The following is a 72,089-nucleotide window of genomic DNA, read 5'->3' as shown; positions in this document are numbered from 1 at the left end:
TCTCATGTAGTTATCATTTTTTGTGTGTTGTGTGGTGAGAACATTTAAGATCTCTCATAGAAAATTTCAATTATATGATACAGTATTATATTGACTACAATCACAAAGTTGTATATTAGATGCTCAGAAATTCTGAGCTTTAAAGTTCTTTGACTGACATTTCCCTATTTGCCCCACTCCCTACCCCTGGCAACTGCCATTCTAATCTCTGCATCGATGAGTTTGACTTTTTTAGATTCCAAATATGACTGAGATCATGCAGTATTTGTCTTTCTGTGCCTGCTTCTTTCACTTAATGTCCTTCAAATTCATCTGTGCTGTCACTAATGGCAGAATTTTCTCCTTGAGGATTTTTTTTGTCTATAAAATTGTGTCACTGCCAAGAGAGACAATTTTACCTTTTTCTCTTCAATTTGGATGCTTTTTGCTTTTCTTAAGATGCTTGCTCCTTGGAAGAAAAGTTATGACCAACCTAGACAGCATATTAAAAGGCAAAGACATTGCTTGGCCAACAAAGGTCTGTCTAGTCAAAGCTATGGTTTTTTCCAAGAGTCATTTTAGATGTGAGAGTTGGACTATAAAGAAAGCTGAGTGCCGAAGAATTGATGCTTTTGAAATGTGGTGTTGGAGAAGACTTGTCAGAGTCCCTTGGGTTGCAAGGAGATCAAACCTGTCCATCCTAAAAGAAATCAGTCCTGAATATTCATTGGAAGGACTGATTTTGAAACTGAAACTCCAATCTTTTGGCCACCTGATGAGAAGAGCTAACTCATTGGAGAAGACCCTGATGCTGGGAAAGATTGAGGGTAGGAGGAGAAGGGGATGACAGAGGGTGAGATGGTTGGATGACATCAGTGACTCAATGGACATGACTTTGAGTAACCTCTGGGAGTTGGTGATGGACAGAGAGGCCTGGTGTGCTGCAGTCCACGGGGTCACAAAGAGTCAGACATAACTGAGCGACTGAATTGAACTGAACATCTATGTTAGTTAGGAATATTAGCCTAAATATTTTTTGTATTATTGTTGTCTGGCTTTGGTATCAGAATAATGTTGGCCTTGTAAAATGACTTTAAGTGTGTTCTTTCCTCTTCTTTGTTTGGAAGAGTTTGAAATGGCCTGGCATTAATTCATTAAATATTTGGTAGAATTTACCAGTGAAGACATTAGGTCCTGGCATTTTCTGTGTCTGGAGGTTTTTTGATTACTGATTCAATTTCCTTCCTCCTTACTGGAATATTTATACTTATCAACTGGTCAAGACAGGGACCAGCTGGTGACTTAACGACATGAACACATACTGCCCATGTATTATGTGTAAGGCAGTATGCATTATACTATTATTAGTAGTACGTTATCTCTTTTATGTGAAATAGGTTTCTTTCATGTGGTAAGTGGGCAAACTAAGCTCAGAATGATTAAATACTTTGCCTGAAATGGTGTGTCCAGTAAGAACCAGAGGTGGATTTGATTGATTTCAATTTGACTCTGGCTCCGTTACTGAAGCTCTGACCAAACTAGAGGATCCAGCACTCAAGAGCTGGGAGCGTAACTGGCTCATCTGCTCATTCTTGCTTCTACAGTGTCTAATGTTGGTCTATAATCAGAAAAGACCCTGATGCTGGGAAAGATTGAAGGCAGGAGGCGAGGGGGACAACAGAGGATGAGACGGTTGGATGGCATCACTGACTCAATCGACATGAGTTTGAGCAAGATCCCGGAGTTGGCGATGGACAGGGAGGCCTGGTGTGCTGTAGTCCATGGGGTCGCAGAGAGTCGGATAAGACTGAGCAATTGAACTGAATCAGAATGTAACAAATAATAACTGCTTTGCCCACATCAGGGCAGCAAATAGTTATGAGGGTATGACACAGGGGAAGCAGTCTGCAGGAAGTTTGAAGAAAGGGCATCCTTTCCCGGAATGTAGTCACTGGGGGGTAGTGCAGAGTGGTGCCCCCCTGGCAGCTGACCTATTAAATCTCTGTTCAGTAGTTTTTTAGAGCTTTCTGAGGCTGCATGTGATTCTTGGGAGACCCATCTGTGAGCAGCTCCTCATAAACACATAGCTGAACTTTATATCATTTTTAAGGTTGATGGTGGAATAAATCATAGGTCTGGGAAGCGTGTGAGCTTGAAAGTTGGAGTTCTTAAAAATTGTACTTCCTCTGGGGAGGATACATGCTGTGGTTCTTTTGTTGTGATAATGACAGACTGTCACTGTCTGTCTGCCGGCCGGCTCACTGAATAAATGCTGGTAATTGCTAATTACTTCAAGAAACTGACTCATAGCCTGCGACTGACTTGCATATCAATATTGCAGGCCCCTTGAGCTGGTTTTCCTCTGAGAGCTGAAGTCTTGTTACCAGAGTCTGCACACTGATTTCTTCAACTTCCTGTGGGTTAGGATTGGTTCAAGTGTGACTTTTTTTTTTCAAGTGTGACTTTTACATGGATAACATTACCAGGAAATTTAACATGTCGGCAGTGGGGTTAAGGTTCATTGTTTCTGGCCATTTCAGTCTGCAGATCATGTTTTTTCTTCCCATAAATAGTGGAGAACATGAAAAGCTTTTGATTAAATCTCCGGTGAGCTGGACATTAGGGGCTGATGTAAGTGGCTACCCACATTCGCTGGGTCTTTCAGTGTCTTTGACTCTGACTTCTCGGAAACTGTATTAGCCTACCTCAGTTTGATGGCTGTGTTAGCCCCACCTGCCTGGAGGAAGGCATGGCCACCCCCTCCCCAGTATTCTTGCCTGGAGAATCCCATGGACAGAGGAGCCTGGTGGGCTAGAGTCCATGGGATCGCAGAGTTGGACGTGAATGAAGCAACTGAGCAGGCATGCATACAGCCATGGTGACATTTTTCCTTTCCTTCAGGACAATTCTAAACTTAAAAAGGGTGTTCCCAGGGCACACTCTGCCCTCCACATTAGGGACTTTTCCTAACAGTGACCAGATCAGAGTGAGGGGACGTGATCAGAATGAAGATGATGTGAAATGAAAATATCTCTTGCCATGTGTGTTAGTCCCTCAGTCGTGTCCAGCTCTTTGCCACACCATGGACTGTAACCCACCAGGCTCCTCTGTCCGTGGAATTCTCCAGGCAAGAATACTGGAGGGGCTTGCCATTTTCTTCTCCAGGAGATCTTTCCCACCCAGGGATTGAACCCAGGTCTCCTGCACTGCGGGCAGATTTTTTACCATCTGAGCCACCAGGGAAGCCATCTCCTGCTGTATCAATAAACAAAAAATATCACAGCCATCAGTGATTTCTGGCCTCCAAATGTGAATAAGGGCTCCCCAAACTGATCCAGTGTATGCTACCACCCCCCACGGTGATTGCTGAAGAGCTGGGGGAATACAAAAAGCATGGTGAATAAGGAAACAGGACTGGCCCCAAATAGCTGAGGTGTATTTGAGAGGGATGAATTCAGTGCGCCCAGAGGCTTGCGTCTTCCCATACATAGAATGCTAAATTCCTTAACTTAATACCTGATCTGTGATGTTGGGACTGTCGGCTCTCTTTGTTGCAAATTTGTATAGAGCCTGACTTCTCTCTACTTGCCCTGCCACCCTGGAGCAGTTTTCTTAGAGCTTCTGAGATGCAGTCTCCAGGACTCAGAGTCCTAAACATCCCCACCAACTAAAATACCTCTCTACTTTCAGGTTGTAACTACATTTTTTAGTAGACAATGGATAGGAAAACACTTGAGGGCCACTGGTCTTGATTGCTATCCTTTCCCATTGCATCTGTCCAGCTCTGTGCAAATTTTCTGGTTTGCAGCTTGCTCCTGGTTGGAAGAAAAGTAAAAGGCAAGAGAAAGTAAGTTAAAGTAAAAGTGGAAAACTCAATGAGTTTGAGATGCATCATAAAGGGGACTCTTTTTTTTCATATCCTTTAAGGGAGAAAAATAACCTGGCTCCCAACCTCTCCAGTGTCTGTTACGCATCTGATCTTTCTCCCATCTTTTCTGCAGGACTCTGATACCTGCTAAACAAGGCAGGACTCTTCAATTCCAGGAGGCCCACCTTGGCTGTCTCCCTGCCCTCCAAGCACACTGGCAGAGCTCCTCATCCCTTCTGTGTATTCAACCGGGAAGGCACATGTGTAGGACTTACCTGTTCAGTTCAGTTCAGTTGCTCAGTCGTGTCTGACTCTTTGCGACCCCATGGACTGCAGCACGCCAGGCTTCCCTGTCCATCACCAACACCCGGAACTTGCTTAAACTCATGTCCACTGAGTCGGTGATGCCATCCAACCATCTCATCCTCTGTCGTCCTCTTCTCCCACCTTCAATCTTTCCCAGCATCAGGGTCTTTTTTTTATTTTTTTATTTTTTTATTAGTTGGAGGCTAATTACTTCACAACATTTCTAGGGTCTTTTCCAATAAGCCAGTTCTTCACATCAGGTGGCCAAAGAATTGGAGTTGCAGCTTCAGTATCAGTCCTTCCAGTGAATATTTAGGACTGATCTCCTTTAGGATGGACTGATTGGATCTCCTTGCAGTCCGAGGGACTTTCAAGAGTCTTCTCCAAAACCATAGTTCAAAAGCATCAATTCTTCAGTGCTCAGCTTCCTTTAGAGTTGGACTATAAAGAATTACCTGGGGAACTTCTAAAACATCCTGATGGTCAGGCCCCACTTCCAGACACTTAACTGATGTAATTCATCTGGAGCAGGGCCCAGGCATTGGTATTTTTTATTTGAAAACAGTCAGATGATTTAAATGAATAATTGAGATGAGAATTACTTCTATATGAAGACACTTTAAAATATTAACACTACCTAAAGCCACATAATGGTCCCTTTTTATTATTTTTACTGAAAGCTTTCTGTATTTTGTCTAATTTAATCCTAATGTCAGTTCTTAATGATTTTGCAGTGGCAGAAACAGGCTCAGAGAGGTTAAGAATATGCTAGTGAGTAGAAGGGATGAGGGATTAAACCTGGTCAGTGTGGGTCAAAAGCTCAGAATTTTAATTGCCTGTGACACCATTCCACATGCTGCTTGGCCACCGTCTCTAGGGATGCTGGGTCAGTGGGGCAAGAGGGTTCAGGGAAGGGGCTGAGGGGCTGAAGGTTTAGGTGGAACATGGGGTCCCCTAGTCATTCTTAAGAGGGAGCATAAAGTGAGCATAGCGATTTAGCAGAGCTTAGTCTGCAGGATCACTTGGCTACATCTCGTATCTCTTTCTACATTATTCAGCTGAAAGTTGATGCCATTGTTTTACAAGAAGAGTCAAAAATAGCTGGATATCATAGATTCCCATAAAGGTTTCTCTCACTTCTGCTTCTGTCCTTCTCCATTGCGCAGAGTACTTTTCGCGTGAAATATGAGCCTCAGAATGGAACTTTGGTGCAGGTGAGAATGGGAGGAGGCGGAGGAGTGGTGATAGAGAGGAGAAGCAGGATCTCAGGAAAAAAGCACCGGCTGTGATACAGGTGAGATTGTGCATGTGGTCCCTTTGATATGGCTTCTCACTCTTTGAGGATAGCCAGGTCCCAACAACTTCATCCGGCCATTTCCCTGTGACCAACCAGACCTCTCTGGGTATAATGACTCAGGCTTTCTCGATGGGCAGAGCCGAATTGTGTCTTTACAAGCCCTAAGCATACAAAAGAGAATGGTTTTCCACCTCCCATATGTAAATTCAAATAGTGAAAATACTCAACACTGCAGGAAGTCCAGTGAGTTTGAATCTTTCTATTACGATTGTATTAGTGCTTCCTTAGGGAATATTAAATATCAGATTCTTTCTATTTCTCTCTCTTGGTGTTTTTACTAAGCTTTGATTTTCTTCTAAGAAAGGGCATGTCTAGTTTCAGTGGGGAGGCTTGGGCGCTGCTCCAATATCAGGCTGCACTAGGAAAAGTTTGAAAGGAGCTCCAACTCCTGGTTTCATTGTCGGGGAGCATCCACGTCTCTCTGCCAAGGCTGAAAGGTGCCAGGGGCCTGTGTATGAGGCCTGGGTGGCTCAGAAATGTTGGGCAGTGTGACTGGTCCAAGCCTTTCATATACTGGACATGGACCCTGTCACTAAGGTAGAGACAGAATTTAAAAGTAAACTAAAGTTCACCTTGGATTTGGACAAAGATACACTCTATCAATATCTCTTAGGATGGATTGTTGTTGTTTAGTCACTAAGTTACATATGACTCTTTATAACTCCATGAATGGATACACAGAGTTAATAAGGGAAAATATCTGTTCTCATAGACTTCTAGTCAGTCTGGTCTATTTTGGTTTTGCAAAAGACATCTACAATCAATTCCCCGATACACACAGTGAACAAAGGTTTATCTGAAAAATAGATTATCTGAAAAATAGAGCTGAAAAATAGATTTGATCTAAAGAAGTGATCTCGGGTTCAGTGGGTCACCAGACTGTCCCCAGAAGTCCCATAACCCCGGAGTGGGTGAGTGGGAAGTAAAGAGGTCTTCTCAATGTGAAATGCAATTTATTTATTTAAGAAATATTATTTTTTTGGCTGCTCCGGGTCTTCATTGCAGCATGTAGGTTGTTTTAGTTGGGTCATGTGGGATTTAGTTCCCTGACCAGAGATTGAACCTGGGCCTCCGGCATGAGGAATGTGGAGTTTTAGCCATTGGACCACCAGGAAGTCCCTGAAATCTAAAGATAGGTAGTTTCTGCCATCGATTTTTGATTAGTGAGTTAACTGCTATGCCCATTTCCTCTTCTCAGAGAGTGTTTTCCTTTGACTCTTGACCTGATAATGCGTATGGATTTTTAAACAAGCTGCTCAGCCAATTAGTTTCTGGGGGAGAGCTGTCTGTACTTTTGCAAGACTGCCTGACTGGTCCTGCTCTCTGGGTGAGAAGTTGGAGCGGAAGGAGCCCGAATCATGGTTGAATATCTTTTAACAAGTTGCTGTTTTGTGCACATTTTCTTGTACAGAATGTGGCTTTTCAATGTATTCTTTCTCGAGCACTTTCAGCACTGAGTATTTTTCCCACCTCAGTCTGGATTTTAAGGAAGGAGAAGGGATATGTAGTCAAGGATGGGTAATTCGGGCACAACTGAAGCCTCAAAGCCATTGTTTCTGCTCTTATTGTCTCAACATCCCAGAGAATTCTGCATCTCCCCTACAGATATAAAGTGATGGTTTAGAGAGGACAGCCTATCTCTCCTGCCTCTTGGATCAAGACTTGGACTGAATTTTGGTGCATCAGAAAGGAGCATGTTGCTGGCTGTGTTTAATACATAGGGAGGACTTTCATCCATTACTCCTATACACGAAACAACCTCTCTAATGTAGGTGCCTGAATGAATAACTCATTTCTCAGCACCTGAGTATGAACATAACCCTACTTTTAACATCGGTGTCTGAGAATTAAATGGATGGAGTTGGGTATGGGTGCTGCTTCCTGGTCATGTAAAAATTACAAATCTAATCATCCGACTTTCTTGTCTAAAGATTTCTGATGACTGCCACTGGCTACTGAATAAAGCATATTCTTCTTAAATAACATCCAGTACCTACCCAGGAGAAACGCATATATGTGTGCACCAGAAGATATGTATATACTAACTTTGTTTATGAATGTCTCAGACTGAAAACACCCTGACTGTCCATCAATAGCTGAGGGATGAATATGTTGTGGTATAGTCCCACAAAGTATGAAGACCCTTGGATATCATGCAAAGAGGTTGGACTTTGTTAATTTATTTTTTTAAATAAATTTTTTATTTTGTTTTGGAGTATAGCCGATTAACAGTATTGTGATAGTTTCAAGTGAACAACAAAGGGACTCAGCCATACATGTACAAGTGTACATGTATTCATACTCCCCGAATTCCACCCCCTCTTTCAGGTTGCCACATAACATTGAACAGAGTTCCATGTGCTATACAGTGGGTCAAAGGGCCTGGACTTTAATCATTAGGTAATGGAACACCATTCAGAGATGCTGAACAGAGAACAGAGCTGTGAATGAAGACGTTACTATGATGCAGAGAAGATATTTGCACATATTGGGATTTGGACAAAGGTTTTTCTTTTCAAAATGTCTAAGTTTAAAACTATTTTTAATATGTAATCTAGAGTGATCCAATGTTACTTTGAGATAATATTTTCCTCACCATGAAGTGTTTTCATGTCAAGATTGCTTCCACATTAAAAAATTATACTTAATAAATTAAAGTACCCTCTAAATTTCACCCTGTTGAACTGCCTAGTTCTTGTAAAGAATTTTGTTGCTTAAGATATTGACTTCATTAAAATATAGACTAGCAATGAATATAGTTATGCTCATTTTCAACTATGGACTTTACAACAGAGGATTTTTTTCCCTCTTTGCACTGACTGGTTCTAGCTGAAGGAGTCATGAAGTTAGAATTAGGGATATTTTGGTTCTAAAAACAGAAATAATTCATAGAGAGGAAAAGGCCCACTTCTTTCATTGATTTTGAAGTGCTGTTCAGTGTCAAAGTCATCTGTCAGTATGATTTTTAAGCTCCTTATGTACGTTGAAATATTTACCTAGAGAATATTCTTTTTAAACTGGTCAGTGATGCTGTATGAATGAGAAAGACAAGAGGAAAGTCTAGATTTCTCTTATTATCAGGTTTTCTTTATTGGTCACATATATAATCATATTTTACATGCAAGAAAATCACAATATAGACCAAAACATATATGTATTCTGGCATAAGAGTAATACAATGCAAACATCTGTTTTTATACACAGTGATATTAAACAGTCAGATAAGAATAAAGTAAAATGAATTTAGTGATACGCTCATTGGTTGATGTACGGATCAACATTTTGATCTGCGTGTGAGACCATTGTGACTTGACAGTTCATTCTTTTGAAGCTACAAGCGGATCATCCTGTCCCATTTGGAAATATTCAGTAAATGATAGTTTAGTCTTTTCTTCAAGTGAAAATATTTGTTTTTCAACAGTGAAAAAGACATTCTCATGGGATAAACAAAAAGCTGAAGAAAAACTACTAGATGATCAAAAGGAAAAGAATGCCATATATATTTTAAATGTTCCTCTTTGTGTGTTACCATAACCAACAATACATTCATTTGTCTCTATTTCCCTGGCAGGGGCACATAGGTAAAATACAGTACCCGGAAATACTTTTGTCTTATTGTGGTGAAGACAGATGTGTGTATGTATAGGGGGGAGGAGATCTGAAAAATGAGTACAGGAAGCATGTTGTATTCATTGTTAAATCCATGGATTTCTTGCTGTGTTTCGAAAGACATGGTTGGACTTCCATTTACTTGGATATGAAATCTGTAAAACATGAACTATTCTGGACTTTCTGTTTATGTTACTGGTTGGCATCTCTGCTTGCTCTTTGAATAGTTAATGCTGCAGGGAGGCTTAATCCATAGGCAGAGCAGCAGATCAGTTTCTTTTCTTTCACTTTCAATACTTTCAAGGAAAATTATCAATTCTGCCCTTCTCTCAGACCCTGAATGGGAGCCACTTGAGTGAGATTGATGGATGGAATTTGACTTGAAGCTATAGAAATAGTAAGTAACAATTCTGCTGCCATTTCTATTGCTGGCGAGAAAAGCAGCAATGATAGAGAATCTCATTTAATGAAATAGATACCCTTATAATATCTTTTTTCCACAGAAACATGATGGTCACCTTTACAAACTGTTTTTTGGCTACCTGAACTTCCAACATATTTGAAAGCGTGCAGTACATCTTCTCTTGTCTAATGGAAATTATCTTTAAAAAGCAAAAATGTGTCAATACTGCTACAAAAGATTTCTCAACAAATGTCAGAGCACCTACTGTTTAGATTTACACTTTTTAAAAAGATCTTTTTCTATTTTATTTTTCTTTTAGAGCTCCACTTGCAAAATGGTTTCTTTTTTCCATAACAGAACAAAATTAAAACTTGTCATTTTGAGTTTTCAGAATTATGTCAGTAGATGAAAAGTTCAGAAAATGTTTTAACGAGGGAAGGATGAGTTAGTAGAAACTGGCATTTCTTCTTTAACTCACATTAAGTTAATGGGAACTTATATGGTGATATAAATATATAGGTATGTTTATATCAATATATGGGTTTCCCAGTTGACTCAGTGGTAAAGAACCCACTTGCAATGCAGAAGACACAAGAGATGCAGTTTTGATCCCTGAATCAGGAAGATCCCCTGGAGGAGGAAATGGCAACCCACTCCAGTATTCTTGCTGGGGAAATCTCATGGACAGAGGAGCCTGGTGGGCTACAATCCATGGGGTTGCAAAGAGTTGGATACAACAGCACACATGCATATCAATATATATATTCCCTTTATATACTCAAATTTATAATGAGATATATAATGGAAATACATATTCATATACCTATATTCCTAATTTGCTTCCCAGTAAATTAATGGGAATTTATATTCTGATATTCATAGACCAGAAATTTTATGGTGGAAGTATTAAATTATAAACAGTAACACTGAATTTTATGGATTCAGGATTTATGACCATTCAAATTTTTCACAGAAATTGATGGTCTGAATGGAGATCATAGCAACATTTAAAGTTCAAATTAAGATTTAAATAGAGAATGTGTAGTTGAAAATATTTTCTAAATTCATTTTGAGTTTACAAGTAATTTTTTTGATTCTGGAGTGTCAAATAAGGAGCTACGTTTTTGATAAATTTGATTTTATTGATTGCTTTCTATTTTGATTAAAATTACCATATAATTTCCAAGACTTCTGTTTGCTATGGTGTGTATGTGTGTGTGTGTGTGTGTGTGTGTGTGTGTGTTGGTGTATGTGTGTGCCAGTGAAAGTTATTTTAAAGGATACTATATAATGTAGCAGACCTGATTGACAATAGAAACTTCATCCAAACTAGCCACTTTTAAAAATCACAGAGTTCTCTGATCCTCAAGAGGCTGCAGAGCTATTCCTAATAGTCTGGAAGTCATAATGCTTATCAGGCCATGACCTAAATAAATATGTTTGCGAACAAGCATAGAACTATCTTCCCAAAAAATGTAGATGCTCTTAAGAAAAAGAAAATACAATCTAAGAGTATGATTGATGTTTTAGTTTTTCCAGTATGAATTTTCTCAGAGGGCACTCCAAATGATATTTGTATGTGGGAGTCTCCAGCATTATATCATGTTGAGATGAAACTTCTTGGATTTCAAATGTTATGGAGTACAGACACAGGCCAGACAATGCTCTTTTAACATGATAGGGTCAAATTGACTTAGGTTATAGATCCGAGCAAACATTAATTTCCTATTATTTACAAAGATATCTGCATGCTATGCAAAAACGGAGCTAGAGGAAGTCCTTCTGGTTTTTCAGTTTATGTCAGAGACAGCACGGCTGTTACTAGGCATTCTTTCCCCTCTCCAGTCCCTCAGCCCTGCAGGAAGGATAAGGCAACTTTTTTCCTTCTCATGGTGTCTTTAATTGCTCAGTTTTTCAGTTGTTTCTAAATGAGAAACCAGCCAGTTAGAAAGCAATTAGCAAGATTGCTTCAAGATCTTTAGGATCAACAAGAAAAGTAACCAAATTGGTCTCCCAGTTTCCTACTGATTGGTATGTAATTGATTATGATCAGATTTAGTGTGCTCCTGGACAAAGAAGGATTTCATAATAAAAGTGAAAAAGGAGTCATGTAATCAGTATGAACACCCCCCACCCCGGGTAGTAAATGGATTGAGTTTATTAAAATAAACAAAATCATTGGTCAGTTTTTCACATCAACCCGTTATTTCACTGTTGTTATTTTGCCCCGGTCCACGCAGAAGTTATATGATTGGTTCACAGACAAGCAAGTGGATCCACATGCCAGGTTCTACTATTTGCAATATTGAGTTTATAAATCTTGAAAATACAGTCATTTGAACCTAATTTATATAGATGCAGTCCCTCGCATGGAAAGTACCCGGCTGGTAGGAGGTCTATTGGTTTTCTCCATTCCCTTGAGAAATAAGGGCCACGAATTTCCATAAAGCAAATGAGTTTTGAATTAATGCAGCAGTGATCAGTAGCAGCTTCCCACTGAGTCAGAGGGCCAGGTGAGCCTGGGAGCAGATGGGAACAAATTGTCTCAGCCAGAGACAGTAGCAGGAAGACTTTGTTATTTTTTCTGAATGGACCCCTGTGGAGGCTGGAGCAGAAATCAGGCTTCCCACTTGCAGAGATGCAGCTGAAGAATCATCTGATGGGTTTCCTGTGCTAGACAGGATATACGAGATTGAATTCTGGTCAGTTCTAAAATCAAAATGATGTAGGAGAGGGGGCCGTTGTTTGGCGAAAGAATGAATGTAGGTGGCCCCACCAGGATGGGGAACTATCCGCAAAAGTGTGCCTCGGTTTTACACTTTATTCCAGTGATGCTAAACTCCTCCACTGGTCATTACAAAGGGAAATCCATTCAATAGGGAGAATAGAGGTACATGAATTTGTGTGGTGACAAACATTCCAAAGAGACCTGAAAAATCTTCAACAGCAGCAACAAAAACCCACACATCATCTAGCCAACCAGCCAGCAAACAAAAACATCTCCAAGGGTCAACAAATGAGGAATAGGCATTCTGAAACACCTAACTGACCCTTTTGTTTCAAATTCACATTATAAATGGGAACTCTTATCTTTTAGAAGTCTTTAGTTATCAGAAAGCTTAGACAATAATATGCATGTGGTCAAGGCATCAGAGCAGAAGACACATGTTCGATCTCCTGCACATGACTGTAGGGTGAAGAGCAAAGTATATTTGATTCATGACATAGCTTTGAATGATAGCAAAATTATGTGATCATGAAGATGTACAGACAAGAGCCAAATTTAGTTACTGAGAAAACTATCCCCTTTTATGTACTTATGTATATATCCTCTTTTATGTACTTATATAAGTACTTATGTACTTATATACTTATAACCAAAGTGTCAAGAACCATTGTTGCAAAACAAAAACTGAAGAGGACACACCATCTGAAAAACATAAACATATTTATACTTGCATTAAAAAATTGGAGGCTGCTTTGATGCATATTGGGCAATTTTTACATTAACGTAGGGCTGTTTGTGCTATTGCCACAAGTACAGAGTTTTTCCTGAAACACTACTCGCACTCAAATGTGGTTGTAATAGGTCTTGCTTCTGGTCTGATGGATCCCATAGACCCTTTGAATAGACTGCTACCAGCTCTATAAAATATCTGAGTACTTTTTAGAGATAATCTCTTTGCATAAGGGTACTACTGTGGGAATTCCCTGGTGGTCCAGTGGTTAGAACTCAGTGCTTTAACTCCCAAGTTCTTGGGTTTGATCTCTGGTTGGGAAACTAAGATTCTGCAGGCTGCGCAGCATGGCCAAAAGAAAGAATGTGTCATTTTTCTAGGTTCCACATATATGCGTTAATATATGACCTTTGTTTTTCTCTGACTTACTTCACTCTGTATAATAAGCTCTAGGTTCATCTACCTCATTAGAACGGACTCACATTCATTGCATTCCTTTTTATGGCTGAGTAACATCCCATTGTATATACGTATCACATCTTGTTTATCTGAAAAAGAGGGGGTGTGTGTATACATATAGCTGATTCATTTTGCTGTACTCTAGAAACTAAAGCATTTTAAAGCAACTATACTCCAATAAAAATTAATTAAAAAAAAAGGATAACAATGCCAACTACTTTCTCTGAGTGGCAGTGAAGTGTTATGCTAATTCATTTTAGTGATTACGGTAAAAATGAATATACTCTCTCCTTCCTGCTTTACCCCATATTGATTCTTCTTGATTCTTAACTCACTTATTCCAAATAAGTAATAAAGCCTTCCCATTGTCTCACACAGAGTAGCACATTTTAGGAATGTCTTAATCTACAGCTATAGAGTTTTACTTTGTCTTTAAGTATCTGAGAAGCTCTTGGATGTGAATGGAAAGAGACTTGCTAAGTTTCTGGAATTTGGGAGAGAAGAAAGGAGATAATGCCTTGTACTACATAAGATTGTAGAATTATATTTTCTAGGCTTGGGGTCTGGAACATGGTGGATCTTAGAGCTCTAAGCATTAGCATCCAGATGACTTTTCTATGAAATGCAAGCCTGAATTTCTCTCAAAGTTCAGAGGAAACAGTAACTCTTCCAATTTCTCTCTAACTTTGTAGAGTTTAACTGAAATTTCAAGTGCTGACTTCAGTGGAATTCTCTTCTGCTACAAGCTAATAGATAATGCAAAGTGAGTTGAAAAGTACCTTATCAAATTTCTATTAAATGTGTGATGGGGAAAATCCACTAAAATTTTTCTTTTCTCTGAATATGTGCCCAGGGTCTAGAATCATCTTCATGTACGTCAAGAGATGCTGTCGAAAATTGATAGATTTAATTCAATGATTTCTGAACTCAAAATTCCTTTAAAATGCATATGTAGCTATTCAATGTTACTTGAAAAGTATCCTGTTGTTACAGGATTCATTTTCAATCACCTGCAAGCCACTTTTTGTAATCTTAAAATTTTAGTGTTGATGGTCCTTACGTTTATAACCCAAGGACCCATGACACAATAATATTGGTTGAACTAAGCTGAACTTGACTCCTTTCAGCATCACCATGGTGTTAAATAATAAGAGCTTGGATATTTGCCACACCCTGTAGCACACTAAACTTTGGGCATTTGGTTTTGCTTAATTTTGAACAGTGAGTAATGTATATACTCCCTAAAATTTTTAGTATTTTGGTCTCAGTGGAAAATAATGACTGCAGGTTGAAATTATTTTTAATTAAATTCTACTGGCTCCTGGCTGAATGTCCCAAAGTTAAGCTTTTTAATTAACTTGTCACTTTAGGCCCAAGGTCCTAATGACAATGGTCTTAAATATAATCTGGATGCTGAGTTCCATGATTATGAATCCTAAAGCATCTCACACCAGGGGAAAAAAACAGTCGTTATGCATTGATGAAGGTTCGTGTTTGTTTTCACCCTCTTCCTAACCCAAGCAATATGGTTCATGAGAAAAGAATTATGTTGAGAACCTAGACGATAACTTTGTTGCTTCTATAAGGGAAATAAGGGTTCTCCAAGACATCCCTTTCCTGTTGGTGAATATTCTATGAAGAGGATAGTGTTTTTACTTATGTCCAACCTCTGGAATTGCACGGAACAGGGGCATGTGTGACATGTAAAGAGGTCAAGATGCTGAGGCTGCCCCGTCCTTTTCTCATTTTGCTCTGGTTAGAATGCTCTAAAGTTTGGAAAACCCCAAGGGATAGCATCAGCTTCTGCAGTATTCATGTCTGAAGCTGGAAGGGTCACTTGTGAACCATCTCATCTTGGTGATTACCAGTAGACAGAGCATACGTCAGTATAAATGGATTATCTCCATTACATGAGAGATGCAGCACATATCTTATCATTTCCATGCATCTTGAACGAAACAGTCCAACGTTTATCAAGAAGATTTTCTTTTAACTTTTGAACATATAAATATACTTGACTTAAGGACTTTGGATGCTTTGGGGGATCTTTGTGATAACTATGATCAGAGAGATTCTTTTCAGAGGTACTTTCTTTGTATCTTAGTTATATTTCCCTAATAGATTTTGAATCTGTGCTTCTGAAGTTCAACCTTTGCCTGGATCCTGAGACACAAAGTGTTGGCTGTGATAATGCTGGAAATTGAACTCTGTTAGCATCATTTTTTTTGGTGTGGGGGGGGGTTAATATTAAATAAACTAAGTGTGCTTTTTTCAATAATGAAATTTGCAAGTGAATGGATATCAGTTTTAGCAAGACCTGTCTTATTATTTAAGAAAATGAATATCCTGTCACCAACTCAAAGATTTTTTTTTAGATGAGTTTATTTTAAAACTGCCAACTGTCTATTTCAATGTTGAGAAGTATTTCAAGTGGAAAAGTTGAGTCCCATCCTTCTGATGGCACAGTTGAGATGCCATTCCATCACAGTAAATTCTGCTTGAGATACTTCCTGCCTTCTCAAAAGAGGTCCCTCTCAGGGTTCTGTGCCAAGGGTGATTAGAGGTGATTTCCAACAAATTCACCAAGTTACTCTAGCTCTTTTTTTTTTCACATTGATAGTGTTCATGTATAATATTCACTACAGATAGGAAACATTTGCTATGCAGTAGGTCAAGTTTTTTATAAACATTATCTGACTTGATCCTGAACACAACTCAATAAGGGTACTATTATAGGCCCTACTTTTTAAGAGAAGGCTAAAGTCAAAAAGCTGAAGTCTCTTACTCAAAGCCACAAAGCCAAAAAATGTCACAGTGTGTTTTCAGACATGGCTCTAGATGAACTAGAATCCCAGACTTTTAGCCTCTCTGCTAGACCCAGTAAAAGTTTGACATCATCAGGTTGTTAGGGTGGATCTATAATATTACAACAAAAGTTTAAAACAGAAGTGTGATCAGATCCCCTTCCGAGGACCCCATCCATCCAGCAGGGAGATTGGCAGTGAAGTCCTGATAACTCACTTTTGCTCCAGCCGAGTCTCATCTGCCTCTTTCTTCCTCTCTAGTGACAGACAGGGAGAGAAGGCCGGAGCAACATAACAGTGAAGGCAGAGACCAAAGAGGAAAGACCGCTAACTATTGGTGAGAAATTCCACAGCAAGAAGTCAGACAAAGAAGCCAAACTTCTGCTTCACATTTAGAGTCTGCATTACTGGAATGCCAACCTAGGAAGACATTTCGTCCATAAGGACAGAGTGAAATATGAAGGAACAAAGCAGAACATTACATTTTCTCTATCTTCAAATTTTATAAGAAGCTTTAGCTCATCCAGCTGGGTCTGGGCTGTTATTTCTCTCTTTGCAAAGGTAGTTCTAGCGAATTTATGATAAAAAAGAGCAGATACATGCACGTGTGCAACTGATTCACTTTGCCGTACACCTGAAACTAACATTGTAAACCAACTGTAACGCCAATAAAAATGTTTTTTAAAAGGAACAGAAGAAATGTTTCCTTTAAAATAAAAAAATGGTTTCAAATAAAACATATAAAAAGCCACTAATGTACTGTTTACTTTAGAATGTCTTAACTAAGAGCTGGTCATTAGACAGAAACAATGAATACTGAGAAACAGTCATGAGCAGAAAGTAGTGCTATGACATCCCTTGAGAAAACCCCTGTTATTATGGCCCATTAACAACAAGAACTTTCCACCCCAATACACCAACATTTCATTCTCCCTTATTGGGGGTGTTTCATTTGAATTATCACTTTTACTTGTGGAAGCTCTAGTAGTGTGTATATGTGTATAATGTACATACAACAAATGCATTTATTCACCACTCTAAAATTTTTAAGGCCCCAATTTTAGTTATTTTGATCTGAAAATCTAAAAAATAAAAAAAATAATGCATATCCATACTGGGACATTATATTTGAGAAATGGAGATGATTAGAGGCAAATAGAAGACTTCATAGAAGGAAACACTAAAACACTCATCTTGTATCTTTTTTTTTTTCTCATCCAACAGATTCATGGGCCATATCCACATATGGCCACATAACTAGAGCCAATAGGATCTGAAACAGTAAATTCATTTAGTCCGATCTGTGACAGCTGTCTTTCTTAAACATTGCCCTTGGATAGCTGGTGTGTATTTGTGCCTTGTTAGAGTGAAGAATGAAGACAAATTGTAAGGTTGAGACTATTGGCAGACCATGGATTCAGGAATATTCTTACAAGGGAAGCTGGCACCCCGTTTTCTGCTGTGTCTTCACAGAGAATTATGATGTATTTGATTCATTTAATCAATGCAGACAACAGTTCAAAGTGGAGAGCTTTTTGGCATAGACCATCTAACTCGATTGTCTGTATAGATCAAATAAAATGGGTGGGCTGCCAAACCTCTAACTGTATTTCATGCCAAAGAAAACCTGTCAAAGAGAAGAATTGTCTTAGAGAAACTACTTAGAAGACTGACATTTTACAAAGGAAATCTTGACATTTAGCAAAGATCAAAAAGACCAGCATATTGGTGATGACATTATAGAAACATAATCTTCAGGAAAATATTCCTGGGTCATCGTTAATATATCATGTCCAAGGAACTACACGGAAGTGAAAAGTAGATCACCCATTTTTCTCCACGGTCCTTTGAGTCTTTCAAGTTTGAGATTAAGCTTACTGGATCCGTATTTTCTTAAAGAGTTTAAACTGTTCTGAAAACCAACAAAAAACTGCTGTCATTTTATCGTGTTGATTCAAAAGGTGTAAGTATTCTGAGAAGAGTTAAAAAAAAAGAGAGAGGAAGTATGATGTAAAGAGAGCATTTAGTAAGAAGAAATTATGAGAAATAAAGAGTCCATTTTAGGGCTTGACTTCCTGTGGGGATAAAGTGATGAAATGAAGGTGGAAACTATATTTTAACTCTGAAGATAATTTTGAGGTTAACACCAGAGGATAAAAATGGGACAATTAATTTTCTTACAGACATGGAAAGTCTTGGATGTTCACATAAGGTGCTTTGATCAGAGGTAGCATTTAAATTACATTACTATGATGAATTTAACAAGTGATGGTTTTCCTTTGATGAGGCTGTAAATATTTGCTTGAAAATATTGAAAAGAACGTCTTCCATGATGACGTTAATGCACATACCACAGCAGGGTTCGGTCCTGTGGGGCATCTTCCTCGCGATTATGTACACAGAAACTCAGGGTGGTTCAGTTCTTTCCTCCCTAATGCCTGATTTAGCTTGGATGTCCCTCTCATGGGCAGAGTGGAGGGGCCAGGGAGGAAAGAGTTTTGATGACTTAGGGCAGGAACAGGCACTTTCCCAGGAAACCAGAGCTTTCCACGTGTTCTCGCAGTGACCTGCTTCCACATAGATGGTGGCGTCTAAGCTCAAGTGAGGGTCTGAATGGTATGAGACCCAGTTAGGGTAACGGAGCGGTTTCTGCTTCCAGATTTTCTAGCTGAAAGAAGAGAAAGTGCAAAGACAGTGAATATTTCAGGTTGAGTTGCAGTATACAGTTATTGGACATCTTCTGTGTCAGAAAATACATTGAGAATCTTCATGTATACTTCCATCTGCAACTCTCAGAGTTTTTCCTAAATATCAGGGCATTATTTAATCTCTTGGGTCTTTAATACACTGATGAATAAGAATTATACACTAGTCATAAAGGAGATATGATATGATGGCTTCATGAAAAAAAATAGTTTAACCCAAATTCTGTTTCCCTCTGTCCTTGAGCCTCTTCCCTCCTTATCTTCAAATTATTCATGATTTGATCAAAATTTCAAAAGAAAAGCCACACCTCTCTTTCTAGTACCTTTTATGTTCTTTCTTTCTAGATGAAGAACTTTTATTTTTCACCGAACTCACTAAATCAGTGGATTTTTTTCCCCCTGAAGCCACTGATTTGCAGTTCAGAGATATTCTTCCCCCTACTACCCCCACCATAAACCTAGCATATCCACTGAACGCTAAACCAGACATTTGTTCACACACAAAAATGTGGCTTGATATTTTCTAGTAAGGGAGGAGGATCACAGACATGAAGCGAGTTTTACGATGAACAAATAAGTGTTGCTGTCATACTGGTTACTTTCATCGAGAAAAAAAGGAGTTGTTTGTATAGTAAGTGGAAAGAGATGAGATTTTTTTTTTTCCTTTAACTTTATTTTGGTAACTTCCACACTTCAGGAAAAGTACAAGAATTAGACTGGTATTAATACAAAGAACACTTGTGCGCCTTTTACCCAGATTCACCTACTGTTACCATTGTACCCCATTTGCTTTACCACTTGCTTCCTCTTCTTTTTTTTTGCTCCTTCAACAGACACACAGACATACAGACACACACATACACAGATGGACACACTTTGTCTCATTGAACCATTTGATGCTATAATTTGATCCCTAAATATTTCATGATGCATCTCCTAGGAGTAAGGAAAAGAGAGCTCACCCTGGGATCGCTGTGGGAGAGGCAGAGTCTGCATGACCCCTGGATGCTCCTGTTCATGCTTGCTGATGGTAGGACTAACTGATCTCTGACCTGGAACCATTTCTGCAGTGGTAGCATAGGTGATTAAGTAGGTCGAGGTGACCACAGCGTTGATCACTGTGTGACTGCTTGCTCCTAAGAGGCTGCTTTGTTGCTTGTTACCAAAGGGACTGAGATGTTAGATCTGGTTCCCCAACTGTGACCCAGTCCACTGTGTGTGCAGCCACCATCTGGCCCCATCACGTCACCCTTCGCAACAGCTAAAGTTTCTACTGTTCATTGTGCTGTGACCACCCAAGTATTTTTATCTACTTTTGGCACCTATGGACCTGTGGCGAGACAAGCTGCTTACTTGCTCTGTCATCTTCTCCTTTGGGGTCTTGTTACTTCTTGTCCTCTTCTAAGAGGCTGAGGTTCTTCCCCAACTGGTACAACAAGCAGTTTGTCAAGATGGATGATGAGTTTTTGAAGGAGAAAAGACAAGGGCTCATGGAAGAGATCTGAGGATGTGAAGAAACTCCTCGGGAGCTGGTGACAAATGTTCTGGCCCACGTGGTGCAGAGAGAGGGTGTCAACGCTCCACCCCGTCCTCTGTTATTGTTCCTGTTTAGTCACTGCGTCATGTCTGACTCTTTTGTGACCCCGCGGACTGTAGCCCCCAGGCTCTTCTGTCCATGGGATTTCCCAGGCAAGAATACTGGAGTGGGTTGCTATTCCTTTCTCCAGAGGGGTTTCCTGATGCAGGAATTGAACTTGAGTGTCCTGTATGGGCAGGAGGGTTCTGTACCACTGAAGCACCAGAGCCACCCTGCCCCGTCTGTTCATAAACAGGAGTTGAGTGGATGGATGGAGGCTGAGCGGTGAGGGGTGAACTCTAACCAGATGCCCAGGTGGTGCCATGGCTGCCGTTTGGCCTCCTGCAGACTAGGGGACTAGGAGAGCACTCTGAGCCCCTCTAGGGAGGAAAGTACAGCTACATGCAGGCTTAAGTCACAAGTAGAAACATCTAGAGGACAGTAAGTCCCTATATTGAGCATCAACCTATAGACCCTTAATGAGAGGGAAAGGAAGCAAGACCAGGAGCATTTTGATCAACAGACAGAGCAACTTGTAGACCCGTGGATGACAAAGGAGTGAGGAAAGTCATGCTCTTAGACAGTGACTGAAGCACCTAGGCTGTCAAAATCTTGAATGGACTATGACTCAAAAGTAGATTCTGGAGGCAGTAAAGAAAATATTCCTTGCACTATGACTCTCTATTATCATAAATGTAGCCCAGCACTTAATTGCACTGCCCAGCTATTGGAGATGATATGTGCCTTATCCATGCAAGCATTTTGTTGTCTGCAAGTTAATCAGATAACCTGTCAAATCTGGCAGAAGACCTAAGCAGCAGGTGACACTCTGGGGCTTTTCTGAACAGATTTCTGTAAGACGAGGCAGCCTCCGTGAGGACGGTCCCTTGGAACCTTCCTGGGACCATCATTATCCACTTCAGCTGGGGAAGGAATAGCTCAGGCTTTGGAGCTACTGGGAGGGGAAAATGATTAATTCTCTCTCTTTGTCTCTAAATTCCAGCCTGCAGCCTGGCAAAGTAATCACATGGTCCGCTGGACAGGGAGCAGCTCTGATAGCTAAATTGACCTCCTGCAGGGTTTATCACCCCAGTCTATGTGCTGTGAGATCAGAGGAACTCGTGTGGGTTTGGCTGGTCTTGAGTTACTTTATGATGCCTAATGTTATTAAAGGCAGCTCTTAAATGTGATAATCTTGTACATGTACAAACACACACAGATAGATGCAGCCATAGAGTCATAACCAGCTGACCTGCTTAGTTGCTAAGATATCTCTCTTGAAAACTTGCAACTCCCTGACATTTTCGAAGACCAGGCTTCTTTCCTGACTGTAATCATAGTGCTGTTATAAATTCAGTAAATTTAACCTTTGACATAGATACAATATTTTAATATTCCATCAGCTTTCCATTTTTTTAAAGAACTCCTTAAACTGTTATGTTTTCCAGAAAGTCAACCAGCAAATCCCCTTGAGCTATTTTTTAGCCTACTTTGAAAAATAAAGTTTCCAAAAGCTTTTAGGTTCAAACTGAAGCTTATTTGAGGCACTTTTAATCTCTAGTGATACAAAGATTGGTACATGCTTCCTATCCCTGGAAGGAATTTAAGAGACTGCCTTTTCCCATTTTATTAATCTCTGGGAGGAAATAGAGGTCTTGAGAGGTGAAGTGACAGGCCCAAGAATATTGGTGGGGGAAATCCTGTTTAATATTTTTATTTTTACTCTTTGTAGCCCTCTCTTCCACTTTTATTTTCTCTTTCCCAGCCTTGATGTCACCCAAAGTTGCAGTTGAAGCCAGTTCCAGACTTGGGGTATTTCTTAAGCTGATCAATGTTTCAGTCAGTCATAGATTTCAAAATCCCATTCATTACAGAATCCATAAAAACAGAGCCACCCACCCACAAGAAAACTTTGCGAGTGAATGACTCATCGGCAAAGGTTTCCATTTATGTAAGCAGTAGAGAACTCACCCCCTCTTCCATGTTTCATTGCTAGAATCAGACACTTTGGAATGTAGAGTGTAACAAGGGGTCATGCTTTAGTAAGGGGGAATTCAAGGAGAGGTGGAATAATCTGATATATCAAAGGATGCTGTTTAACTGCTAAGTCAAATCCGACTCTTTGTGACCCCTTGGACTGTAACCCGACAGGTTCCTCTGTCCATGGGCTTTCCCAGGCAAGAGTAGTGGAATGCACTACCATTTCCTTCTCCAGGGGATCTTCCTGACCCAGGATCAAACCCATATCTCTTGCATTGGCAGGCTGATTCTTTACCACTGAGCCACTAATCTGGACTCAAATATGCCATTTGCTTCTTTCTGCTTTTAATATGAATTTTTGTTCAATATAATAAATTCTTTTGCAAAAGGAAGCTTTGGTGATTACCTCTTTTGTTGATCACTAGGAGTAGCTAGTCTCAAGAGCCTGAATGGGGGTAATTAATCAAGACCAGAAATGAGCTAGCTGATTCACTGGCTAGCAAAAAAAAGGTAGGAAAGTCCTGTTTGGGAGGAGGTCCCCTAGGCAGCCAGTAGCACGAAGATGCCAGACCCACACAGCTGGCTCGAGAACCCAGGTTTTTTGGTTTCTGATTTTGTATTGTTTCACAAGAAAGATTGTAATTATTTAAACTTTGGTATGGTTTTCACAGTTAAATATAGATCAGTCTTAAAAGAAACCTGTTTTCTAGTGGGACCTTGCTGCATAGTGCAGAGAGCTCTGCTGATTCTCTGTGAAGACCTAGATGGGTGGGGTGGGATGGGGGTGGGAGGGAGGTCCAAGGAGGGGATATATGCATAGCCTTAGCTGATTCTGTTTATTGGTCAGCAGGAGCTAATAGAACATTGTAAAGCAATTATACTCCAATAAAAAAGAAACACATTTTCCTCAAAGATGTTTCATTCAAAACAAAAGAATGTGTCAGTTATAAGGCTTCTTACTAGCAAGGTGTAGTTTAAAGCACTGAAAACATATCCCAAAGCAATGTAGATTTCTTCCCACTTTAGGATGGTAACCAGAAAGCAGCAAACTTCAAAATGAAACAAAACAAAAGTGAAGACCCAAACAAAAGACAATCTCTTCTATTTTCAGAGGTATAAAGTTTCATTATCTTGTTTGTATTTAGACCGAATGTTTTGAATGAGAGAGAGAATAAGAGATCGATAATCAATTTTAGAATCCTGGTTAATGCCTAGAATTATGAGACCTTGTCATTCATTCTAGTAAAACAAATTTGAAACAGATTTGTGCCTAACTGGAACTAATGATCTATGGTGGGCTTTTTGAAGTGCTTAGGGAAACCATTCTGTGATTTGTTAAAGAGAAAAACAAGAATTATATATTAATACATATATGTGGAATCTAGAATCATGGTGCAGATGAACCTATTTGCTGGGCAGCAATAGGGATGCAGACATAGAAAACAGACATATGAACACAGGGAGGAAAGGGGAGGTTGGGACGAATTGGGAGTTTAGGACTGAGATATATACACGACTGTGATTAAAATAGATAGCTACACGCTAGCAAAGTTATGCTTAAAATTCACCAAGTCAGGCTTCAACAGTACATGAACCATGAATTTCCAGATGTTCAAACTGGTTTTAGAAAAGGCAGAGGAACCAGAAATCAAATTGTCAACATCTGCTGGATCATTGAAAAAAGCAAGAGAGTTCCAGAAAAACACCTACTTCTGCTTTACTGACTATGCCAAAGCCTTTGACTGTGTGGATCACAACAGACTCTGGAAAATTCTGAAAGAGATAAGAATACCAGACCACCTGACCTGGCTCTTGAGAAATCTGTAATCAGGTCAGGAAGCAACAGTTAGAATTGGACATGGAACAACAGACTAGTTCCAAATAGGAAAAGGAGTACGTCAAGGCTGTATATTGTCACCCTGCTTATTCAACTTATATGCAGAGTACATCATGAGAAACGCTGGGATGGATGAAGCATAAGCTGGAATCAAGATAGCTGGGAGAAATATCAATAACCTCAGATATGCAGATGACACCACCGTTATGGCAGAAAGCGAAGACCTAAAAAGCCTCTTGATGAAAGTGAAAGAGGAGAGTGAAAAAGTTGGCTTAAAAGGTCAACACTCAGAAAACTAAGATCATGGCATCTGGTCCCATCACTTCATAGCAAATAGATGGGAAACAATGGAAACAGTGACAGACTTTACTTTTTTGGGCTCCAAAATCACTGCAGGTGGTGACTACAGTCATGAAATTAAGAGATGTTTGCTCCTTGAAAGAAGAGTTATGACCAACCTAGACAGCATTTTAAAAAACAGAGACATTACTTTGCCAACAAAGGTCCGTCTAGTCAAAGCTATGGTTTTTCCAGTAGTCATGTACGAATGTGAGAGTTGGACTATAAGGAAAGCTGAGTGCTGAAGAATTGATGCTTTTGAACTGTGGTGTTGGAGAAGATTCTTGAGAATCCCTTGGACTGCAAGGAGATCCAACCAGTCCATTCTAAAGGAAATCGGTCCTGAATATTCATTGGAAGGACTGATGTTGAAGCTGAAACTCCAATCCTTTGGACACCTGATTCGATGAACTGACTCATTGGAAGAGACCGTGATGCTGGGAAAGATTGAAGGCAGGAGGAGAAGGGGATGACAGAGGATGAGATGATTTGATGGCATCACTGACTCGATGGACATGAGTTTGAGTGAACTCCGGGGGTTGGTGATGGACAGGGAGGCCTGATGTGCTGCAGTCTATGGGGTTGCAGAGTTGGACACGACTGAATGACTGAACTGAATTGAACTGAACTGAACTGAGTGGGAATCTGCGGTGTAGCACAGGGCGTTCAGCTCGGTAATCTGTGACAACATAGATGGGTGGGATGAGGAGTGGGTGGGAGGGAGGTCCAAGGGGGAAGGGGTCTGGGTATATAGATAACTGATTCATTTTGTTGTACAGCAGAACTTAACACAGCATTGTAATGCAAATATATCTGTGTTAGTCTCTCTGTCGTGTCCAACTCTTTGCGACTCCACAGACTGCAGCCCACCAGGCTTCTCTGTCCATGGGATTCTCCAGGCAAGAATACTGGAGTGGGTTGCCATTCCCTTCTCCAGAGGACCTTCCTGACCCAGGGGTTGAACCCTGGTCTCCTGCATTGCAGGCTGATTCTTTACTCTTTGAGCTACAGGGAAGTCCCAGAATTTAAGTACCCCATGGCCTATACAGTCCATCGGATTCTCCAGGCCAGAATACTGGAGTGGGTAGCCTATTCCTTCTCCAGCAGATCTTCCAGACCCAGGAATTGAACTGGGGTCTCCAGCTGAGCTACCAGGAAAGCTCAATTAAGAAAAAAAACCAAAAAACTGAGACTGTATTCAGATAAGTTTGAAAAGTTTAGCTTAAAAACAAGATGTGAGTACATATACAGAACTAAATGCAACACACACACCTATACATAAACACACAATAGGGCTTTTCAGAGCCTTTAAAATGCTAATCCACAGTATCAGTCCCCATGACATGTATAAGATATGCAACATTTCTGAATATTCGCCTAAAACCTATTTTTTCATAGACCACATATTAGCATTTCACTGTAATAGTGTTCTGTAAGAACTCAGTGGAACTTGTAAAAACTGAAAAGCTTATGAAAGAGTCATTGTTCTGATTCCCTAAATATCAAATCTTAACACTTGAATTTTTGTAGCATCCCGTTTTATGTATGCAAAATGTGATGTCTGGATTTTTAAGACTGCCAGTGGCAAGGGAATCCTTGTGTCTCTAGGCTTAGAAAATTAGAGATTCCCATTCAGTTCAGTTCAGCCATTCAGTTGTGTCCGACTCTTTGCAACCCCATGCACTGCAGCACGCCAGGCCTCCCTGTCCATCACCAACTCCCGAAGTTTACTCAAACTCATGTCCATTGAGTCAGTGATGCCATCCCACCATCTCATCCCCTGTCGTTCCCTTCTCCTCCTGCCTTCAATCTTCCCCGGCATCAGGGTCTTTTCAAATGAGATCCCCGTTACTGAATTTCTAATTCTCTATGCTAGTCATTAAACATCATTTGACTGCTTACATTTACACACAGATACAAAAATACACTATGAGTACATCTAAACAAACCTATATAAAGGTCCTATGGCATTCAAACTGTCAGTATATAAATGCTATAATCTAGTTCTCAAAGCCACCACTGAGTGAAGGGGAAAACAGACTGGGAGGCGAGTAGGGTATATTAATTAAGAGGTTTATAATATCAAATTCAACTGGATTCATTCCTCAGTCACTACTTTTTACCTATGATCTTGGGCGTGTTAATTCCTTAAACATTGATTTCCTCAACTGTAGAAATAACCCACACCTTATAAGATTAAATAAGATACACTGATACAAAGTGGTTATTTCTAACAGTCTTATTTTAGATAAGCCTGAATTTATCCAAATGCAAATATTGTAATTCTGTTTCCTTCTTTTCTTTTTTTAGCCATTTTAAACTGAAGTATAGTTAATTTACAATTTTGTGTTAGTTTCAAGTATACAGCAAAGTGTTTCAGTTATATATGCACACACACATATTTCTTTTCCAGATTCTTTTCCATTATAGCTTATTACAGGATATTGATTATGGTTCCCCGTGCTGTACAATAGATCTTGCTATTTATCTACTTTATGTATAGTGGTCGGTATGTGTTACTCCCAAACTTCTAATTTGTCTCCTGCCTCCTGCTATCCCCTTTGATAACCATACATTTGTTTTCTCTGTCTGTGAGTCTGTTCCAGATTTGTAAATACATTCCCTTGTGGCTCAGCTGGTAAAGAGTCTGCCTGCAATGCAGGAAACCTGGGTTCGATCCCTGGGTTGGGAAGATCCCCTGGAGAAGGGAAAAGCTACCCACCCAGTATTCTGGCCTGGAGAATTCCATGGACTGTATAGTCCACGGGGTCGCAAAGAGCTGGACACGACTGAGTGACTTTCACTTTCATTTGTATCATTTTTATGTAAGTGGTACATATGCTATTTGCCTTTCTCTTACTGACTTATTTCACTTAGTGTGGTCATTCATGTTGTTGCAAATGGTATTAATTTAATTCTTTTTTTGGTGGCTGGTGATATTCCACTGTATATATATACCACATCCTTATCCATTCATTTCTTAATGTACATTTAGATTACTTCCATGCTTTATGTTACTATAAATAGTGCTGCAATAAACACTGGAGTGCATGTATATCTTGAATTAGAGTTTTGTCTGGATATGTGCCCAGGAGTGGGATTGCAGGATCATATGACAACTCTACTCTTAGTTTTTTAAAGGAACCTCATACTGTTCTCCATAGTGGCTGCACCAGTTCACATTCTCACCAACAGTGTAGGAGGAGGGTTCCTTTTTTTCCATGCCTTCCCCAGCATTTATTGCTTGCAGACTTTGATGATCATTCTGATTTATGTGAAATAATACGTCATTGTAATTTTACTCTGCAGTTTTCTAATAATTAGTGATGTTGAGCATCTTTCCATGTGCCTGTTGGCCATCTGTATATCTTCTTTGGAGAAATCTCTTTTCAGGTCAGTTATTACTAGTAGCCAAATATTTTGTGGGAATAAATACATTTCCAAGTAAGCAATATTTTCTTTTCCCAGACTGTAGTCAATTTACAGAAACATAAGTGTTTTTTTCTGCTACTTATGAAAGGGGGAATTCATTTTAAACATAGACATACTTTAGTTCTACACACGCATAGAGGCACACCTATATCATGCACACGTATGCTCTCTCTCTCTCACACACACACACTCATAACTGGAACAGTTTTCCTTTTAAGTCAAAGAATGGCAAGTATAGCCACTTTGACCCCATTCAAAAAATATGCATTGTAGTCAAGCATGGTAATTTTGCAAGCTATTCTCATTTTGGGGCTTTTGTCATGGAATTGAAATACTTTTCCATCTTAAATTGGCTCTCCACAGATGTCTTGTAAAAAAAATTGAGAGCTGACTTTTGAGAATGATGTAGTTGATCTGACAAATTAGGCTTCTGCTTTTAGTTTAGCTAGGGATAATACAGTTTTACAGTTAATACAAATGCAAAGTAGGTAGTTTCTTGACCTGCTACTTTGATTAAGATGTCAAGAAACTGCTTTAAAAATAGTAACCCAAGGGTTTAGGAATGGGCTTGCCATATCGATGAGGAGTTAACAGGAGGTGACATAACGTTAGCTTTATCATTGGTGTGTTACTTTCTCCTCTAAGACTCACTGATTGATATATTAGAAAGTTAAGGCTTTGTCAAAGGATACCTATATTATTTTGTTAAGCACAAAGTTCATTTGGTGAAAAACATTGCGTCAATCATCTTGACTGAACGGTTTACTCAAGTTAGACACACCAGTAACTGTGATAGTGTTTGGATGAAGTCATATTTTAATTCAGAGTTTTCAGTATAGTGTTTTATTCAACATTCAGATTTTTGGACCCTACCCTGACTCAGTGAACCAGGCTTTCTTCGAGTTCTCCGAAAGTTATTCTGGAGCTCATAGTAAAGTTTGAAATCTTCTGCCTGAGGCCATTCCCTAATATTTGAGTGCACAATGGTGTTTTGTGGGATAACAGAGGAAAGCTTTGGATTCGTATTAGAATTCTATCTAAAAAGAAATGATACAAACAGACTTATTTACAGAACAGGAAAACACTCTCAGAGAATGAACTTATAGCTGCTGAGGGGAAGGATGAAAGGAAGGGATAGTTAGGGAGCTTGGGATAGACATGTACACACTGCTATATTTAAAATGGATAACCAACAAGGACCTTCTGTAAAACACAGGGAACTCTGGTCAGGGTTGTGCAGCAGGCTGGATGGGAGGGGAGTTTGGGGGATAATGGATAAATGTATATGTATGGCTGAGTCCCTTTGCTGTCCGCCTGAAACTCTCACAAGATTGATAATACTCCAATACAAAATAAAAGTTTAGAAAATATTAGAATTCTACATGTCTGAGTTGTACCTCTTACTGATGGTTTGGTATTGTATAATTATTAACCTCCTTGAACATTTATTTTTTTCATGTTTACCCATTAGGGTTATTATTAGAAGGTGATATGATAAAAGCACTTTTTAATCTGCATGCTTTCATATGAGTAAGATACCATTATTATTAATATTATAGTTATAGTTAATACAAACTCTGAATATTAATAATAATCCAGTAGATATAATAGAATTCTCTTTTACAATATAGTGTTATGCATTAAAAATCAATCTCTTGTCAAAACAAAAATGCATTTGAGAATGTGATTAGAGTGGAAACCACACAAGAAGGCAGGTCAGTAGTGGCTGACATCTCAGGTCTTAGCTGGACCTGGACAGATTTGAGCAAATGATGGAAGTATTTTGAAGTCAAGTAGAATCCAATGAGAATAATAACAGGGTGATACATATACAAAGAAGTTAAACTGCACTGACAGCAAATGGAAAATGAATACCTTTACCTAAGTCTACCTAACAAAGATTTAGTAAACATAAAGACTGTAACAAGTTGAACATAAATCACACATTATGCTGGAGTAGTAGGTTGGACCTTGGAATGCACAAAAAAATATGAGCCTTCCCCCCGCCCTTCCCACAATGAGCCAGGGCATGACCTCTTTAGGGCACTGAGTCTGGTTCTTGATTTCCTCATCACTAGCATTTATTTAAAATTAGAAGATAAGCATAAATGTAAGAAAATTCTCGAAAGGTGTAATTAGATTAGAAGACTAAAGGCTGGAGAGAAAAAAATGAAGAATCCCTCCTGTGAATATTTTTCTCTTATTGAAGGGTAAGTATGAAATAAGTCAGGATGTCACACGATCCTTTAGCTTGTCAATCAGTTCCAAGAAAAGGATGATTCTGGACCCTTCCATATCTCCTGAAATAGCAAGAGCCTTCCAAGATCTTTCATGTATTCAGATACTGGAGGTACAAGGAAGAGTGAGGCAGATGTGGTTTGTCTTCTCAGGAAGTTGTGACTTGCCTGTCCCAGGCAGCATGTGCTACTGTAGATGGTGATCAAATGTGGCCACAATGACTTCTGTCCCTACATCCGCATCCCTTTGCAATGTGACTGCAGCTCTGAACATCAACAGGTGGAGTCTGTTTTCCCACCCTTTGAATCTAGAACCTGTGATCACCATGGGAACATGCCTGGGCTAACATGAATGACAGAAGATGCGGATCCATGAGGAGCTAGCCATTCTCTCTATGGCCACTAGATCAGCTGGCTGACAGCCCAGCTGACTGGGGAGAACTGTCTATCTTAGCCCAGCCCATATCACTGATCAATAGAATTGTAAACTAAATAAATGGCTTCTTTCAGCCAATAAATTTTGGGATGATTTGCTATGCAGCCAGAACTGACCAAGTTGCCCTTACCTATCTATATGACTCAAAGTTTACTCTGGGCACAAAACTTTCTTATAAGGTTTATTGAATTACCTTAATAACTTCCACCTCTCCACTTGACTTTGTGTTGCATGGACATGGTCTCAGTATACAGTTGTCAGAATACAGACACCCTGGGAAGGTTTGATATTGGATCTCTGATCTGCAGAATATGAAGTTGACTAATGTGCTTGAAATGTGACATAGATAGAAGAACACATTTCTTGGAGAAAATATAGACAGAGTCAGGACATAAATATCTACAATGGTATAGATTTAAAACAAGCAGTTAAAATGTTAATATGAATCCAGTTAGCTTTGTCTCATAACATGATGGCTCATGAGTTAAAAGAAAAAAGAAAGAACAAAACCTGCCTGTCAGATACTGCATTTGTTAACTAATTAGCTATGTCCTATGTATTCTATGTGCTCAGTTGCTCAGTTGTGGCCAATTCTTCATGGCCTCATGGACTGTAGCCTGACAGGCTCCTCTGTCCATGGGATTTTCCAGGCAAGAATACTGGAGCGGATTGCCATTTCCTCCTCTAGGGGATCTTCTCGGCCAAGGGATCGAACCCATGTCTCCTGTGTCTCCTTCATTGGCAGGCAGATTCTGTACCACTAACCCCACATAGACACAGCCATAAAGTCTCTAATTTTTTCCTCAAATAATTTTACCATTTTGATATATTATTAAAGGGATCATCAAAGGCTCATATATTGTTCTAGATGTATGTGGGCAGCTGCCTTGATTCTAATGATGACACATCAGTGGAGATTAGTGAAAGGGATCTTTGATTTATCTTAATTTTCAGATATGTCAATGTGTCTTTTCCCCTTTCCCCAGCAGCGGCTCTTCTCTGTCCAACTCTCCCAGCTGGGCATTTTGGGAAAGCAGCCAGCTCCAGGGCTAATGTGTTTCTGCTGTTATCTGACACTGATGCTGCTTCATAGAGGCAGCAATGAAGATAAGCCCTAATTGGATGTATTTTTAAGGCAACCCTTTTAGTTACTCAGAACAGAGCTCCCCTAATTAGCTTCCTTTTTCCTCTCTCTGGCTGTGCAAGGACCACACTGATGTGGAAACGCAGGATTTGGAGGGGGCTCAAGGACAGTGGCCGGATAGCTGGAGGACATTCATGGTGAATTCAGGAAAAACGCTCCACCAGACAGGCTGGGAGCTGTATTGCCAGGAGAGCAAGGCAAGTGAAGGATGCTCAGAGGATCAAATGTGACAAGCAGCCCCGGCAGTGGTCCAGGGTATGAGGCCAACACCCACACTCCAAAGGAGAGGGAAGGTATGAGCTGGTGCTTAAGAAGAAAGAACTAATCCTTTGTAATGTCCATCGTCTTGCTCCAATGGAAGTGTATTTCTCCAATGTAAAATATTTGAACCATAGTTTAGGACTGAGAGTTTGAAGTTGCATTTGTTAATGTATTATCCTCACCTTAGAGAAAAACTGATTTAAATGCCTACCCTCTTGAAGTTATTCACAAGATTTCCATTGCCACTGAGAAGGAGCACTGCTTAGCAAAAGGAATAGGCTTAGAGGTCTTGATGATGAAGGAAAAAGAAAAAAAAAAAAGGAGCAGTGTAGGAAAACATTTCTTTCTGGCTTTCCTTTCGGAAATGGAATTAGAAATGAGACATAATAAGTTAATCATTTCCCTTTGGTTGGAATTGGGTCTGCCATCATTACCTCATGCTCCCTAGGGCTTGCCAGTTCCTGGGTTCATTTGAGCGTGATTTAATATCGAGGGCATGAGGATTAATGCCCCTATGGGCCATATTGCATTAGTCCTGTGGTCAATTAGAAGGGTGAGCTGGGTTGGGTTGGGTTGGGTGGTGGTAGTGGGAGAAGAAGAAAAAGAAGCTGCATCTTAAGGGAATCAGGCTCTCCTTCTGGCCCCTTGATTTGGCTTCCGGGTGTTTTTTATGAAGCCATCTGTTCCCACGGCTGCTCCCTGATCCTAGAAACTTTATCTAAGCTTTTGACATGAGGATTTGCTTACATAGGGAGTTTGAATTTGAGCTCTGTGTTATAAAATTACATAAGCTGTGATTTGGGGGATGCCGGCATCATTATTTGGAAATTTACTTGCTTACATTAATAAGTAAGTGACTGATTTACTTAACAGGTTAGAGGCCAAATTTTTGAAACCGGAGGCTGAACAGGCATTAGTAGCTTCGAGACAGATGTTTTTCTCTTTTCTCTTTTTTTGATTTCTTGTGTGATTATACTGCTGCGTGTAAATCTGGCCTCTTCCCTGCAGGTACCCATCTGTATTCTTTTATGTGTAGGGATACATCTTCCAGGGAATAGTCAGTCCTTATGACATTGACCTCAAGGGGCTTGTTGACTGGGCTTCCCAGGTGGGTGGGCAGTAAAGAATCCACCTGCCAGTGCAGGAGACACGGGTTTGATCCCTGGGTCAGAGGGATCCCCTGGAGGAGGAAATGGAAAACTCACTCCAATATTCTTGCCTGGGAAATCCCAGGGACAGAGGAGCTTGGTGGGCTACAGTCTGTTATAAGACTAATTTATTTTACAACTAATTTTTTTTCTAATTTTTTATATTAGTTTATAACTAATTTTTATAACTAATGCTGTTATAAAGCTAAGTTAATTCTAAGAAGTAATAGGTTTGAGTTCAGGTATGAAAATTTACCAGTCAATGACTTAACAAAGGTGGCCATTTGACTTCCTTTTCTCCTTTTCTGTGACCCTGGGAACATCGGCCCCCATTATCACAGTGGGCAAAACGCTGATGCTTTCTCTGCAACCGCAGAACCAGAGAAGGACTGGCTTTAGAGAAGTGACAGGGACTTTGCTTGGGGGCAGAGGTAGATGCCACGGAAGCACTGTGGCAGAGCTAGTGGTCACTTAATTCTACACCCCCTGCTAAATTTCCCAACCTTCCTTGCCCTTGCTTAGGGCTTTGTGACCAGTTTGGGCCAAAGGATTGTAGTTGAAAGTCAAATGTGCTACGTCAAGGTTAAGGCAGTTAAGAGTCTGTGCACCTTCCCCTGTCTGTCTCTCTCTCTCTCCTCATCCCCAGGCTGATCTTCGTCGTCGTCACGTTAGTCGCTCCAGTCATGTCTGACTCTTTGTGGACCCCATGGACTATAGCCCGCCAGACTCTCCTGTCTGGATTTTACAGGCAAGCAAACTGGAGTGGTTGCCATTTCCTTCTCCAGGGAATCTTTCCAACCCAGGGATCAAACCTGGGTCTCCTGCATTGCAGACAGACTCTTTACTAATCTGAGCCACCAGAGAAGCCCATCAGTTATAAAGCCCATCTCTTCCTGGTGGAATATCCATGAGCTGAAGGAAGGCAGTGTGTCCTCCGCTGGGCTCTGTATTCTAGTGAACAAGAAATAAAACCATTGTATTCAGCTAAAAAAAGAAGTGACAGGGATGTTGGAATGATATGCATGAAACATCTAACATTAGGGGAAATCAGAATTCTAGATTAGGATCTCTTTTTCAATGCGCTGAAGTCATTAATCTTGCATAGACGAAAAGGCTGCGGTGACACAGACTTCTAGCAGATTTATGGATTTCTAATTGGAATGTCTCTATATCTAAATGATTATGTGCAAAATACATAGAGCTCGGTTTATATAATGAAGTGTCCCTTGGCCACAGTGATCATCATTTCCTCCTCTCCTCCCTCCCTCCTTGTACTGCCCTCAACCCCCAAGCTGCTGGTCCACTTCTAATGGATTCTAATGTTGGACTTTAAAAAGCTCTGTAATTTTTATGTCATCCCTGGTAGGTACACCCAGTCCTAAAAGCTGCCTACCTGATGGTTAGTCCTATCCACCGTGTTGGCTGTGGAGGGGTGGTCTCTGGTGTTCTGACGAATTCGAGTGGAGTTTTGCTGCTCAATGGTAGAGGAAGTTGGGATACAGAACTCTCTGAAGCATCGTTTGAAGTTTTCATCCAGAAATGCATAAAGCACAGGGTTCAGGCAGCTGTTGGTATAACCTAGAGCAATGCAGAAGTGCCAGGAAACGGTCTGGAAAGTAGTTTCTGGGATTGTGATCAAGGCTTTAATGATGACGTAGATGTGAATGGGCGTCCAGCAGACAATGAACACAGCCACAACCACCAGCACCATCCTGGTGATTCTTCGCAGGTTCCTGTCCTTTTCTTTGGAGCCAGAGAGCATGCGGACACTCTTGAGGCGTAAGATCATCAGCCCATAACACACTGTAATGATGAGGATAGGCATGATGAAGGCAAAGATGAAAACACAGATTTTCAGCAGGTTTTCCCAGTACCACGCTGGGTGAGAGAATGTTAGTGTACAATCTATGGAACCTAGAGAAAAAGAATTATAAGGAAGAATTAGCAGCAACATTTAATGTTATCATCAGGTGTTAATATTGCCATTTTGCTTTCAAATTTATAGCCTTGACCTGAGCTAACTTGTGGCTATTGATACACAAATCTGGGAAGGAAGATTTAAAGAATTCATGGAAAAAAATTCAGATCTCTGTTGATTTTTCCAAATATGTCATTTGGTTGTTCACTTTGATAATGCTAGGTATCTCTCACGGTGAGCTCGATTCTCTATGGAGTCTAAGTTGACATAAAAATATAATCACTGCCAGACTCTATAGGAGTTTCCAGCTACTGGGTGCCTTCCCCACTTTTTTTTTTTCTTTCTTTTTTGGCTGCCTGAGGAGCTTGTGGGATCTTAAGTTTCCCTACCCAGGGTACCACAGTGAGAGTGCCAAGTCCTAAGCAATGGACCACCAGGAAGTTCCCTTAACTCCACTTTTTGATGGCTAGCTTATCATTCTGAAACGAGGTCTAAAAAGATACACTTGTCATGTAGGCAGTCACCTGACATTTTCAAACGAGCCTCCACTTAATGTTCTTTGGGTCTAAGCTCTAATTCCTCTTTAAAGATCTGTGTTCTAATGCTGCCATTGTTTGGATGAAGTAAGTGAAGAGGAATCAGGAATGAATAGATTTTGGTTTATATTCTCTCTAAAATGTTCACTGGACTTAAAATTTTAGGGGAAAATTCCTACTTCAAAATATTGGAAAGTATTTTATGAGAAAGAATCATGAAAACTACAGTTTGCATCACACTGGACCATTCTGTAAATTCTACTTGGCTCATGATGTCACCAACATATTTATCTGTATACTCGCCAGCCCCCAGGCCCACAGCATCACTCACCTTGCCGGTACTTTGTCGTTGCCATGAACATGACAGGCAGACCAATGGCTGAAGAGAGGATCCAGTTGCAGATGTTGATGATCTTGGCATTACGGGGGGTGCGGAAGTCCAGGGCCTTGACAGGATGGCAGACTGCGATGTAGCGATCCACGCTCATGGTGCAGAGGGTGAATATGCTGGTGAACATGTTGTAGTAGTCGATGGAGATCACAATCTTGCACAGGATGGTTCCAAATGGCCATGTTCCCATCAGGTAATTGACACTCTGGAAAGGCAGGGTACTGGTTGCCAGGGCATCTGCCAGAGCAAGGTTGAAAATATAGATGTTGGTGGCAGTCTTCATTTTGGTGTACCTAGTAGAAGAGGAAAAAGCAGTGGCAGAGTCAGGAAAAAAAAAAAACAAAACAAAAAACCCCATCAATGTGAAATGCAATGAAGTTTTCAGTAAAAAAAAAACATTGAAAACTAAAAGACAAAAACCAAACAACCCTCCCCAAACCAAAGCAAAAACAATTGCAAGGATTAGCGGAAAGCATCTTAGATTAGATACAAAGGAACTCTTTCATAGTACTAGGTTGGCCATTTATAATTATGTGCCTATGGGCTAAGTATATCATTTCTGTACTTATCTGCTTTGCTATCTGTAAAACGATTATAAGAATAGCTGCCATACTGATTTATTGGTCTTTTTTTAAAAAATGTGCCAGGCACTGTGGTAAGTTTAATAGACTCAGGGAGCACTCAGTCAAGTATCCACACAGAGGATAATAATACATTTAATTCTGAATAAGTAAGAGAAAATTTCAGATATACAGCTAAAACTATGGAGCAATGTAATTGTGCAAGAGTGTATATATATATGGGCTTGCGAGGTGGCGCAGTGGTAAAGAATCTGCCTGCCAATGCAGGAGACATGGGTTTGATCTCTGGGTCGGGGAGATCCCCTGGAGAAGGTCCTGACCACCAATCCAGTGTTCTTGCTTGCAGAATTCCATGGACAGAGGAGCCTGGTGGGCTACAGTCCATGGAGTCAGATATGACTTAGCGACTGAACAACAACAAAATAACCGTAGAAGTGTCATTACCGCCAGAAACACTACCCATTTTCAGATTTGGGGCCTTTTGATTTGCTTGAGAAGTTTCAAAGGATGTAAAAGGGAAAAGGTAGAGAAAGTCATTGAACTTGAGGAGGTAAACCAATTTGATTGTAGCGTGCTTGTGTGCTAATTCGCTTTAGTCATGTCTGACTCTTTGTGACCCCATGGACTCTAGCCTGCCAGGCTTCTCTGTCTATGGGATTCTCCAGGCAAGATTAATGGAGGGAGTTGCCATTTCCTTCTCCAGGGGATCTTCCCAACCCAAATCTTCTGAAGTAAAAAAACGAAAATGTAATTGACCTTGATGCTCAAGAAGTTTTAAGTTTTTTGATGTTGTTTATTAGCAGAAATTTCCCCCTCAAAGCAGAAAGAAAACAAAAATAAGCCAATCTCCCAAAACGTTGCTAGCTATACCATAGCACACTCAACTGCGTTAGTCACCGTCTCAGTCAGTAGACGTACATTCCACAGCTTATCTTTAGTAGAATGTTTTATGTTAAATAATCAGTTTCTTTACTGTCAGTTTATGACTCATCATACTTGTAACCTTTTCTTCAGGCTCATCTTAGCCCTATGTGCTTATTAATGTATGATTATTTCAGTTAAAAAAGCCTTTCCTCCTCTAGAATGAGATGTTTTGTGAAACAAAATTAGGATAGGGTCTCACATCATAAAAGGAAAAGTGAATATTTATCTATAAAAGTTATTTCACTTGGCATCTTATGGGAACAATGATGTTTAACTTTCTCCATTTATTCAAAAGCTCCTTCCTCTAAAGATAGGCAGTATTCTTATCTCAGTTACTCACACTTTGAATCACAGCAACGTATAAAAAGGGGTTCAGCCATTTCCAAAATATGTGAAAGAATAATACAAGACTAAATGTCTGAGAATTCCAATGGTTTCCAGTATAGCTTCAGAGGCTTCAATCTAAAGCGATATTCTGATCAGAAAAGGGGTCATGCTGTCCAGCAAACATGAGCTTTTCATTTTGTTCTGTTCTATGTGGTCGTATGAACATTGCCCCCTGGAAAGTGACATGAATGATTAGACTCACACAACAAGCTATAGGAGTGTATACACCAGAGTTAGCAAGCATGCCAAAGAAGGGAGCCGAAGGGAGGGTCACCTTTGCTGTTGTTTACCTGGGTGGGTCTGAGTTGAACTCCTGGATGTCAACACACAATCCTTCACCCATCCTTTGGGCCTTTTGCTTCTGACTGAGTCAGATGAAGTTGGTGGCAAAGTGGACAAAACAAACTGGAAGGGATAGGTGACATATTCCCAGAGTGTCTCCCCTGGATTATAGGGCCTTCCTGACATTGATCGTTCCTGCTATAGTCACTGAATTGGGTCTTTTCCTCTAGGTAGTGGGCCAAGCTATTTTTTCCTTCCTAGTTATCCTACAGAAATTTTCCTAGTATGTATTTTTGAAATTTTGTTCTAAGTGATCGAGTAGCTTATTTGCAATATGAATTCAAAGGAACTGCCATACAACTATTTAAAAAATATACTCTCAGAACCTTCAATGACTGGTCCAGTAGAGTGATTTTTATGGAGCTTTCAAGTGATATATTAGGGAAAGGGTGTCAGGACGCCCACTTCATGGGCAGCTCACATATTCTCCTGTGCTCCATACATATCTTTTGTTTGTAAATGCCCTTCCTTGTTTGTGGCTATAATTCCTATTTATTCTCAAACCCATTCTTCAAACTATTTCCCCCGTTACCAAAACCTCATTGAATTTTGACCCACATGTGCTAAATGAAGCCACCCTGAGTTAACTACTTTTGCAATGAGATAGGCTTTGTAAACCTTTTGTTATTCTATTGTGTTTTTGAGTTAATTCTTGAGTGGTGATGACCCTGTCTTTGTCCAGAAACAAAAAAGACCATGGATGATGAACTTCTCTGGGTTCAGTGGTCAAGAATCCATCTGCCAGTGCAGGAGACAGAAGAGATGCAGGTTTGATCCCAGGGTTTGGAAAATCCCCTGAAGGAGGAAATGGCAACACATTCCGGTATACTTGCCTGTATAATCTCATGGACAGAAGAGCCTGGTGGGCTACAGTCCCTGGGGTCATAAGGGGTTGCAAAGAATCAGACACTATGAGCATACACCTACCCCACCCACATTCCAGAATCCGTCTTGTCAGTTTCGCATACCATCGTGAGCTTCATTCACAGGGCTCTCTACCTATTGTAGAAGTTCACAATAGAACCAGCTGGGATGTACAGGGTGTTTTTACTTTTTGGGGGGCTGATTTTCTGCCCTTTGATGTTTTTGACAAATGGAGTTTTTCTTTTTTTTCTTTTACTGTTTATCTGTGAAGAAGAAAGCTATCTAACTCTGCGAGGATTCAATGAGCCCCTTTTCTATGTTCATCATTGTGCTTGGATACTTTTTCACACTTGTCATGACTTTTATATCCACTTACATCATCGACTCGATGGACATGGGTTTGGGTGGACTCCGGGAGTTGGTGATGGACAGGGAGGCCTGGCGTGCTGCGGTTCATGGGGTCGCAAAGAGTCGGACATGACCGAGCAACTGAACTGAACTGAACCCTCACATAGAAAAATTCACACTTTTAATGGAGAAAAAAAACCTCAGAGTGTCATCTTTAGATACTCATGATTAATTGCATAAATCCAATGAAATAAAGTCGCTTGTCCTACATTTCAAGTTATTATTTAGAAGAAGAAAGTAGACATATGAGTAACCACCTGAATCTTTCTTCTATTATCTAGACCATTCGGTTGTCTCAGGCAAATATGTGTATGTGTATGTGTGTGTGTGTGTGTGTGTGTGAGAGAGAGAGAGAGAGAGAGAAAGAGAGAGAGAGGTTGAAAACAACCAAAACCTATGATACACTCTCCTCAAGAATTAACACAGAAAGAGACCATCTATTAGTTTATTATTTTCTGTTAAGTTCTCCACTAGCTTAGTGGAGAAAATGGGAGACTTCTCACTTTACTATAAAATATTCTAAAATATTTCATTTACATTTATTTCAGGTGGTCTTATGTGGTCAGTGACCAAATTTCCAATGAGTTTATATTAGCAAAAGGAGACAGGAGTATTCTCAGATCTCTGAGCCCTGAAGGCAGAAAAATGACTATTGTTTGCTAATTCGCCTCAGAAGAGAAGACCAAGCTAGGTTTATAGGAAATTAAACAAAGACACACTGCCTCTTTCTGCCCCTGTATCAGGAGAGAGTAACAACCATGGCTCTTTTTGATTGAGTGGTGCTCTCTCTTCATCTACACCTACTTTTTTTGCTGTTGTTCTCTGTATTCCTACTTTCTTCTTACTCCATGATCCATTAATGACAATTCAAGGAAAAAATAGCCTTCAGATGGAACAGGGACAAAAATTTGCTTTCTTCAGGCAATGCATGTAGTTTATAAATAGAAAATGTGAAACAAATAACTGATCATGTTTATATTTTTGCATTTGGTGCTAGAAAAATCAGAGTAAAATGTGTGGCTTCTTTTAATAATTGCATAGAATTCTAAAGGCACTAGAATCTAATATATTTCTATTGTACTGAGTCTCTGGCTAATCTCATCATTTCATTCTCTTTTGGCTTCCAATTTGCCTGCTTTCTTTTTCACTTCTCTTATTTTATTGCATGCATTTTAAAAGGCTCTTCAAATCCTCTTGTTGGAATTGGAAACTGCGGTGGAGGATTGGGACAGAACAGGGAGACACATCAGTGCAGAGGAAAGAAAATGAAAGCAGAGACTTCCATTATGGCCAAGAGACTCTGTTTAATAATTTTTTGCATTATGCCTTTTGAAACTGCTTATTTCCTGCTTTTTTTTTGTTTTTGATTTCTGAAAATTTTACTCCAGCACATTTATCTCATCAAAAGTTTATATGAAAAAACATGTTTTTCCTTGATTCCCATATTCTGTGATAGATAACATTGATGTATTATAGAAACATATTATGATGCTAAATCCTCTGATGTGCGTAAACCATTGTCATTGAATAAATATTCTTATCTGTGACTTTAGATTTTTCTTTCCTGAAGTATTGATTTTATCTCTTTAGACCAAATTACTTGAAAAATAGTATTAGAATATCTACCTCGGCTTTTGCTTCGTAGATAACAATGTTTTATTTTTATTCTAAAGGACTAGTTTTTAAAATTTAGAAACACTTTAGCTTTCAAATTTGAGAGTGCTAAGAGAAAAGGAAATTCTCTTATTTTAGAATCTGAAAGTTTTGGACATAAAAAATTATCAAATGTGTTACCACTAATATCAAATTATGATATATCCCTAGGCATTTCTTTAATATTGAAGGAACAACAAAGAAAACTTCAAAATATAATAAAACAATTCTATCAACGTCAATATTAGAAAACTGCTTTTTGAAGAAGCTTAAGCATGTGCTGTAGATCATACATTTTTAGAGAGTGTGTAGACTATCAGTAGAATTATTATCTACTGCACTGAGTGTAACAAACATAAAATTTGTGGTGATGATATTGTGCATATAACCACTCAGTGCAAGTATAATATGAAAGACAGCATGAACAGAAACATTTAAAACCATAATAGATTATCCATTCAGCATAGAATCCAGCACAAGACAGGCACCAGTAAATGAAGCTGAATACAGGAAAAAGGGCTTAGGTTATTTTATTTTTTTATGGTAAGATGAAACAAATTTTTTACAGGAACCAATGGCTTTTGAAGTAAAAGTGACCATGGAATATTCTTTTTTGCCTTGCCATTCGGTTGTCAAATTGAGAACTTTGGTCACAGAAAGTCATGGAACAACGAGAAGCGAGGTCTGAGAGGGGCTTTGAGGACCACATCATTCAATCACCTTCTTTTATGGTGGAAGAAACCAAATATAGAGAGATGTACAAATGTTTGAGACCTTTTCTCTGCCCTGCCCTAGGCTCCATTTAAAATTGAAATTACCTTCTGGGCAGTAACTGCATTGCGTTCCATGTGTATTTCTGGATGTGCATTGCTGATATACTCAGCCACCAAGCAGCTAGGCATGCAAAGGTAGGCATGCAAGCCTAAGCAAGGTAGGCATGCAAAGGTTTTTAATCTTCTTTTCAAAGATGCCCATGCTGGGAGTATACTGGGAATTTTGAGATATTGTCTCATTATACTGAATGTGGTAACTCAACCATATTTTTTAAGGAGAACCAAATTTGCTCCTTGTCCTTTTTTTACTCTCTTACAATCCATGATTTAAACCTATCAATTCCATGTAGTTGACTTACAACCTCTCTCTCAAGATCCATCACTACATTTCCAGGTTTTTTTCGGGACATCTGTAATCTGCTCTAGGCTTCTCAAGTGCAATGATTCTCAAAGTGTGCTTATTCTTTCTTACACACCACAAACACCATGACCATCATCACAATCAGTAATAGCAAAATAACCAATGACATCATTGATGAAGATGTAACGAATGGTGAGTTGAGATAATTAGAAAGGGAAAAGCTAATTATATTTTTAGAAATAGAGAGTAAAGGAGGAAGGGTGAAATAGAACTCCCAAATTATAGCATGCAAGAATGCATAGAGAGTAATATCATTATTTAACAGAGAAGGAGAAGAAGAAAAGGAGATTTGGTTTTGATAAAGAGCTCAATTTTGAGTGTATTATGTTGTGTAGCAAAAGAAACATGACTATTATACCTGGATATATGTTTGCAGTTCAGCTGGGAAATTTATTTATAAGTCATCAAGCTCTAGATGGTATTTCCAATCATGCAAGTGGATGAAATTGCCTTTCTGTATGATGAAAAATGTGAAGAATGTTGAAGGCAGAGAACAAAGTTTCATAAAGGGACAGAAAAGAAGAGAGGGAGAGAAGGAGAGAGGATATGAAGAGGTTATATAATGATACAATACTCTCAATGTGAATGAGAAAGAAATGCATTTTTAAAATGTCAGAGCCAGAATCTAGTCTGTGGAAAAAAAAAAGTCTTCTAATCAGAGGACACACTTTTGTAAATGAGGGATTTGATTTTTTATGAATATCCAACAAAATGGCTCTTTTCTATTATTATTATATTTGATCATACAACATAAAATGCGTTTATTCATAGACTATAATATTGATGTCAATTGTTTGAAATAGAATTTATCAGAATTCTTGCTTTTGAAAGAACACATTTGTAGCAGTACCACAGCTACAAGTATGTCTATGTGTGAACCCATATATTTTATATATTCTAATATATTAAATCACATTTATACCTAATTTTCTTATAAATCTTATAGCTCATATAAGGAAGAAATTTGATAGAAATTTCCACAAATTTAACAGTATTAAAAATTACAATTTCAATATAAACTTGTAGAATGGGAAGATATTTTTCTATAGTCTTAATAAAAATAAATAAATTTTGATCAATGAAGCTAGAGAAAAATTAAATTATTTTTCTACTTTCTTATAGAAAATGATAAGGCAAAATTGTTGTCAAAAGGCTTTAAAATATCTACCAATCTGTGAATGATATATAATGTGTCATTATCATTTTAATTAAAATTTTAATGATTGCTCTATAGGTTGAAAATAATTTAATGTATTCCTTGATGAGTTATATTGCCTTTTGTATTAATTTGTTTTTACTTTTTGCCCATTTTTGGATCATGTTTTTCTTATTAACTTGTTAGCAATTAAAATGGATACTGTAAATATTTCTTCTCAGGCTGCTAGTGTTTAATTTTATTTATCATGGTTTTCTGTTTCTTAAAACTGTCAAATTTAATTCCTTTATGGTGTGTGTATGTATGTGTTTTGCATCTATTTTTCATAAAGACTTTTCTTATCATGTGGTTGCTGAAACATTTTTGAGATTTCCTTTTAATAATTTAAAAATATAGATTTTCTTCAGAATGTATTTTTGATTTTTTTAAAAAATGTGGTGCTTGCTTATTGTAAAAATAAATAATACAGGAAAGCATAAAGGAAAAAAAATGGAATGCTATAATCCAGAGATATAATTTTGGCTAATGTCCTTCTAAATTTCTTCTTATACACGAGAAGAGTAACATTCATTTATACCGGCTACTGGTCTGGCATTGCACTAAGCAAATTTATAACATTGAGGGGAGAGGCACTTTATCATCCCCATTTTACAGATGAGCAAACTAAGCCTCAGAGAGCTGATACTTTACTCAAAGTTACAAAGCCTGTAAGTGACAGAACTGGAGTTACCCCGGGTCTGTTCACTCATCCATGCTGTCTCCCTCTAACACAGAGAGATCCCTCAGGTGGAATTTGAGTCTTGCAGTTCTTCTAAGCCCAGCACATAGGAGACACTAAAAAATGCTTATTTTTATTTGGTTATCTAAAAAATGTATTTGATCCATATCAAAAAAACAGCTGAACATAACTTTATCCTTGGGATGAAAAATGACAATTTCTCTTCTCCCATCACATTTCTATTGTTCATGTGGTCATTTTCAGCATTTGTAACTTGCCTCTGAATTTATAATTTGAGAGTAAAGTCATCAATAGCCCTTAACACTACTGATCTCTCTGTTTCATCATTTACTCTTTTCAAAAGGAGTAACTTACCCAGTTTATGTGTTTAGGATAAAGAGTTGGTTATGTACAACTCTGCCACTTTTCCTATCTCTTTCTGAAATTCAGCTGCTAAAAGGGAACAGGTTACATTCCACTGATCCAGGTTCCAAATTGTAAAGGGGCTGGTCCCCACATGGGGAGGTTGCCAGTGGGCCAGGCCTGCGGGATACTGTATTTCATTCTGGGTTTATACTTAAGAAGCCATTATTATTGCATAACTACATCACATCAGCTAAGTATTTTTCAGTAATAAAGTTGACTTTTTTCTTTGCTGATTCATCTTGTGCTATCTCTCAGTTGGTTCAAACAGCAGAGAAAATAGGAGTGACATTTAATAGGACTGTTTAAACATTCGTATTGCCTACCGGGAACTTATCTATAATTTTCAAAAATTGATTTCATTGATTTATTGATTTTTAACTTGTATCCTTTTAAAAAAAAAGAAGAAAGATTTCTGAAAGGTGTTCTGGAGTACAGGGGCCAAAAGTAAAATCTTGTGCCTGTTCTCAGTAATCTTAAAAATGAAATATTATTTTGTATTCACTTTGAGTATTTAATACAGGCAAATCTTGTGATATTTATGAACTTGAGAATAAATTTCAACCTTTTGCAAAGCTTGCACATGAAATCTTCGTGCTATGTGATATATGTGTGGATTTTATTAGGATTACCTGCATTGTTGTTTTTCTGTAAGTTTGTGAAGTATAGTGAACAGACTCAATCTGTATTCTGCAATGTGTCTGTCTGAACGACAGGATCAATTTCCCTGACCCTAAAGCCCACATCTATATAATTTCTTTAAATTTGAAATTCCCGTTTATCTCATGTTTTTAAAGTATTCCCCACTCCATGAGAACAAATCAAAAATAAATTATACCTCCCCATCCCATGTCATCTTATCATTCCCTCATTGATCACCATTTTCCCCCGCCTCCCCTATTGCCAAAGGAAAAGAGTGGATGACATATGAAAGTAGTGAGACTGAATGATAGAAAGAAAAGAAGCCCCTGACAGCTTTCAGGAAGCAAGTCTAGTTACTGACAGCTGGGTTGTGATATTTCTTTATGGAACACAATTCTATAGAATATCAGCCTCAGAGAAAACCTCTTCATGATTGATTGTGATGCAATAAGACAAAAACAGGTGGATCCTGTAATCATGCCTGGTAAGAGATAAAACCAAAATCACCCAGAACCATAAAAAAGGCAGACATCTCCCTTTCCTGGTTAGCATTAATTGACAGTTGCTTATTAGTCAGTGATAACTCTAGCCCTACTCTGTTAATTCTGCCTCCTATATTAAAAAAATCTTTGATGCCCATGTATCAAACTCCTCTTGCACTGAGACAGCATCCTACCTAGACAGAGCTCTGCTTTCTTGAATCCCCTTCTAAATCACCAAACAAAAATTAAAATCCCTGTGATTTTGCTGCAGCAAAATTAATAAGTCTAATTTCATTTTCCTCTAGGTATATTCCCAGGGGCTTTTGGCTGGTAAGCACTGATAGTCGAGTGTGCTCGCATCAGGAGGGATCAGCAGCAGCAGGCCAACAGCAATCAGCAATTGGGGGAAGTCTTAGGAATCTTCCAGTGATGTCCATGGATGGGCTACAGGGCATGGTAGCTACAACAGCTGCCTGCACCCTTGCAATCTTGGCAAATATATTTACCGAGTGTCTATCTGTAGCAGGCAGAATCCATTCCTGGTGGACCTAGGGGCTTTGAGAGCTCACACTGGATACTATCTCACCTTTTTTTTTCAGGGCTCCTCCCCTCTCTCAGAGCCTACGATCATGCACTGCTTCCTTAGCTGCCTCCTCAGGGTGCTCCAGGTTAAGTCTGCTCACCTGTGATGCATTGCATCTCTACAAGGACTGTTCAATGTGCGTCTTTAGGTCTAGATGTGCCCAAAGCAAAGACCTACTTGCCCAACTGTAGTCATCTGGTTTATATCTATCAAGTTTATTTTCAATATCTTTCAGAGACATTTTGAACTTTAAAATGATTTATCATTTAAATCATTCCCTGGGGCTTCCCTGGAGGACAAGTGGTTAAGACTTCGCCTTGCAATGCATGATCCTTGACTGGGGACCTAAGATCCCACATTTCTTGAGGCCAAAAATTCAAAACGTAGAACAGAAGCAATACATAACAAATTCAATGAAGACTTTAAAAATGGTCCATTTAGGAAAAAAAAAAGTAAAATGACTATCTGATGTTCTTTTAATTAAAATCTTAAGTGTTAGGAGCTTAAGAAACAAAAATCTTACCTTTCAAGGTAAGACTATACATTTGTGGCAATTCTCCAGTCATACCAATTGTTTACTTATCTTAAGAGCAAGGCCAACCCTATTTAAACACTGCATCTACACAAGAGCGAGTAACTAAAACTACCTTGATTTTGTTAAATTTTCCCAAATTTGACTTCTTAATCATGTTAGGAGTAAGACACTCCAGCATAGCATAGAGGAAAGAATATTGGATTTGGAAGTAGGACACACAGGTCTGAGGGGCTTCCCTGGTAGCTCAGCCGGTAAAGAATCCACCTGCAATGCAGGAGACCCTGGTTCGACTCCTGGGCCAGGAAGATCCCCTGGAGGAGGGATAGGCTACACACTCCAGTATTCTTGGGCTTCCCTGGAGGCTCAGATGGTAAAGAATCTGCCTGCAGCGCGGGAGACCTGGGTTTGATCCCTGGGTTGGGAGGATCTCCTGGAGGAGGGCTTGGCAACCCACTCCAGTATTCTTGCCTGGAGAATCCCATGGACAGAGGAGCCTGGAGGGCTGCAGTCCACGGGGTCGCAAAGAGTCGGACACGACTGAATGACTAAGCACAGCACAGCAAACAGGTCTGAACACCATGTCCTCTGACCTGGGGGAAGAGCTGAGCTCCAGTTCTCACAACTGTAAAAAGGTGATTATATCACCACTAAAAATTACCATTAAACAAATTAAATTATGATGGTTTCAAGTGTTATTTTTTGATTATTATAATTATAGGTGGTAGTTCCTGAATGGTTACTCTGGGTTAGGTATTGCTGCAAGCAGTTAACTTGAATTTTCTTAATCTTTGTAACAGACTTATAAGGTGCACATTATCACTTCTTTTGTCGATGAATAAACCAACTTTTATGAGAGTTAAATAACTCTCAGGAATAACTGTGGCAGAGGCAGAATTTAAATTCATATCAGTTATAGTTTATACTCTTTGTTATATTACATTGCACAGTATGTACCATGGGATATAAGCTTTCTATGTGAGAAATAATAACTTTTATAAAGTACAGTAAGGCTTACAAACACTTACATATACCTTTGTGTAAACTGATGCTCACAAAAATCTTACTATACCTAAAACAACTATGATTATTATTGTTACTTTTTAAAATGAAATTTCTTTTTAAAAAATGTTAATTTAATTGTATCTTTTAAAAAAATTTTGGCCACACCGTGTGGCATGTGGAATCCTAGCCTCCTGACCAGGGATCAGATCCAGGCCCCCTGCGTTGGAAGTGTGGAGTCCTAACCACTGGACCGCCAGGGAAGTCCTTATCCTTGTTTTAAAGGGAACTGAGCTTTAGAACAGTTGTCAAGGACAAAAAAGTCTTGACATCATACACTTGAAATATTTGGGTGCTTGTTGCTATGCAAGTAAAATGCCTGGATAGTTTGAAATTTTTTTACTGGGAGTGTGTGTATGTGTCCTGTAGATAGAACCCTTCATTGCATTTAATATTAGCACAACATGTTGGAGAGAATTATACATTAGAATACTGTGTAGGAAGTTGAAATAACGTTCTCATTGCTCCTGAGTTTTGCACCAGAGATTTAATTAAGATCCGTGAAGACTCAATTTAAAATTCCATTTGTCAGAACTGTTGATGAGCATTCCCTGTTTATCCCCTTTAATGTGTTATAGCACCTGCTGATATCTAAATATTTTGGCATTCAATTAATTTCTGCAACAGTAACTGTCCAAAATCTTTTAGGACCAATTGAAGGAAATAGGAAGGTAATGCAATTAGTGCCTGGAGATCTTGGCTTATGTAAAATAGTGTATTTATATTAATTGTTTTCCACCCAAGAAGTATATAATCCTTTATAATTTAACTATCATGTTGACCTAGGATTTTTATAGGAAACAAAAAACCATGTGCTGAGATCTTTTAAAAAGTATTTTCAGGCGGAGAGATTTTTGGTATTTTTCCTTCCCCTATGGAGATTTCAACAGTACTTGTTAGCAGAAAATATGATTCATGAATAGACTAGTTATTTGGCAAAGCAAATAAGCCCCATTAATTTTTAAAATTTGAAATTTTAGGCTTGTGGTGCAACAAGGGCTATTAAATCAATATAGAATTATCTTTCAACTTGGACTAAAATCACTTGGCACTAACATTTTTAGTCACAGATTAATGTATTTTAATATAGGGAAACTGCAAACATGATCTTGAATTATCTTTGGTGAAAAAGCTCTTTAATGCAATATTTTATCACTTTTCAGGATTATCTATTACTTTTGAAATTTTCTCCTCTTTTATTTATTTTCTGTAGTTTTCCTTATACTGTTGTACATCCATTTTTTTTAGAATCTGAGAAATATAAAAAGTAAAATACAAATCACCATAAGTTTAATAGGTAGAGACAAACTGATAACATTTCATGTTTAACACTCTATGATCAAAGTTATATATTTCACATTTCTTCTAGCTTAATACTTATGTTGGACTTTATGTATGAAATAGAATATCAAGCATTATAGCATGTTTTTAATTTTCATAACTGCATTTATATTTTCAAAATAACTTTTTTTCATCATAAAACCCTCTGAGTGTCAACACCGAGTCAAACAAGCATTTACTTAACACCTTTTTATTTTTGCCAAATACTGTACTGGGCAGTGGTTCTCAACTGAAACAAGTGTTGGAGGGGCATTCAGTATGGTGAAAGACCAGAAACCAGTGTTTTCCAAACAGTGTGTGAGGTTTTCTGGCATGGTAGCTGATGATGTGGCAATGTTGAAAGAAGTATCTCACCTATATTCAGGCTTCAAGAAAGTTACCATTATTCAACATTTGTTTCATCACATGTAGAGTGCCCAGGGAAGTATTAAATTTGCTTCTGGAGTCACATGCCTGGCTCAGGCTGCCAAGGATTTTGTCTCTGATTGTGGCAGGAAGGGGTTAGTAGAAGACTGACTGTAAGTAAGTCTGTCTATTTTGTTTGTTTTTCAGAAATAAATGTAAATCTAGTTGTTTTCCAATTAGTCTGTTTCCCAGAAACAATTACAAACCTATGTTAAATGCATTTAATTTAGAAATTTTACTACCATTTTGGGTTTCCCAGGTGGCAATAGTGATAAAGAACCTCCTTGCCAATGCAGCAGATATAAGAGACACAGGTCTGATCCCTGGGTTGGGAAGATCCCCTGGAGAAGGGCATGGCAACTCACTCCAGTATTCTTGCCTGGAGAATCCCATGGACAGAGGAGCCTGGTGGGCTACGGTCCATAGCGTCCAGAGTCTGACATGACTGAAGAGACTTAGCACGTATGCATTATCATTTCAGTTGTTCAGCTACCCAGTCGTGTCCAATTCTTTGCGACCCCATGGACTGCAGCATGCCAGGCTTTTCTGTCCATCACCATCTCCCAGAGCTTGTTCAAACTCATGTCCATTGAGTCAGTGATGCTATCCAACCATTTAGTCCTCTGTCATCCCCTTCTCCTCCTGCCTTCAATATTTCCCAGCATCAGGGTCTCTTCTAATGAGTCAGCCCTTCCCATCAGGTGGCCAAAATATTGGAGCTTCAGCTTCAGCATCAGCCCTTCCAATGAATATTCAGGATTGATTTCCTTTAGAATTGACTGGTTGGATCTCCTTGCAGTCCAAGGGACTCTCAAGAGTCTTCTCCAACATCACAGTTCGAAAGCATCAATTCTTTGGCTCTCAGTCTTCTTTATAGTCCAACTCTCACATCCATACATGACGACTGGAAAAACCAAAGCTTTGAATAGACAGACCTTGTTGGCAAAGTAATGTCTCTGCTTTTTTAATATGCTGTCTAGGTTGGTCATAGTTTTTCTTCCAAGGAGCAAGCGTCTTTTAATTTCATGGCTATAGTCACCATCCACAGTGAGTTTGGAGTTCAAGAAAATAGTCTGCCATTGTTTCCATTGTTTCCCCATCTATTTGCCATGAAGTAATGGGACCAGATGCCATGATCTTAGTTTTTTGAATGTTGAGTTTTAAGCCAGTTTTTTCACTGTCCTCTTCACCTTAATCAAGAGGCTGTTTAGTTCCTCTTCACTTTCTGCCACAAGGGTGGTGTCATCTGCTATCTGAGGTTATTGATATTTCTCCCAGCAATCTTGATTCCAGCTTGTGCTTCATCCAGCCTGGCACTCCACATGATGTACTCTGCATATCAGTTAAATAAGCAGGGTGACAATATACAGCCTTGACATACTCTTTTCCCAATTTGGAACCAGAACATTTTTCCATGTCCAGTTCTAACTGTTGCTTCTTGTCCTGCATATAGGTTTCTCAGGATGTAGGTAAGGTGGTCTGGTATTCCCATCTCTTTAAGAGTTTGGGAATGATCGGTTTGTTATAATCGACACAGTCAAAGGCTTTAGCACAGCCTTTGAAGCAGAACTAGATGTCCTTCTTGAATTTTCTTGCCTTTTCTATCATCCAACAAATGCTGGCAATTTGATCACTGCTTCCTCTGCCTTTTCCAAATCCAGCTTGAACATTTGGACGTTCTCGGTTCATGTACTGCTGAAGCCTAGCTTGGAGAGTTTTGAGCATTACTTTGCTAGTGTGTGAGATGAGCGCAATAGTGCAGTAGTTTGAACATTCTTTGGCAGTGCCCTTCTTTGGGATTGGAAGGACAGGATTCCAGTCCTGTGGCCACAGCTGAGTTTTCCAAACTTGCTGGCATATTTCATTTTATGGATAGTGGATAATTATGCTTTTTACTGGTTTATTTTCTGCTCTTTGAAGTGGGACTTCCGATTCTTGGCTTAAACTTTGTGCTTTTAAATATCTGTGAAATGGTAGGTCCATAGCAGAGGCCGGAAAAGTCCCTTTAGTCACCTAGGGTGACCTCTCACATGACACAACACCAAGATGAATCCATGGCTGATTCATGTCAATGTTTGGCAAAAACCACTACAATTAAAAAAAAAAAAAGATGGATCTGAATTTCTCAGTCTCACGTTATCTTGTGATTTCTCTTCTTCCACGTCCTGGGATGAGCCTCACTGCCATTGTTCTGATATCATAGCTACTGTCATCTTTCTTCTCCTGGGGAGCCATACATCCATTGGTTTTTCAGGGAGAAAAAGAAACTTGTCCACTGAGGATTCCTCTCAGAATGTTTGTCTATCCTATTGATAGAAGAAGCAAAATTCCATGCCCTGGTCCTCTCCCTGGATAATTCATGTTCTTCAATCTGCTTCTAAAGCGTGGGAGGTGAAAGGAAGTAGAGTGGAGTCTATGGGAAGACTTTGGTTTTGGAAGTGGAATAAAATAGGATTCCACATCTTTTCATAAGGACCTGAGAAGCAAAGAAAGACTTAAAGGCGGAGCCATGTGTGAGAGGGAGGCTTGTCAGTACTTCCGACATCTGTTTACTTATTTAGGCTCTCTGGAGTTAATACTGACATGCCTGGTTACTTTCACTTGGCAGTAATTCCAGTTGACTTGCCCCTAGCCTGTCCGTCTGGTGTTTTGCTCAGTAGAGAGACAGAGGAATGGACTAAGATGCTTTTCTTTGAATTTAATTAGACAGATGATTTAGCAGGATCTTTCAGTCAAAGTGTATCTTTTCTTACCAATTGATTCTTCTCAAATTCTTGCAGATCCAATTTTTCTCAGTCTCTCTTATCTCTCAATAACCCCTCTCCCATTTGGATTCCTGGGGACGGTGAAGTTGGAGAAGGAAAAGGCCAGGACTCTACAGACCCAGGTTCTCATCTCAACCTGAATATGGAAACTCTTTTTGCTCCCCAATTAAACAAAAACTGCACATGTTATAAGAATTTCACTTTGGAAAATTACAAGTTTCTTTCGGCTATTAACATTCAGAGAAACAATGTTCTACAAGTTCTTATTTTGGCAAACCAGAAATGGGACACTGAAACACAGAGGGCTGAAATAAGCATGGCATTAACATAACAGTATAATCAGTATAATTCAATGTACTGAAACATTTCAGCTCCATTATGTCCTATTACCCTTTGTTACTGTGTTAAATTCAGGGGTGGGAGAATGTTTTAAAAAAAAAAAAAAGATAGTCTCATTCTCCAGGATCTTACAATTTTGCAATTTTGTAAATTTCGGTTTTTTTTTTTTTTTTTTTTTAGAAATGTAAAAAGGGATCACTGAAGTAAAGGAAAACATGAGGATGGCCTGGTGTTTGGCTGAATAATAGATCCAAAAAACCTCCTTTGATCTGTCACTCACAGTACTGAGATTGGCATCCCGGCTGTCTCCTGATCAGTTTGTTGATGTGAATTGTTAGCATATGCTGCTCACAGCATAAAATGATGCTTCCAGGGATCAAGGAAAAGAGTACCTCTATATCACAATTGAGATTTTGTAGTTAGAAGTTCCACAAACAATTAATGGATTTTATTATTATTATTATTATTTTTCAGGTTGAAGGGCAGACTCAATCAGAGACCTGAATCCAGTTATTCCAGAGACAGAAGCTCAATCCAAAATGTCACAGCTTAATATGAAGGAAAAACTTCAGATTTTGACCTCTCAAGAGCCAAGTTTCCAATTTACTTTATTCTCATTTCAGTGGGGGCACAGCCTATCAATAAAGAAAAAGTCATGAAGCGGTTATCAATTAGGGAACATTCTGGGAGGTATGATAGGTAAGGTAGGATAATAGGCTAGTCAGTCATCCTAATGAGACTTCAAAAATTAGCTCAATGAAACTAAACCTAACAGTTTTGAAAGACCTTAAGTTTTTCAGGGCCATATAGGTCTTGTTTCAGATCTTAGTATTGAACTTCCCTGGTAGCTCAGATCTTAGTATTATCATTTATTAACTGGCAAATTTGGGCTTATTACTTAAATTTTCTGAGATCTGCTCTCTTCATTTGTAAAACTTGAAAGATATCAGTATCTTCCTTAAATGGTTGATGTAAAGATGAAAAAATTTCAATAGTATGTTTAAAGATTATTGATATGGAGGCTAATGTATACTGTAACTTTCAACAAATGTTAGCTAAGGTGATATAGATGACGATGCCTCTTATGGGTTTCAAATTTAAAGAAGCAGATACTATGTGCTCTGATAAGACAGAGGTTAAATGTTTATACTTATAAAAGTGTTAATTTTGCTCTGCTTGTATTAATTTTTTAGAATGTTTTCTCAGGTGTGCTAAAGGTAACTGATGCATCAAAGCCTAGATTTTTCTAAAATCACAGCAATTTTCCTTGACTTCCCCAATGATTTGATATGTTTAACTTCACATCTCCATCTATCTTGACTAGAATGTTGACTAGAATATATTATTTTCAAATATCAACTTAACTTCAAACAGCTGTGTGGGCAGAATATCTCAGCTACATCAAAGCATGAATTCTATTATTGTTTCAGGAGACTAAATTTTCTGATAAAGGACATATATCTTTTTGTAAAATATGTTTTAAAAAGCAATTAAAGTAAGGATGTGTGGAAGGTCATGTTCATTCATTCATTCATATGCTCTTATTTTTGAGTTTCTAAGTGCTCAAAAAATAGTACTCTTGTGGAAATTATCATTGGTTTGGTTTATATGTCTTAATATATGCTTTGTGGCATTGACTCATGTACCAGTGTCTTTCATGGAAATGTGACACATTTATTTAAAGACTGAAAACTTCTGTTTACTTTCAGAGTAATGATCCTTTTTCAAAAGATGACATCAATTTCTCCGTCGATACTTGTACCCTAAATTCTACAAAATGGATAGCAATTTTAAAGAACAGAAGATTTGAGCTTGACTTCTAACTTGAGCTCTCTGCTGCCTGTGTTTCTAAATGACAGGGTGTTCAGAAATAAAACAGACATTGTTTCAATGCAGGGACACACTGATGAATGTCTTCCAGCAATGGCTCTTGAGATTTTCTTCCTGTGAGTCCCATTCATTCCAGACTCCACTCTGCCATTGCATTATCCTTCATCCTTGTGGAATGTTTGTAATGTCTGCTTTGAGAAATACTTATAAATCCTAGTCAATGGGGTTCTCTCTTTCACTGTCTGTGAAAATTAACCAAGGCCCGCTCCACTCACTTTTATCTTGTCTCTGAAACATAAATAATATGTTTAATGAAATTTGGAAAATTAAATAAAGACTTAAATCAAAAAGTATCCCATTGCTTGGCTTGGTAATGGAGGAAGGTAAACTACCATAATTGCAATAAACCTTGGGAAGAGTGTTTGTCAGATAGTATGATTGAAGAACCCTGGGTCAATTACCATAGTCCTACCTTTGACATTTATCAGCTGGTGAAGTGGTTTAATATTCTTCTTGACTAGACTGTACTTTTAGAGATAGGTATAACCTGATCTGGGCTTCCCAGATGGCTCAGTACTAAAGTATTCACTTGCTAATTCAGGAGACATAGGTTTGATCCCTGGGTTGGGACCAAACCCAGGAAGAGGCAACCATTCCAGTATTTTTGCCTGAAAAATCCCATGAACAGAGGAGCCTGGCAGGCTACAGACCATGGAGTTGTAAAGAGTCGGACATGGCTGAGCGACTGAGCATGAGAACTCAGTCTATTTTTCTCAATGGCATATTTTGGAGCTTCTAAGTGGGTGCTCTGTAAGCAGTGTTCTACAAACATGAGCTTCAAATTCATCTTCTTTAGTGTTAGTTTGGTTTACAATGTCTTTCCCTGTCTATACTCATATTTTTTATATGTTTTGTTTATTTTGCAATGTAGTTAAATAAGCTTTCTTTTGTCATCAGAAGGAAAGACTGTTTGAAGGATCTCAGTATTGCCTGCTTTTAGTAGGACCTCTTATCTTAGTGGCCTTGGATCACCAACATCACCAGAAGCATGCTTATATTCAATTTCATTCAACCCATGTGGTTTCCTCTTTAGAACTGTTGGGGACTGAGTAAGTATGAAATTATAATGTTTATAATAATTTCCCTTGTTCTTTTTGGTGGGCACAATCAGGGTCTGATAGTCAGGTCACACTGCCAGCAGCATTTTTCAATTAGCATTTAATACTCCCCCACAAAATGCTCAACCTTTTGCTGGCACTGAACCCAGTGTTTCAGTGAAAAATTGCTCAGAAGCAAAGGCCTTTTCTTTCATTGATCTCCTTGTTCCCCTACAGTTTCTGTACTTGGAATACTCTCAGCTTTCAGGGACACTGTAGATCTCATAGATGTTATTTTCTACTTTGTGCTTGCTTTATTTGTAGTGTTTACTGCTCTGATTTTAAACATTGACAGGCATTGCCTTGCAAGTCCTGGAAAAATCCATTATGAAGGTGTTAGGAACAGACATTCACACAGACTCACTGTACCATCATTAATGCATCCTCCATGAAGAGTTCCATCTTTTTCACCTATTTTACTGTGATTAGTGAGTCAGACTCTAACAGAAGCCAGGACTTTTCACAAAGATGTTATTTTAAATTTCTAAATTTTCAAAGCTTGTATTCAGAGGACATCACTATTATAAGTTATTTTTTTCTAATTCAAGTAAACTATTCTGCTGAGTAAAAAGGAGTTTTATCATATGAAGTCTGTGTTTAGATTTAGATTCTGCCTTAGACACTTTGACTATAATACCAGTTTAAGTGTGAAACATCTAAGTTAAAAATAGCTATTTTTCCCCCAAAATAATTAGTTTGTGTCTTTTTTCTCTATCAAACTTTTTATATAATATAGAGAGGCTAATCAATAGGGAGCTGAGTAAATTGTGGTTAAATGTCCTTAGAATTCTGTCCTTAGAATTATGTTCATCATCTTAGTGTCAACAAAATGAAATTGGAGTGATCCAGGGCATTGGAATGAATCAAAGAATGATAACAGGGACTCCATGCAATGCCTTGCCTTGCCTCTGCAGAAATCGTGATTCCAAAAGGCTAAGCTGTATTTCAAAGTGTAATAATACGATTGACTTATGAGAGGGCAAGAATACTGAGTGAATGTTGAGATCCTGCGTGCTGATGAAGTGAACCCAGTGGGAGGGAAGAGAAGAAATTACCAGAGGGAGGGAAATTGAAAGTGAAAGTCGCTCAGTCCTGTCTGACTCTTTGCAACCCCATGGACTATATAGTCCACAAAATTCTCCTGGCCAGAATACTGGAGTGGGTTGCCACGCTCTCCTCCAGGGGATCTTCCCAACTCAGGGTCGAGCCCAGGTCTCCCACATTGCAGGCAGATTCTTTTACCAACTGAGCCACCAGGGAAGCAAATAGCTAAACTCCTTACTCTTACATAGCACTTTTAGAATTTACAGCACATTTCCATATATCTTATCTAATTTGGACCTGAACTCCAAGTGAGGTTGAATGTGATTACCATTCCTTTGGTAAAGTTAACTAGTGAGACTCAGGGAAACTCTGTGGCTCTGATAACTAGTGAGAGGCAGAGATTCAAACATGAGTCTCCTTGTTCTAGGGTTAGCACTGTGTCCACGCTAGAACGCCTACTATTAATGGAACTGATTGGTCAACTTCAGGGAGATTTTTAAGACATCCTGGGCTTTTGCTTTTCAGGGAGGTAGTTCAATTTACTATTTATTCTATAAACAGCTTCTTAACATTCAGAGAAATTAAACATATGGACAGATCTCTTACACCTCCTTGCCCAGCAGGACTGTTTTCTCCTCCATGAAGTAGAGGTCCAGATCTGTGCGCCTCAATCTTGACTGTACACTAGACTCATTAGACTCACCAGGGAAGCTTTTAGATCTATCTATGCCCAGGAGCTCTGCCCGGAGTGTCTAATTTCATTAATCTTAGGTGGAAATGGGTTTTCTTTCTTTTTTAAAAGGCTTCCCAGGTGATTCTAGATTTCCCTGCTGGTCCAGTGGTTGGGAATCCACCTGCCAAAGCAAGGAACATGGTTCGATTTTCAGTCAGGGAACGAAGATCCCACAAGCCACGGGGCAACTAAGACTGTGAGCCACAACTACTGAAGCCTGTGCACCCTCAAACCAGTGCTCTGTGATGAGAGAAACCGCCACAGTGAGAAGCCCGTGCCCAGCAAGGAAGAGTAACCCCAGCTCTCCATAACTAGAGAAAGCCTGCGTGCAGCAACAAAGACCCAGTGCAGCCAAAATTCATACATACATACATAAATAAAATCATTTTTTAAAAAAATAATTCTTCGTAGGTGATTCTAACATGCAATCAATATTGAGGACCACTGGAATAGAAGATCTGAGAGATTTTCTTGGTGTCTAAGTGTATTGCAAGGGTTTCTGCAATACCTCGGATGCTCCATGAGTTAACTCGAAGGAGACTCAAATTTGAGTATTCATTTTATCCTGCCTGGGTTTCTCGCTAGAATTTAGCTCCAAAAATCTCACGGAAGACATTCTGGGAACTGTAGCATTCTTCAGCTAGACTATCTTACTCATCCAGTTGGATCGCTCCCTAACTCGGCTCTCCTTGCGGACTTGTACCTGGTGGCCACCCAGCTGATCTAAAGAATCCCTGTAAATTCCAGAAAGTTTTCTCTGAGCACAAATGATCAAAGAAGCAGTCATCTGAATACAGATGGGGACTGAATTAAAGATGTGAAATCAGACAAGGAAGAGATTCCAGGGTATTTTAGGAAATGACTGAGCAAAACCAAGGGCAGGAAGCCAGAAGATTGCAAATACCACAGAACACCTAGGCTGCTCCTAGTCCTCTTTATCCGGCTGGACAGTCTAAGTTTTAAAACACAGCCAATAACCATTTTCAAAACAACTTTTGAAAACCACTAAAAACAAAATTTTAAAAAATGATCAAGTTATGTAAGTCAGAAAGAAGAGGAAAAAATTCCAAGTGATGAGCTTTTGTGCTTCAAAATGCCTATGTAGAGGTGGAGGGAGATGAAGCTGCCAGTCACCACCTGGGTGCATGGGGGTGGATGTGCATGCAGGTACAGGTGTCTTTGAGGACAGATTTCATATTTGCTAAGAAGTTAATGTGAATTTACAGGTGATGGTTTCAATTTTTCCTGAAAGCTTCAAATGACTGAAGATGAAAATACTGTGAGAAGGCCTAGAAAATTGCACTGATTTAAGATAACCACAAAGCATATCTAGTAGATGGAAATTTTTTAGAACCACTATTTTCTAAGCACTTGGTAATGGTGGTAATAATGGTAATGGTGGTAATAATGGTAAGAGTGGTAATAATGGTAAGAATGGTAAAGAATATTGTAGATTGTCTGGATCAGATGAAGACTAGGAGTTGCAGATGGCCACTGGAGTGACATGGAGATGGTCCTGTGTGATTACTTTTTTGACCCAACTTCAACATCCGTTTCAGAAAAGCAGTATCCTCTGTCATAAAAAAGTGGCATCTTCTTTCCAAAAAAACTATGAGCGCTTTTCTGATTTGTATGTTTCAGGCTTCCCTGACAGCTCAGTTGGTAAAGAATCTGCCTGCAATGTAGGAGACCCCGGTTTGATTCTCGGGTTGGGACGATCCCCTGGAGAAGGGATAGGCTACCCACTCCAGTATTCTTGGGCTTCCCTTGTGGCTCAGCTGATTTGTATGAAACCTCATTTTGTATGGATATTTCTTCTTCTTGTACAACACTGCAAGTTGGTACTAGATATTTTAACAAAATGCTTTGTTTCCATCTAGTAAATAACAAAATGCAATCAAATTTGCCAAAGAAGAAGATATGCTCTTTTTACAACCACTGCAAGACCATGAATTCTACTCAGTACACCTGTACCAGAGTTTGGCAAATCACAGCTTGTGGGCCAAATTTGTCAGCTAAGCATGGTTTTCTGTCAGAATGGTTTTACATTTGTAATTTGTATTTTGATTTTTTATATGTATAATAATTAGCTTGGCTGTTTTTAATCTGAGGCTGCTATGAGGAAGTAGATTGGTAACACTTATTATGGAATAATTTGCATTATAGAATGAAGTAAGCCAAAAGAAAGGTTTGTATTATTTGTACTGAAAGAAGAATCATTTCATTCTTGCAAAATGAGTCAACAAAAGAACATATGGCATGATTATTTTCTGATAGTCAAAGGTATGGATTTTCATAAAATTCAAAATATTATATTCATAAAATTCATAAAATAGTAGGTAAAATGATTAAATATGCTATTAGAAAGTCAATTCTTTTTTGTTATTAATGAGAAATATTTTAGAAGCTAAATTTTTCCATGTCTGCCTTCTACATCTGTTTTAGTTAGAATAACAAAAGCCAAAAATAAGTTTATAGGTAGTTTTATATTTTTAAGTGGTTGAGAAAAATAATATTTTGAGGCATGCAAAAATTATATGGAAATTCACATTTCTGTGTCTACATAAAGTTTTATTGGAACACAGTCATGACCATCTATTTTCATTTTGTCTACTTTTGGGCTACTGCGGCAGAGTGGAATAATTGTGACAGAGGACATGTGGCAACAACGCCTAATATATTTACTTTCTGGCCCTTCACAGTGAACATTTTTAACCCCTGGTCTAGACTGTGAGGCCATCCCTCTTCATCTGATGGGTGTCAATTGTGTGCACATGTAAATGTAGCAAAATAAGGTGAATTCTTACCTTGGAATCATTTAAATTCAAACTTTACATTGGCTTATGAAAACATCTTGGTATAAAATAGATTTTTTAGATTCCAGAATTGCCTCCCCACTTCACTGGTGCATTCCCAGCCTTCTCAGAGTGGAAGGACCAGGCTAATTCACATATCTGGAACCATTAAATTATAGGCAGTTTAGCTTTCTATTGAAAACTAGGGTAAGAATTTTGTGGCTGAAAAATTACTCCAAACTTTGTTGAATATAAATATCAAGTACACTATATAGAAAGCAATGAACAAGGACCTACTATATAACATAGGGAACTCAACCCAATATTCTGTAATACCTACATGGAAAAGAAACAGAAAAAAGCATGGATATAGGTATGTGTACTGTGTGCTAAGTTGCTTCATCTGTGTCTGACTCTTTGTGACCCCATGGACTGTAGCCCACCAGACTCCTCTGTCTATGGGATTCTCCAGGCAAGAACACTGGAGTGGATTGTCATGCCCTCCTCCAGGGGATCTTCTCAACCCAAGTATCGAACTCGCATCTAATGTCTCCTGCATTGGCAGGCTGGTTCTTTCCTGCTAGCGCCACCTGGGAAGCCCAGATACAGGTATGTGTTTGCTGTACTTGGTCGCTCAGTCGTGTCCAACCCGTTGCAACCCTATGGACTATAGTCCGCCACGTTCCTCTGTCCGTGGGGATTCTCCAGGCAAGAATCCTGGAGTGGGTTGTCATGCCTTCCTCCAGGGGATCTTCCCAACCCAGGGATTGAATCCAGGTCTCCTGCATTGCAGGTGGACTCTTTACCATCTGAGGCACCAGCGAAGTCCAGATGTAAGTATATGTATAACTAAATCACTTGGTTGTACATGTGAAAGTAGCAGGTCATTGTTAATCAACTATACTCCAATATAAAATAAAAATTAAAAAAAAATGGCCCCAGATGTAGTGCTGAAGGGCTCTGCAGTGTCCTAAACACAAGAGGACTGTGAGGTGCCTAACAGAGAGAGTAGACATCGTAGATGTTTCATGCAGATATTATAGAGGTGCTGGTCATGAGTTCAGAGCCCATGAGTCAACAATATATATTAAATAAGATGCCTTTTAACAGGAACACACATAACAGAACATTATGTATTGATTAGTTGATGAAAATGTAACTGTATGCTCACAAGATCCTCCCCCTATATTTCCTCTAGAAGCAAGCTTCAGTCTCCTCTAATTCAGTAGATAAAGTGAATTCATAGGGGAAAAAAAAAAACTACCATGAAAAATGAGAATTGATTATAGTAACTTTTAATTTTTTCACTCTTTAAAATTTTACTTTCTATAGGTAAATTATAAGACTAACAATCTATTTCTCATTCAAAGTTTGTGGGCTTGTGTGTAGATATATATGTGTTTTATTTGAATTTATTATTTGCTGATATCAATCCATTGGTACAGGTTAGTTTTCATAGCTCAAGTCATAAAGGCTAAATATGCATGAACAAGGCAATGAATTGAGGGAATTGTCTGAAATAAGCTTTACATTTGAATAATCTGAGGTATATCTGCTGTGCTGAAAACTTTGAATTACATTTTAAAGATATGCAGTCCTGTTATTCAAGTCTGAAATGTTGAACTTTTTGACTAACAGAGAGATCTACAACTGTAGATCAAATTTTCAAGGATAAGCATCAGATATTTTGAAAAATTTATGAGAAAATGCACAGATTTTTTCACAATAGTAGCATTTATTATGGATTACACTTCAGGGAAATTGGTGGTAAGAGTACTTTGAGGAGGCTTCAAAGTGGAATGGATTTAAATTGGGACTTGAAGAAGAAGAAGAATTTTGATAGAAGAAAGAAGTATTGAGATCATGAGGGAAAATAGAAAAAGTAAAGAAAAGGTATAAAAGAAATTTATATGTAGCACTTTTGAAAACAGTGAGTGGATCAGCTTGGTTTAATTTATTCCACATTAAATTATACTAATACTTGTTAGTACATTTTAATGATTACTATTTGAATCACTTCAGCACACTTACTTATATTCAACTGATAAACTAATACATGATTGAATTGAAAAAGCAAATTTACTTGAAAATATCCTTGCCTGGACAGAAACTGATGTCCAGAATAGAATGATCTCCTTCTCATTTCATAGACTCCACTGCATGTTTCATCCTGTGTGATAGCCCTACCTGCCCTCCCCATTGGCTTACAAAGATTCACTTGGTTAGGCTTGGTAGAATCTCTCTGATAAGTTTTACAATGCAACATCCAGAAGGTGATTAATTCCTGAAGGCAAATATTAAAATGATTTCTGAATGAATTAAAGAGAAAATGAAAGAGAGAAAAAGAGATAGAGAGAGATCAGAATTTAAGCTGAATCTGAGAAGTCTGGGTCCAGGTCAGAATCTTCTGTGTGATCTTTGAGACTCAACCACAGGCAATCACAAAGGCTCTACCTGGCAGGCTTCATGGGGGAAAGCATCCTTCCTACCACTACTTAGTATACAATCTCCAGGGAGTTGTGGGCAAGGAATTGTGCCCCTCTCCCACCTTTACCAACCACGCTCTTGGGTGTATATGCATCCTTAGCCCAACCACCTCCATCTGGAGACCTTCAGGAAAGGCTTTAAGACACTTTGCTTAATGGATAGGGAGTAGGCAACAGCGATGGACAGTATTCAGCATAATTCTTGAGGTCAGGGAGCCCTTGGTGCTTTTGGTGAGACTCTTCCCAGGTGTCTCTCTGGAGACCTTCGTATCAGGGGTCCTTGAAGAAATTCTTCTTACTCTGTGCTTTCCCACTTTTACCCCATCCTTTCGTGTTAGTCCTGGCCCCTAGGTCCATAAAACGGGAAGTATCCTTTGGTTTGGGGCTCCTTGTGCAGTGAGATGATGACTCTCTCATCTCTTTTCCCCTTCTCCACATCTGTGCTCATACATGCAAACTGGTGCCTTTCTGTGGGGAAAACGGAACACTGAGGATGGCATCTTTCCTGTTTAACCTTTTGCTTATTCTCTCCCTGTAAGTGAAGAAAGACTTGAAAGTGACTTTCAGTGTCGTTCATTCTTAATCAGCCACTACAACATCTGGCAACTCAGGATTTTCTTTCTCTGACAGATCCATTTGAGCTCATTTAGAATCCAAGGAAGTGAGATGGAATGCGAAATTATTTAATGTTGTAGATAACTAGCTTTTTTTATCCAGATAGTAGAGGTGGAAAAACTGTGGAGAAACAGTCCTTGAAGTCACCATAGAAAATGTTAGTACTACTAGTTACCAATTAGACTAGATGTTAGTCTAGGTGACCCATTTGGCAGAAGAGGACTATTAGGCACTGAGAGTTTGAGGTTGAACCATTATTGGCACTTTTCTTCCATGCTACTCTTTCATTCTGGATTTATTTCTTGGCTCAAGGACTCTTAGACTGAGGTACTGGTGGGGAAGGAAATAAGGTGGCCTGAAGCAAGAATGGATGGGTAAAGAAAGGAGTTGCTATGACAAGATCATTAAATGATGTTTCTTGTATGCGGTGCTTCTTGTGTCTGTTATTTCACTTCACTTTCAAGGGCCCTGACATTTGCTTGAGCTTACCTGTAATGAGTAGTATTACAGTTATTACACAACAAGGGGTCAGCGGAGAAAGAGATGGTAGTTTGTGTCTTCAGAGACCTTTCACTTTCTTTACATATCCTTCTGCTACCATCACCCTGACCTCAAGAAGTATACTGAATACTATCCATGGCTGTTGCCTACTCCCTATGCATTAAGCAAAATGTACTAAAACCTTTCCTGAATCCTGAGGCAGAAAGAAATTGAAAGGAAAAGCTTGTTTTATAAACTGTCTTGGTAGTTCTGACTGGAGTTGTGTAGAATTTTTCTTAAGAATTTCTAATTGTCAAGAACAATTAGAGTAGTAAAACAATTAGTGTAGTAAACTTACACTCAATGAGTTCATAAAGCTCTATTTATTAACCAGAATTTACATTGTAGCCAGTTACAAAATAACAGAAATGATGAGCTTTGCAGTGCTTGAGATAAGAACTTGGGTGAAGGTAAGTCATTTTGGAAAGAGATTTCAGGGAACCGAGGTCGGAGGAAGGCTGAGTACTGAAGAACTGATGCTCTCAAACTGTGGTGCTGGAGAAGACTCTTGAGAGTTCCTTGGACCCCAAGGAGATCAAAGTAGTCAATCCTAAAGGAAATCAACCCTGAATATTCATTGGAATGATTGATGCTGAAGCTCCAATACTTTGGCCACCTGATGCGGAGAGCCAACTCATTGGAAAAGGCCCTGATGCTGGGAAAGATTGAGGGCAGGAGAGGAAGAGGGTGACAGAGGATGGTTGGATGGCATCACGAAGTCAATGGACATGACTTTGAACAAACTCCAGGAGATAGTGAAAGACAGGAAAGCCTGGTGTGCTGCAGTCCATGGGTCGCAAAGAATTAGACATGACTTAGCTACTGAACAAAGAACAGCAAAGGTAGGAAAGAAGAAAAATGAAACAGAAAAGGAGGAAAAGCTAGCATATGGCTTGAAATGGTCATAATGTGGACCAGACCTTCCAATGTGCCTTGTGATCTGTGCAGAACTGTGCATTATTTTGACTGACTTTTTTTCTTTAAAACATTCTTGACAATAATATACTACTATCCCACTTTAAACAATGGCCACATTCAGCCTGGATGGGAGAGGAGTTTGGGGAAGAAAGGATACATGTATATGTATGGCTGAATCCCTTCACTGTTCACCTGTCACAATATTATTAATCAGCTACATCCCAATAGAAAATAAAAAGTTTAAATTAAAAAAAGGAAATTAAAAAACCCCAACAAGTGGAAGATGTCAGCATTCTTCACGCCAGAGAAGACCACCTGAGCCCAGATTTAAGGAACCAGAAACACACACCAGGAGACCACCTGAAACCAGATTCAAGGAGTCTAGGTCCTTACATACACTAAACTTATCAGCAATCTGACCTTTGAACTATTGCTATAAAACTCATCAAATCCTCCTATGTGGGACTGCACAGTTTCTGGGACAGAAGCCCACTCTGTCCCCCTTTGCCTGGCAAAACAATAAAACTATGCTTTTCTACTTCCAAAAAAAAAAAAAAATGATTGCCATGTTTTGTAATATTTTATCACCAAACTTTTCCAGAATATTTGTTGTGATTTTTATAATATAGTTATCCCACAAGTAATTTTTTTTCTTTAAGACCAAAAAGCCTTTTAGATAATGAATAGTTATAACATTCTATCACCTAACATCTGGATTTTAAAACTTTAGATATATGACATTATCTCTTTTTCTCCCTTGTGTTTCTTAGAACAACACTGTAAGAATGATACTTAAGTTATGTCATTTAATAATGTTGTTGATGAAGGTATGATGATGATAGAGTGAAGACACGGGACAGAAAATAACTAATCAAGGCATCTATAGTATCTTTGTTGTTATTTTTGCTGTTATCTTTGTTGTTATTTTGCTGCCATTGTCATTAGAGCCTCATGGTTTAGTCAATGTAATAAGACATTCTAATAAATGTTATGTTTATTTGGTTAGAAAACCCTAGCTACTTAATAATTCAAAAGTATTTGTTGAATTTTGAATAATAGCAAGAAGTATTTTATCTCAGTACCTTAATAGATACAGCATTGTATTAATCTTTTTAACAGAGGCAATAATATCTGTGAATTGATCACTTTGTAGTGAAGTAACCATAGCATGGAGATAGTCTAGTTAAATATTCTCAGCTAAATAGATATAGTTCCTTCACTCCCTAGAGGCTTTTCTCATTACTTCATTGGTTACTGAACTATTTTTCTGTTTCACAGTTGTATTCCCAGACAATTACCTGACCTTGGAATTAAACACCTGACTTTCATAGGTGGGTGTTTGAGGTGCCTTTTCAAATAGTACTGTATTCTGGTTGAAACTTTAAGCACAGAAAAATAAAGCATAATATCATGTTCTCAGTAAGAGACAAGGTCACCATCCTTTTCCAAGTCATCAAAAGTTCAGAGGTAATACCTTTAAAACAAAATCACCCAACTAGTAATATCTTTAGCACTAGAATAAAGCTAATCTGTTTATTCCACAGCCAGTTGTTGCTCTATTGGCTCTCTGCTTTATAGAAAAACATAAGCCAGAGAGGAGAAAAATGAGGACGGAAAATACCAAGAGAAGCAATAAAAGCATAAATGATTATGTTTTAGACGACAGCATTTCAAGATGGTTTTATGATTTCTCTTCATTCTTCATTCTCCAGGATTACAGACATAAATTTGGATTAATTTATTATTTCCACATTACTCTGTCAATCTTGTAGTTGAATTAACTTAAATCATGAGCCACTCTAATAAACAGAAAATCACATTGGCTAAGAGCAATTCCATGGTATTGAACTAATGAACTTATCTGTCCTTGGAGAAATCATTTATATTTTCTGTGCCACATTTTACTCACCTAGCCTAGAAAACCTCTAGGTTCTCTTATGGCCCTATAAGCTTATGATCCATGAATTTTCTTAGGAGAAATGAGGAATTTTCCCTTCATGGGGCAGGGATGTATTGCTATTTTTATTATCATAAATGCAAAATAAGATAGTTTTTATATCTGATAGGAAGCTTTGTATTGAATTACATAAAGTAAATGTTTTAAAGATAAATTCTTCCATTGATTCTCTTCCTGCATTTTTCCTTTTGTTGTTATCTTTCTTTGCAATAGATGGTGCTCTTTACTCAGAGAAACTACTTATATGATTCCTCATCAAAAGATCAAGAAAATTAGTTTTAATCTTTAACAATCATTAATTTTAAAAATTTATAAAAAATTAAAAAAATCAGACCTAAAAGTAGAAAGAATTGATTACAAATAACTTGTAGCACCTTGATAATGAAAGCATAATGGAAAAAAATGATTGTTAAGTGATTCAAGAGCTCCACTGAAACATGCAGTACTTGCTGAATAGATGAAGCCAATATTGCAGCTAAAACATGGAAGTACCATAGAACCCCTAGTAGGAAGAACATCCTAAATCAGGAGCCATTTTAAAGTGTTAAAATAATTATCTACTTCTCAAAAGTTAAAATATAGTATTCCATATTAACATGTGGGATTTGAATAGGCACATCAACACTAACACAATCTACATCAATCTCAGCTAATATTGAACTTGTACACTCTTTGCCAAATAAATCTGGAACATCTGGACAAATAGAAACTGGGCCACAGACTCTTCTGAAATAATCTCATTAGATGAAGACACTTTTTAATTTTTCTAGAGCAACCATTACAACTTCCTATGTAATAGTTTATCCTCCAGAATTATGCTGTTTTTGGTCACTTCTAACTTGTTTCAACTTTGGGGGGCATCGAAAAACAGTCATGTCTTGCAGTTCCAAACCACCTAACCTATTCCTGATTCAGTTTGTGACTCCACTAGCAAATCTGTAGCTGCCAACTGCAAAGTGGTCTAGGCAACACAGCCGTCACCTTACAGCAAAACAGCACCATTTACTGTGGAAAGACGCCAGAAAAACTTCCTCTATGAGTGAGGAAGAGGAGGGTGCAGAGATGGTGCAGCAAATACACTGGAATCAGCAGGAGCAGGAAAGTCGCCAAAGTTCATCTCAGAAAAGAACAGAGAAGGAGATCGGCCCCTCCTCCCCCCAATTAAGGATGAAATAACTAGAATTTCTCTTCTATTTTCCACAAATTATTGTTTCCACAGCTCCTTTGGAAGGGACTGTGGGACACTGTGCCTAAAAGCCCAGAGCTCTTTTGGCTCAGCATAAGCAAGCGGCAAGATTGAGTGTTTTTTTTTGTTTGTTTGTTTTTGTCTTGCCAGAGCTTTAGAGCTTTTACCAAAACAACTTCTCTGTTTCTGAAATTTTGGATTCTTTCTTTACTAACGGAGGGAAGAATAGAAAAGTAGGCTTTTGTACTCAAGTAGCAACCACTCTGTCTACTTCCACCTCTTCATTTTCCCCTGTTTTACCTCCTTTTTCTCATCCTCCCCGCCCCCCACCACCCTTTATGCCTCGATCAGCCACCGAAATCCGGAGCCCTCTGGCCTTCCTTACCTGACAATCACATACATGACCAGGAAGTTTCCGAAGAGCCCCACCACGCACACGATGGAGTAAAGGGCCATGATGATGACGGCCGTGATCATGGAAGGGCTGCCGGCCGAAGGGCACAGGATGTCGCTCCCGCCCAGCTCGGTGCGGTTCGGACCGCATGGGTCGGACAGGTTGCCTTCTAAGTGGGAGAAGTTGACCCAGGAGCTGGGACTAGGTGCTGGGGAGCAACCTGAAGGGTGTGTGAAGGGGTCAGTGCAGTTGCTGGCGTTCGTGGGGACGGCGCCGCTGTCCATGGTGCTGACCGCCGGCCGGGACCACGTTGGGAGGAACCGCGAGCACCCTGACTTTTCGGGTTCCACGCGCCAGCCGCTTCGTCTCGCCGCTGCCACAGCTCCTGTTATTTCTTGCAGCGACCAACCCCGGCGGAGCCAGAGAGAAGCGTCAGGCAGGCGAGAGCCACGCATCTGACATTATCCTCTGCTTGTAGCCCCCTCCCACCTTAGAGGCACACAGACAGGGCTCCGGCCCCGCACCGCCGGGGGGAAGGAGGGGCGGGCTGTGCGGGATCCGGAGGCTGGAGCCGAGGGAGGAGGAAGAAGTGGATTTTGCGCAAAGCGATCCAACGACTCGGTTTCCCAGAGTTGCCCTCCTCTGTGCAAACACCTCTAAGGACAGGCAGGACCAGCAAGGGAGTTGGAGGGAAGGGGTTGTGAGTGAGACAAAAGGAGAGTTTTTGGCGGATGCAAAGCGTAAGGAAGGGGGCTGACCTCACATTTTCCAGTGCCGTTTTCTCAGTGTACCATGACAGAAAAGACACTGGTCTGACGCCACCCTGACATCCCAGACCCCAGCGCTCTTCTATCCCTGCTGCCTAAGCAATCATATGGGGCAGGGTACATAGAATCCTCTTCTGCAGCCCTCCTTGCCTCAGACTTCTTCTGTCTGCAGAAAAAGTCACCGTGTCTCATTACTAAAAGAGAATTTCCAACCCTTCAACCCTGACTGGAACAAGAGTGATTCCTTCTCCGAAGAAGAAATGAGAAACAAACTTTTAGAGAGGATATGTATTCCCTTTACTTCATATTCCCTTATTTCTCCTGTAGTAGAAGCTTTATTTGCATCTAAATTCTAGCTTGCTGACAAAGATGCACAGGGAGTTGTGGTTTCCAGAAAAGTCAAAGAAAGACAAGGGTGACATTCCATATATAAATCTCTTAGGTTTGGAGTTTTTAATTATTGGTTTTATCTCCAGCCTTCCTACATGTGCTTCTCAGTAGAAGATTGTGAAAACCAAGTATTTGCATTATTTCAGTGTATTCTAGTGTAGACCTTCCAGGAAAAACTACATAGACATCTGGAACTGGAGTGGCTCATACAAGTTTGAGGATTATTGATATGCTTTAAAATTTGATAATTCACTTTTAAATCCACAAATGTTTCTACTTTATTCATAAATTTTGTTTTGTTTGTCTTTGTTTTTTGGTAATGTTAACACAAATTCTGAAGTAATTCTCATTTCTATTCATGAGTATATTTGTCTGCATATGTATCTTTTAACTACTAACACTATCATTAAAGATCCCCAGTTGGTTGTAGAAAGCTATATCCTTGGTGAACAGGGATCAGGGTGAGGTAGGGAGCTTGGAAAGAACATTTAATTCTGATATTATTTTTATCACTTGCCTTGAAAGCATAACACTGGTAAACTCCACTAATCATAGATGATTTTGCCAATGTTCAGTATTATTTTTATCTTTTTTTATGTTGAAGGATATAATTTCAGCAATAAAATGTTATACAGATCTCCTACAGAATAATAAAAATGTTTCTCCACATATTCTTCTATGAACTAATATATTAATTCACCCATATTCAGCTGAAATCTGTCTGCCATTATTCAGTCTCTTGAGGACACACAGAACCAGTCTAAACTTAATTATGTCAAAGACAAATAAGCACAGTATAATAAGTCCTTGCCTTAAAGTCAGATTCTTTTGTGAACCTTAGATTTGTAACTTAAACTTTTTAGCTGTAGGAATTTGGATATGTTTCTTTACCTGACTGAATGACAGCATTCTCATCAGTGGAAAAAAATGGACAATATCTCATATGACTTTTCCCAGGATTAAATGAAATACATAATGCAATTGATTGATTTAATAAATAAGTCATTGTGATTATACTTCATATATTTGAAAATAACTGAGTAGTCTCTTCTGCTAATTAAACATTACCTTCCTTAGACTGGGTCTTAAAAGATGTAGCTTTGAATTCTTTCAGGAAATTGGCCTCTTTTCTAGTCACATTATAGTTTGTAGATCTGCTCTTAAAACGGTGTTCTGAAGATAGCCTGACCAATCAACACTGAACAATATTATAAACTTCGTTTTTTTACCATCACAGGTTTTGGAAGGTCCATTCGTTTTTATTTTTGAAGTTGCATTACTCTTTTGTCTCCTTCTAGGTCTAGTATTAGCAAAATTTCTTAAACATGATCCAAGTTAGTTCAACAAATATTTGATGATCTACCTTGAACCAAGTGCTGGAATTTAAAAAGATAGGTACACTTATTTTTGACCACAGAAGCTTACCTCTTATCCTTGGTGAGTCATATTTTTCCTGTTGTATAAATTAATAACAGTTTTAGAAGGATAAAAGTGCAACACTGTAGATTCTTTTATTTTAAAATTACATTTAATTAGAGCTGGTTCATAATTCAAATCCAAGAAGATCCTTTAAAGTGATGATTCTATCATCTTTTTTATGCATGCTTCCTATTTTGTATACCTATTTACTCTCCCAGCTTTACATAGGTTCCTCAAGACATGCTCAATCACTGCATAGTAGAATGTCTCTCTTTGGCTTTGTCTGTGTGCAAAAGACATATATATATATATATATGTGTGTGTGTGTGTGTGTATGCACACATGTTATTTGTATATGAGGAATATTTATCTTTTTGTTGATATTTCTTCTTAGCCTACATTTTCTATTTAAAGAAAGAAAAATTTATCACATCAGTCAAGATTTACCATTACTATAAAACCCATATCATACATTTTTTTCATAAAAATATTGACTTCAAAGCAACACATTCAGTATTAGCTAAGCTATATCATAGACAAATACTAAATGTTCCCCTCTTCCTTGAATTTCAAATATATATTAGTTTTAGTTATCCATTGGCTTCCCTGACAGTTCAGTTGGTAAAGAATCCGCCTGCAATGTGGGAGACCATGGTTCAATTCCTGAGTCTGGAAGATCCCCTGGAGAAGGGATAGGCTACCTACTCCAGTATTCTCAGGCTTCTCTTGTGGCTCAGCTGGTAAAGAATCCATCTGTACTGAAGGAGACCTGGATTTGACCCCTGGGCTGGGAAGATGCCATGGAGAGGGGAAAGGCTACCGCCTCCAGTATTCTGGTCTGGAGAATTTCATGGGCTATATAATCCATGGGATC

General features: G+C 38.9%; 1 protein-coding gene across 1 annotated transcript; it reads right to left on the bottom strand.

Moving 5' to 3' along the window:
- Positions 1-18,032: 18,032 nt before the first annotated feature.
- OPRM1 (opioid receptor mu 1) lies at positions 18,033-69,219 on the bottom strand. The gene is made up of 4 exons (XM_043456877.1): positions 68,631-69,219; positions 36,124-36,476; positions 34,732-35,252; positions 18,033-18,911 (listed from the first exon to the last, which is right to left on the bottom strand). The coding sequence occupies exons 1-4, from the start codon at positions 69,092-69,094 to the stop codon at positions 18,873-18,875; spliced, it is 1,377 nt and encodes a 458-aa protein (XP_043312812.1). The 5' UTR covers positions 69,095-69,219; the 3' UTR covers positions 18,033-18,872.
- Between the last annotated feature and the right edge of the window lie 2,870 nt (positions 69,220-72,089).

The sequence above is a fragment of the Cervus canadensis genome, chromosome 33 (assembly GCF_019320065.1).
Source record: "Cervus canadensis isolate Bull #8, Minnesota chromosome 33, ASM1932006v1, whole genome shotgun sequence".
NCBI classification, from domain to species: domain Eukaryota; kingdom Metazoa; phylum Chordata; class Mammalia; order Artiodactyla; family Cervidae; genus Cervus; species Cervus canadensis.
This window is presented reverse-complemented; position numbering and strand designations above follow the sequence as displayed.

Excerpts from the sequence above, each read along its gene's own strand:
- OPRM1 (XM_043456877.1), bottom strand. The coding sequence starts at position 69,094 with ATGCGTGGCTCTCGCCTGCCTGACGCTTCTCTCTGGCTCCGCCGGGGT. Across the intron at positions 36,477-68,630 it reads GTCATGTATGTGATTGTCAG|GTACACCAAAATGAAGACTG; the intron begins GTAAGGAAGGCC and ends CTCTTCTACTAG. Across the intron at positions 35,253-36,123 it reads AACGACAAAGTACCGGCAAG|GTTCCATAGATTGTACACTA; the intron begins GTGAGTGATGCT and ends CTTTTTCTCTAG.